This window comes from Haliotis rubra, unplaced genomic scaffold (genome assembly GCF_003918875.1).
Source record: "Haliotis rubra isolate DU_JTF1 unplaced genomic scaffold, ASM391887v1 Scf56, whole genome shotgun sequence".
NCBI lineage: Eukaryota > Metazoa > Mollusca > Gastropoda > Lepetellida > Haliotidae > Haliotis > Haliotis rubra.
The window spans coordinates 505,513-577,601 of NW_025767257.1; the positions used below are offsets into that span (position 1 = coordinate 505,513).

Consider the following 72,089-nt stretch of genomic DNA (forward strand, 5'->3'; position numbering starts at 1 on the left):
TGTCACATATTGTTTGTACACTAGCGTCAATGTTGATGTTTGTATGGTGTGCGATTCCAAACACTAGCACAGGCGTCATATGTGGTGTCACTTATAATTAAGACTGCACGTGTACCGTATGTCATGAACGTCACTATGACGGTAGTAGGAATGAAGCATGACGTATGTCTTTTCTCAAGGATGCTTGTTTTCAATTGTGTTCTATTATTTTATCCGTGTTAAGTATATTTAACTTTCCTGCTAATTCCATTAAGGTAGGATATCTTATAAAATACAACCTTGAAACCCTGTCACCTTTGGCTTTAAATAGAAATCATGCAAATTATTGTAGTTCTGTACTGTAATTACAAGTACTCATGTACCCTTAGCGTTTCCTCGACCACGTACTTTGAGGCTATTTGTGTCTGATTTGCCATCTTCGTTGTGGGCCCTTTATTCGGCCATTCCTCCTGTATTATACCGGTTCTTTGTTTACCGGCAATCCACTTAAAGCTATTTTCCAAAGTTAAAATGTTTTTAAGAATTCAAGGTATCTAATAATTGGATAACCATAAGTCCATTTTGTACAATCAGGTGGTGAGCCGGCCTGTCCTCATATCGCCTACACCACAAAAATGGAGAAGAGGAGATTTTATTAACATAGTGAAAACTGTGTAAGAACTTTCTCAAGAGTGCTAATGTCAGTTGAAAAGTAATTGGAATCCAAAACAGAACTGAGTAAACTTATAGAAAAGAATGCGCAATCGTGTAGGCGATATGAGGAAAGGCCAGAGAATCACATCATTTATAGGTTAGAGGACACTTCCATTATACATAACAGGTGTGTGGAAATAATTTTTGGCAATTAGTGTAGGCCAAATGGGGTGTAGGCGAACTGTGTAAGCAATATGAGGGCACACTGGTGAACCCTTTATGTTTTGAACTTTGGTGTACATTAACTCTATGTGATGTACCTCTTATTTAAATTTAGACCCGAGAACATATACCAAGTATGAGTAATGAGTATTTACTTTACCTATAGATTACCTGATATTTCAAAACACAGTGAAAACGACAGTCTTTTGGAAGGATTGACTAAACTGGGGAAGATAGATAAGTATGTGAAGGCGCCGTCAGTTTGCAGCTAAAGAGGAGTCCGCATTGCGCGTGTCATTTGTTTGGCCGAGAATGTTACCATCGTTTCGACCCCACCATGTGAAGGAAGTGTGACTGCTGTGTGGTCAGTGTGTGCTCTGTTTCAGTGTTCTGGAACAGATCGCCTGATGATGGACAGGACCATAGCAAATGCTCTAACGAGGGAATCATACATAGTTATATGCATCGATCCATAGGCTATCGATAGATCGACGTATTCATACCAAATTGTCGTGTTAAATGGCCTGTCAGCGGTGAGGTATTAGATACCGATTTAATCTTTGTTTGACTAGTCAGAATCATGCATTCGTACGTATCGTGGATATTGTTGTGTAATGCAAGTGCACTACTGTATATCTGTGAAGTGTTGTACGTGAATACTGTTGTGTAATGCAAGTGCACTTCTGTATATCTATGAAGTGTTGTACGTGGATACTGTTGTGTATTTTAAGTGTACTTCTGTATATCTGTGAAGTGTTGTACGTGAATACTGTTGTGTAATGCAAGTGCACTACTGTATATCTGTGAAGTGTTGTACGTGAATATTGTTGTGTAATGCAAGTGCACTTCTGTATATCTGTGAAGTGTTGTACGTGGATACTGTTGTGTATTTTAAGTGTAGTTCTGTATATCTGTGAAGTGTTGAACGTGGATACTGTTGTGTAAATGCAAGTGCACTACTGTATATCTGTGAAGTGTTGAACGTGAATACTGTTGTGTAATGCAAGTACATTTGCACTGTGAAGTGTTGAACGTGAATGTTGTGAAGTGTTGAAGTGTTGTACGTGAATACTGTTGTGTAATGCAAGTACATTTCTGTATATCTGTGAAGTGTTGAACGTGAATACTGTTGTGTAATGCAAGTGCACTTCTGTATATCTGTGAAGTGTTGTACTGTGAATATCTGTGTAAGTACATTTCTGTATATCTGTGTACGTGAATACTGTTGTGTAATGCAAGTGCATGTATATCTGTGAAGTGTTGTAGATACTGTTGTGTATTTTAAGTGTACTTCTGTATATCTGTGAAGTGTTGTTGATACGTGCACTACTGTATATCTGTGAAGTGTTGTACGTGAATATTGTTGTGTAATGCAAGTGCACTTCTGTATATCTGTGAAGTGTTGTGTATATCTGTGAATACTGATTGTGTGTAATGCAAATGTATATCTGTGAAGTACGTGAATACTGTTTCTGTATATCTGTGAAGTGTTGAACGTGGATACTGTTGTGTAATGCAAGTGCACTTCTGTATATCTGTGAAGTGTTGTACGTGAATACTGTTGTGTAATGCAAGTACATTTCTGTATATCTGTGAAGTGTTGAACGTGAATACTGTTGTGTAATGCAAGTGCACTTCTGTATATCTGTGAAGTGTTGTACGTGAATACTGTTGTGTAATGCAAGTGCACTTCTGTATATCTGTGAAGTGTTGTACGTGAATACTGTTGTGTAATGCAAGTGCACTTCTGTATATCTGTGAAGTGTTGTACGTGAATACTGTTGTGTATTTAAAGTGTACTTCTGTATATCTGTGAAGTGTTGAACGTGAATACTGTTGTGTAATGCAAGTACATTTCTGTATATCTGTGTGTAAGTGATACTGTTTGAACGTGAACGAATACTGTTGTGTAATGCAAGTACATTTCTGTATATCTGTGAAGTGTTGAACGTGAATACTGTTGTGTAATGCAAGTGCACTTCTGTATATCTGTGAAGTGTTGTACGTGAATACTGCTGTGTAATGCAAGTACATTTCTGTATATCTGTGAAGTGTTGTACGTGGATACGGATTTACATCAATAGTGCCGGATGTTAAACAGTCACGCCCTTGTCACCGACCGAAAAAATAGTATTAGTTTCATCTATTGCCACGGACAAAAAGGAAGTTGAAGCCATACTTGAGTGAGTGAGTTGGGCTTTACGCCGCTTCTAGCAATCTTCCAGCAATATCACGGCGGGTTACACAAGAAATGGGCTTCACACAATGTACCCATGTCGGGAATCGAACACCGGCCGTTTGCGTGACGAGCGAACGCTTTAACCAATGAGCAATCCCACCGCCCTTAAAAGCCATAAACATACTGAACATAAACAGGGAGGGTGCAGTTCTCGTCCGTTATTATGTCAGGATAGTTTCAAGCTGAGATGTTCGTTTAAGTCAATATGAGCATGCCCATCCTCCGTATTGATTCAGCGTGTTATCCCGCAGCGTGAGATCAGATGATAAATACTCACTTATCCGTATCTAACGATAATTTACTGCCTAATCTAAACATGGTAGTTTACTTTTGTACATCCACTGGCAAGGACATTTCACCTTTTCACTTCCCAAATGTCAGGAATTCACCTGTGTAAGTTAAAATGTACACGCAATGGAATCTGCCTACAGAATACATGTAATTGCTGGTAAGCAAATAGAATAGTTTGGGACGTAATCGTAGTGCATCATAAATCTTCACAATGATTTGTCAAATTGTCTCTCAACTGATTTTCGTTTGATCGTTCACAGAGGTCTACAAGGTGCTCTTTTCTTTCCTTTGTCAATAATGAAATTGGTCGATTTGGCGTTCAGTGTTATCTCTTAATAGGAGCATGAGGAAACCTTACCAGGACCTTCATGCTGAAGACTTTCTAATGCTTATATATTCTTAAATCATTTACCATCCCCATACTTGTCAAATCAATAAAGAGACACATGTTAATTGTTTCTTGCACCTATTCGAGACATCGTAAATCCAACAATTTCCGTAAGAGGATCGACCTTATCATGCTAAAACAATCCACCAGGAACCATCGGACTGGACTCCGGAAGCATCCAAACATTGCTGACCATAATCTGATTCAGATATCAATTAATTAGCCTTAATTAAATTTGCGTGAGTTTCTTCGGTGCAAACGTTAAAGGTTTGTTGGTTTAATGCTCTTCAAACTATCAGGCCCTCCAATCTATTTGACTAAAAATAAGCATAATTAGATTTAATGTAGGCTATATCGTGTGTTTAGCTACCATATGCGAAGGAATAGCATTACGTGTGTTATGAACGCAGCAACTATCTTTGTAAAGGCGGTTGGCATCGGAAGCACTATACGGCCGCTATGGGAACCTAAGGCATCGGCAACCGAAAACTTTTGGTCATCTCCGTTGAATTCCGCATTTCGCTGAACATCTATGGTCTTCAGGATACCAAAGATTTATCTTCAATTTTTTGTCAAGGAGATTCTGCTGAGTCTGATGAGATCGCGTGTAACCCTATAACGGTAGATACAGTGAAGTATTAGGAGAGCCCTTACAAATGCATTGACGACAAAGATTTGATGAAAGCTAAATCGCCATTTCCTCTTAAGGATAAAACACTTGAATTGCGTAATAACAATACAGTAATTGTGAGTATAGACTTGTTGTCTACACCATGTTAATGATTATTTATAGATCAGGCAATGTTGTGTTCCCTCAGTCTGACAGTGACATTCCTGACAATGTAATAAAAAAAAAAAAGTAACGACCCCGTTGACAGTCTGCTACTTCCACGTTTGTACAGAATCATGGAGCATTGCAGGATCCCATTAATGCTTGTACTTTGATAAAAGGTGATTATAACCGTCACAGAAGCAGATATCAGTGAATTGTTCATTACACTTTGCACCACTGTGTTAACGGTTTAAGTTTCTGTCGTAAGGAGGAAACATTTACTTACTTACTTCGTTTACCACTTCCCTTGGGTATACCAACATACGACAGGAATCCTTAATTAGCAATGCATAGAACAACAAGCCCTTATAAGGGAACGTGTGACACCACTTGTGTACTGATACTGTTTATTACAACTATCTGTGGGTTCCGTGTGATGTCCCAACTAGCATGTGTCTGTCCTACACGTTACTTATCGCATCCTACATGTCACTTTTGATTTCAACATTCGTGGATGGCTAAAAACATAATGGTTTGTCTCGTGTTTCTAAGACGTCTTAGAAACACAACAAAAACTGTACATCTGTTACCAACGACTGAAAGCTTGGAAGCCAATTTCACCATGTATTTATTTCCTTAAAAGCTTGAAGGGACGAGAGAGAGAACGTCAAAGACAGATCCTTGAAGTGCATGATGATTGGCGGTTAATGTGATCTGAGAATTTGAACCTCTGCTGTACCAATGAAATGGCAATCAAAGGTTCAGATCAAAGCCTGCCGGCATCTGTCAATAGGATATTGATTTCCCAACCTAATTTTCCTGATAATATGTTTGTTCGAATGAGCGTTTGCATTTCGTCATTGGTTTAATAAGATCCATACAATTAAGAAAAACAGGACTTCAGAACATGTGTTGGTTTAGGTATTTGACATTTTACAAGTTTCAATCAATGAGACATGCCACATGTCTTCATTCGTCTTTATTCCACTGGGGATTCAGCATGAATACGATGTTTTGTGTTCCGGGATTACATTAGTTGAACTCATTTAATTTGTTCCAGCATGTTTTCAGTTTTTTCTGACAACGGGGAACACTGCATTAATCACTTTAACAAAACATAGGAGACAAAGCAAAATACAAAAGTGATGCATCACAGGCCTCAGTAAGTGTATACTACAAATACCCGATTTGGTATGTTGATATGTTTCACCTGTATATACGTCCAGTCTGAACACAGTTTAGACGTCAGAGCAGCTGTGGCGAACGTCTTAGACGACCAAGAAATGGACCTCTAAGAAACTTGGATAAAGTCTCTCCAACGTCACTGGAAAAAAGTGCATCAACGTGTTGAAAAATAATACCTCAACGACATGTTGTTGTCTTTATGTAAAGTCTTATATTGTGAGGCTCAGAACCTCTCAATCACACCTCGTAGATACACTTCTGTAGATCGATTGTCAACATTGTTGCTTACATGTTCACAGGATACAGGACTCTGTCCTTGGATTTTAGAAACCATCTTCAGTGTAATGATGATAGTATATTATACTAAAATTCAATAAAATAAAATACTACTAATTCACGTTGCCTTGTTCGACATATACACTAAAAATATGTAAAAAAATGTCTTTTCGATGACAGTGGCGCTTCAGATCGAACACAATCTCCTTCAATCCAGATCGATGAAAATCTGTATTATTCCCATCTGTCATTTCAATCACCAGTTCCGCGCTTGGTTGCATTCATGACTAAAATTATGAAGGTGACAACCATCGTGTAGTTAACAAGGAGCGCGATCCCACTGCTTGCTTGAAGCGCCAAGTAGAATATTGCATTACAGAAACATGAAGTAATCAATGTTGGAGAAGAATGTGCATCCGCAGCTGGTTTCACGATGGAGCTTGACGTGAATGAAAAGTGGCTTTTAATGAACCAACCTCTCATCATGCAGTTTACATGCGATTCGTTTCATAGTGCGTGGATATTCAAATATTTCCATAGCGTCGCTTGAATTTGTGGACCGCACATAGTTCTATGGCATTCCTACCATCCTAAAACGATTGTAGATTTAACTTAAAGCTAGCGGTATTAGCTAACTCACACAAATCCACACAACACTGTGATCTGTCAGAAGGGAATTGCCCGATTAACCAGCATGTATTGATGTCTTTAACAGGACTGTATTTGTATCACGTTGATCTATGAATCAGTCAATGTTAACTATTCCAGTATTTCGCGTGTCATCTAGATTCTTGGCGACATTATACGATTACTAAATTCCACTGGTTAAGTTTTATGTGTATAATTAATCAGGCCTCAAGGTCTGAATCCTAGAGGCCGTTTAAGGCAAGTTTACAGTTGACAAGAGTGAAGACAAGTTTTACTTTTTCACTAAGCTTGTTAATTTTCTGCAGGGTATTCATGTTTTTAAAAGTGTGCAATCCCAATCTTGCTTAAAACCATAAACACTTGCATAGCATTAGAAGCTATTTTTTTTATCTAGTCAGAAAGCTGATTTTTAAATATTTAGGCATGTGACTTCAAAAAGATTGTAATTTTCGTAAAACGGTAGCTCTTTTACCTCTAACGCTGTCAAATTACAAACAACATGCTTCTATTCAGATGACCGCCATGACACATAAAGATCATCCTTTGCCATCACGATAAAGCCCAAACCTGGCTTAATGTGAAATTGTGCCATTCCATTTCCTATCCCGAAGTCAAAGAGTAGAAATCCTGAAATACAAAAGCATGAAGCATTGCCGGCAGGCATTGAATAAAGCGACAACCTGTCAATAAGCAATTAACTCAGACTATTCAAACTATTGTACATGAGTGTTTTACAATGATTAATGCAAAGCGGGCGTGACGTGGTCATGCAAACACTGCATTAAATGCTCTAACATCTTGTCTGTCGCTATATTGTTACTCTATTACACTCGCTGTATGAATCTACAAACAGATCGATAAAATGGAGTAATTTACTTTAGCCTTACCATGTAGGCAGTTATTTGTCGGAAATATTTTCGTTCCACATTTCTCATTGTCTCCTCTGATGACCAATATAGTTTTAGCCATCAGTATCGTCAATAACCAGAGGAGATTTAGTGCGTGTAGTTGAAATGAAAATGCGTCTTTAGATGTTTAGTCTTTCATAAAAATTGATCATTTATAATGTTCTCTCTACCATGTTTAGACTGTTAACAAAACACTAATGTACTATATATTGCGATCGTACTGACATTGTCGTATACTTCCATGGGAGATGGAAAACACCCGGTTTGATCCGCTGGCAGAGAAACCAATATGCGTGACCATGCTTCTGTGTGGTTACCCATGCTTTATACGTGTAGTTATGATGAGCATATTCTAACATACTGGCAACTATGGAAGCGTGTAGTGGGGCCGCCATAGCTGAATATTCCTGAGTACGGCGTTAAACAGCGCACACAGTAGTGTGTGATTTGTGAAATTGGTTAAGCAAACGGACACAAAAAGAATTTCGTGTGAGATAGTGATGATTAAAGGAATGCAACATTGTATTGTCCATAAACATACATACACGGGGAATTGTGTGATTATGGAAATAAATAACATACAAAATGCTATAATTCCATGGAATAGTAGCATTAATAAGACTACAAACACAATTGCTGTGATGAACAATGACATTTGGTGAGTGGTTGGAAATGGTGCATCACATGTAAATTATAATTTGTACATGAGATAGGTAGTATACAAATATTTTAATCGAATTTCTTTGTTTACAAGGTTTATTTTTGCGCACTTTTGAATATAAATGTGTTATGCAATATTGAAAATGAAATATCGAGGAAAAATCCATGTGAAAACTCTGTAACGTGTGTCTAACGTTTGGTACCTCCCTCTCTCTTGACTGACAATGGGTGAGTTTCCGGCTTTGTTGCCAGGAACACAGCCCTCCTGGCACTTGGTAATGCAGAACCTTTTAAATACTAATATGGCCAGTGGAATTATTTAAGATATATATGTCACTGAATTTCTGTCAATAGTGACAGCAAGGTGATGGACGTTATTCGGGATATTAAATATGCCGACCTTGTCTTTGAAATATCTCGCTTGCATCCCAAGTACACTGTCTAGGGTCCCCATTGTTCTCGGTGCCCTTGGTTTGGTATCTCCTGATCTCTTGTCGCAGATCAGGCAAGTGCCCGGGTTTTCCCCCAGGAGCACAGCCTTTCTGACACTCTGGGTAATGCAGAAGGCTACAGTGTTGGAAAGTCTACATATCCTCCGGAAAAAGTCTCGGTGGGTTCGACTAGGCAGCGTTTCCTGGGATAAGTCCCAATCGCTGTCTGGGCTGCGTGTATAGGGGGCAAGGGTGCTGAACTGATGATGAGCCTTACCAGCCTGACTATACCAGGATCACGCGAACCCTCTCTGCTGCATTATCTTAATATGTAGAACATAAAATAAATAATTATAATAAGGGCCTGATCATGTACGCCACTCCGAAGAGGGCCTAGGGAATATATTATTATTTATATTGAATATATTCTCTGAAGATGCTGTTTATATTTTTTTCTCTCTATTTATGATGAACTATATGAATTACCTGTAGAAAAACAGTTGAATGATTCTTTTCTAAACATGAAACTAAATTATTAAATGAAGTTATTTCTTTGAAACGTTCTGCTGACTGTTCATAACAAAAGTTAACTGATGTGTGTACACTTCCGCTCGAAATCTGGCAATTAAAAATCTAATCTTGAGTGTGCCTTAAATTAAGATCACCAGGGACTCCAGTGTCAAGAAAGCAAAAGTCAGCTTAGAGAAAATAGGAATTGAATACACCGAAGGAAACGTTTTTCTCCAAATTGTTGATTCCCTAAAAGCAAAATTAGTGTCTTGGACAGAAAAAAGAGAATAATGGGAAAACATAAGTATTTTTATCAAAGGGAATGAAATCTTCAAATGTAATTAACAGGCAATTAACAGGTAACTCAAGTCACAGCGTGATGGCGATCAAGATAAAGGGACGCCTATGGATTCGACTGAAAGTGTTTGGAAACAATTATGGTTTGTACCCGGCGAGTGGAACCCTGAGGTACCATAGATCCGTGGTTGCGATCATGCAATGCATGAAAAAATAACTGCGCCCATTTTTTTGTTTTATATCACTCTGGATTGCAAGAAAACTGATATTAAAAATTACATTTCTGATACAGCTCAAGGCCTGGTAATGGTATCAACGTCATTTATTAACTAATGTCAGTAAGCTACTTGAGTCAGGAGGTGTTCCTCTGTGGTTCTGCAAAGATCGCACAATACTCGAAAAGAAGACCTGACCAATCACAGAAACTTGAACCCTATAAAATGCTCGAACACACTATATAAAATCTTCAAACAGGGTGTTTGACAAATTTCGTGTCATCGTGCTGATCGTCCAACGTTATGATGTATAGAGAGCAGATGGGCGTGAGCAAGGATGTCTGGTATTTCAGGATCAACTTCTTACACAAAAATGGTTATGGGGAGAGGCCAAAACATACCCCCGTAACCTCTCCATGAGCTGGACTGACTACAAAATAGTATATGACTCTGTCCCTCCTGAATGAATTCTGAAGTCTCTTCCTTGTATTCACCATTTTCTCAATTCTTACATCAGTTGCTGGTAGACTCAACCTGAGATGTACTCGCAAGAGCAGGTGCAGACAACCAGAAGGGTGAATTTTTAAGGCGGAATCGTATTGTCCTTTGTTTTTTTTAACCCGTGGAGATCCGGGTCTCCAGTAACCCATGCTTGTCGTAAGAGGCGACTGACGGGATCAGGTGGTCAGGCTCGCTGACTTGGTTGACGCTTGTCATTGAATCCCAATTGCGTAGCCGTCTCCGTGGTTTAGTGGTTAGATAGTCATCCAAACCCCTATCCACCAGAATGTAACACAGCTACATTGTAGCGATGTAAGCATATTCCATTGAAATAGACCCGTGAAGATCCGGGTAAGAATTGATCTTCAGTAACCCATGCTTATCGTAAGAGGTGACTAACGGGATCGGGCGGTCAGGCTCGCTGACTCCCGATTGCGTAGATCGATGTTCATGCTGCTGATCACTGGATTGTCTGGTCCAGACTCGATTATTTACAGACCGCCGCCATATAGCCGGAATATTGCTGAGTGCGGCGTTAAACAACCAACCAACCAACCAACCAACCTTTGGTTTTTGGTTTGAGTTTTTTGTTCAATGGACAGGAGGGTTACTATCCTAGACCCCACAGCACAGATCGCCAACACACATCTCTGTTACCCATCTACTTTCCATGGATGACATCGAGCTCCTTAGAAAGGAGACACCAATTTGAAAGAACAGGTTCTCCTTGTCGAGTCCTTTTCTAATAATATCGGTATGACATTTTGACTCGACAAATGCAATACTCTTCATTTGACATGGGGCAGGGTAATAGTAGATCGGTTATGTTACAAGGTAGAGGGGTTATTGAACATCTTAGGCCTTCACCTATCTCTTGTCACAAATACATTTGCTGTGCCAGTCCTTTTCCATTCCTATGGAGTAGTTGAGTGGACAAAGCAAGAGTCTGAGAACAGAGCCTACCTGCTCCTACCTGCCAATCAGTTCGGACGGTCGGGCATTGATTAATGATGAGGAACTTCGTGATAGAATTCGATTGAGTACCTTTGCACATATCTATATATATATATATATGATAATCCTCTGGTGAGGCATGTCAAGATTCATAATGAAAGAAAGGAATTCCACAGCTATTTTATTAAGCGTCAAAGGTTCTAGACAGGATTTTAAAGTTAATGGCGATTTATAGCAGGACGGCGCAGCGCAGGCTGGACGGTACAGTGTCGGCCATGTAAGGATAGACTTTCTTGGAAACAACTGCACCCTGTATATATGCAGTGTTTGGTCATCTATCTCCTTCAAAGAATTTCATGAAGAAACCCAGTTAATGAAATATATGAACACGTCTTCGTGTGGTTTCCCGTCCCGATAAAATGATAGTATGAAGAGATGCGTCATATGGTCACGTTGTGCTGGTAAGGTATACAGTTATGACTAATTCCAGTATATTCGTGGTCGTAGGATTCATAAAAATGACTTCCCCCTGTTTCTCTGAGCTTTCACTTCCGTCTAGCTAACAGACCGCAGTGTGACTGAACTACTGTTCAAAGCCACGTTACATACTAAGATTAGTAAAATATTAACAGGGGAAGGGGTCACGACGCTTTATTTGCAACTATCAACAAAGCCTGAAGTTTGAAAACATATCGCAGTGAAACGCTAATATACAGTTTGAATATTGTGAAGCCATAATGCATTCCCTTTACAATTAGAGGTATTGAAAGGACAACCAGGAACTTGGATTACAACACGGTCGATGTCCAACCTACCTGCCCTATTGGTATATCTATCTCATTATAAGGAACCTGGAGTCAATGATTAGTATTTAGGAATATCTTACTATCTATTAGCTGTAAGGTATACAAATGAGCAGGTGCAAGCCTATAGCATCTCCCATTATTCAAAACCAGCGGTTGTGTACAAATCATGTTTTCACCCTGGTAAACAGTCTGGGCCTATTTTTGAACCTTGACCACAGTTGTTTCTTGAAGGATAGCAATGACGTTAATACTATCACCATTGATATTGTATTTCAGACTACCATTGTAATTACTTTGCCGGAGTTTGTATTGATTTGTAAACGTAGTGGATTTATGATGCAAGTATTAATTAAATAACAATTCCTCGTTATGTGTTAGCTCACGCTGAAGTGTCAACGTATCGTTTCTATTTGGAAGCCGACGTGTAACATTAGAATTAAGACAGCTTTTCTTTTTGTGTCCCTTAGGACGACCTTTAGCGCTATGTGTGCTAAAGGTGCTGTCAGGCCTCGATTTGGGGAATTAGCTATAAGGAGCAAGCCTTGAAACCTTGAAACAAGCAAGGAGGCAGAGCTGTGAGTTCCTGAGTTTATTCAAGCAAGTGTCTTGCATGACATTCAAATTGCATCAATTCATACATAATAATGACATACAATCATAGAAATAATAATCAGTGATATCCTAATACAGTTTATATCTAAGTCAGGTAATATAAGCAATGTGTGGTACAACAGGGTATGTACGGTAACTGCTTACAGAAACATAATACAAATAATACAACCTATCCTTGAGTAACTACGGTACTGATAAATAACATAACCTGACGGATAAATTAATCATCAACAATAATTGCAAAGAACAAGTACTGAGTGGAGCGCCCAACAGTTTAATTACAGCATGTAGTGCCTATAGTTCATTAACTGCTGTGCGGAACGGAACGTTTAATACATCATTATTCAAATACTTATGTTGGTGAAATATCAAAATACAATGTTGGCTGTTGTAACCTATTCTGTGAGCGCGTATATTATTTGATCGGCGGACTATTGTAAAATACAGAGTAACTGACCTACGTATAAATTCATCTTTGCTGGAAATGATTGTATAAACTCGCGGAACTGTTTTTGTGACTAAGCTACTAGAATCTAGGCTACTGAACGGGAATCTAACCTGCATATACAGATCTAACACGCAAACATGAATGAAACTAGACAAGGACTGGGAATACACACATGTGTGTCGAAACATAGAAAAGAAATATTCGTTTGTACATGATAAACATAAAACTTGAGGAGCCCACGACGCACTGTGCATAAATAAATATCCCTGGATAGTGCCTAAGAATTATCGGTTATCTAGAACTAGCATTTACAATGATAGGTATTTAAAAAGTGCTACAATATCGTAGGAATGTTTCAAACCTAACTCTAACATATTCTAGACGATAATTACAAAGAAATAACAAGTGAAACATAAACAAGAATAAAGTTTAAATGTTTCTTACCTTGAAACAAGAAAGGAGGCAGAGCTGTGAGTTCCTGAGTTTATTCAAGCAAGTGTGCCTGAGAAGGAAGAACCCAGGATTTTATACCCCACAGCTCTACTTGTTTGTCATTATCAAGTTTCTATAAAGTTGAAGTTTCCATATGCGTTATCTACCCTATGCTGACAAAGTATACTACACGAGGTAGGTGGTAAGAAGATGATTACCTAACAAGGTTTGATTTTCTTTATGGTGTAGCCACAGTCAGTTTGCGCCAGCTGCTTAACAAAATATCTGACCATGGCATTTACGACAGGACAAAGAGGATGACATGATGGTAATCTCGATCTTGTTCAACAAACGTTGATTTTCGATTACGACTAAGTTGGTGGTAGACATGCTCCTGCTGGGATGGGACTACTTATATGTGCTTGACCAAGGGATGTACCCGAGAAGAAAGGCCGGAGCCGACACAGCTCAATAGCTTCATCTTTGATTAATTAGTTTAAGGTTGGTGTGGATGAGTTTGCTAATTGCCTACTACTGCGCTTGACATGCGGGGCTATAAACAAGATACACTATGCACTGCGACTTGCACGTATACGGATTTTCTTTGTTATGAATAATTTGTGAAAAATATAAAAATGTATGAAGAAATATATGCACTGTAATAGAATGAAACAATACGCAACTGCAGTACCAACACGCAATGACGGTACAAGGAGCGGCGGCTGGTGTCGCCCACCGTATTGGACTTGTTATATAACTGGCCGAGTGTTCATCACACACAGTTATACTCCCAAACTGATGAAATACATATATTTATTGCAATCAAAAGCAGAATCTTTAAAATGCATTATCAGTTTCAAATACATTATCAATCAAGACAACTATGTCAGATGTTTCGTTCGTGCATTTGAATTTAGAGAAAGACACTGTTTAAATGAAATGTACTGTTTGTATTTTCTGTAGTCACACATCAGATCCATGATCGATTGGTTGCATGGCCATGAATGGCTAAACTCAAATAATGCAGTAAATACAGTTACGGAACAACTCTCAGACAACTTGGTCAGTTTTAGATTAACACTAAATACGGTATAACACTTTCGTTTCGATGTCTCTTTACCTACTTTCCTATCTTGTTAAGTACAATTATAACTTTGTTGATCTGACAAACATGATTGTCAACATAGCTCTGCGTTCATGACACATGGTGCTCAACGTGTGTTCGAGGTATCAACCGTGGCTCTTTAATGTAGCCCTTGTTTTTTTGAGAAGTAGAACGTAAGCCTAACTTAACGGTGTTTCCCTTGACGGTTTATAGATACACTTGATATTCCAGTACGTATTCTGTGGAAAATAACAGTAATTATAGCGTTACAGTTCCGAGGGATGCCCTGAGTCCTATAATTACCATATTCTTCATGTCTTCTTCACCGTGTGATATCGCAAGTAAGATGTAGCAACGAACCTGTGTGACGTATATTCCCCGTGTACAATGATAACCGGACGAGAGATATTTTTAACAAAACGCAGACCTATAGCTAATCCCAACAATCTTTAAAAATGTATTCGACAGAAGATCCGTAAGACTAACAAAGGTAAGAAAAACAAAGTCGTATTCTTCCTGGGCGTATCCGACATTCCCTGTGTATGATCATACCGATATTCCTAGGCTCTACTACATTAACAAACAGGTTCCATACAAATGACAAATGTGATTGGAAGTATTGGCATTACTGATACCATTACTACTAATTGTCGGCACTTGTGATGTCAGGGGTTAATGTCATAGAGCCTGCCAAGCTCTCGATCAATAGCACACTCACTGCTAATGCATCCGTAAATTCACCTGCAGTTTGTCACAGCCAAGGCTAATTAAGACACTTAAAGCCAGGCTTGCTCAATAACAAAGCTTGTTGACAAAAGTAAAAGTGTTCCATTCCCTATGTTTACGAAGTGGGCATATACTGTTAATGTATGGAGGCAGTTGTAGTTGGTGGACTTTTATCGAACCATTCATCCTCAACTCTCAGCCAGTGCGCAGGCGGGAGAGTGTCGATGCGGAGGTTTCAGATGTGCTAGTATCATGATGAGACGACGAGGAGGAGGAGGCAGCAGCGTTATTGACCTGGCAACGCATCACTATGGATGTGATTATTAAACATGCGAAGAACTTTCCTAGAAAACAACGCACATTTTGAGTTCATACCCGACGTAAGTAAGTTTTGTTCTATTTTCAATCATATGTAGATATTCAAATATACATTTCAAACTTACGACAAGGCAGGTTTATATCTTGTATATGGAGACATCACAGAATCTGGATTCAGTTTACTGAAGTAGTTAAATGCTTAACCTGTTGACTAGATGTACATGGCTTTCTGTATGTCTCTATGTTTTATTTGAATGACGAAGTCTCTAAACCAATTGCAGTGTATAATCCACGCATAAAATATGTCACTGTTGTATAAATTTATCAAATGTTATTGCTGTTGTAAAATCGCTTGTCTCGATGAATATACATTCAAACTGATACGTCAGGAGCACTACGGAATTGTATGTTTCGTGCTATTGAATATTCATTACAAATAACCCATATATTGTACCATTTAAAACTATGTGCCTTATATTTATATTATATAATCCATTGTATGTCGGTTAAAACAGATTATCAACTTTTCGAATTGGTAATTTTCTTGTTGACGTGAAACAGTACACCTATTGAAGTGTCGCAGAATCTCAAGGGAATGTATTTGTAATGAATACTCTTCCTGGCTTGACACTCACAGATGCAGTTCTCTTTGCTATTTTACAAATTGATAATACACACTGAACAACGACGCAATGAATTCCAGTTGAATTAGCTTTGAGACCGACGGGTCGGCCTTGTACACAATGTAATTCTCAGGCGTAAACGTCTTCAAAAATTATACATTGAAATGGTGACGGGATATAATGAATGTTTTATTTTTCTGGCGATGTTTCAACGTGCGACTGTATGGGGGATTTTTACTTTAAGAGAGAAAATCTATTGAGACCCTTCCCTTCGAAGCATTCTGTTTAACAGATTAGACAGTAAACATCTTTACATCCGTCAACAAAGTACCATCTTAATGGTTGTTGAGTCCGTCTATCATGTCATATCTATTACATTTTAATGTGATGGCATTTCATTCAATGAACTGTTTTATCAGGTTTCACGAGACCAGTACCATGTGTACACAGACATTTCTCTCGTATATTCCGATCAATTATCGCTGTTGTTTTCTATTTCATGCTCGTTTTAAGGGAAACAAAAACGTAATTCTATGTTGTCTAAGCGTACGTATAGGAAGAGACACCAAAGTAGTCTTATCCGTGGAAAGATCGAAGATTACTTTATCCCAATTTCTTGAATAAATATCATGTATTGAATATGAAAGTGCAATGTTCCTTCATCATTTTGCACCTGGTTTAGTGATTGGTATTATTATGGATAAACGCTGCCTCTATTGTTATAAGCGAACATGCTGAAATTGTAGGGCGGTCTAATCATCTTTAATCTGAACTAGGTTTCTCAAAGAGAACATTTGTAAGAACAAAGCATGTGTGGGGGTTAAATCCACCATGAGCGGTAATCAGTCCGTCAATCTTCCAATCGATAATATCGATCACAATCAAGACCCACGCACCATAGCGAGCAAAGAAGAAGGTATAGGGTGTTCAGTAAATCTGCCCGTAACTGGTGAGTTTATTGACTTTATGATTTTATAATTCCATTAATGAGACAGATGTTGTGGCACAGCTTGCTCGTTGGGAAGATGGTTTCCGATGTTCTGTTTTGCCTGACGGTGTTGTCGATTTCAGTTATAACATGACCTTGTGTATATCTCATCATGTGTCGACCAAGTGCTAATGTATTGACAGAGAATTGAACAAAACGTTAGGCATTAAAATGGCAAGGGATCTTAGGAATGTTAGCTTCAATGTTGATATGGCAGCAAATGCAATGACGAACTTTGAGAGTAACGTGAGTTTGTGACCTTAAACAGAGCGTTGACAGGGGTGTTAATTTCAGTCGAGGAGCGATGTGGTAGTATTTGAACACTGTGGTACTTCACATAGCACGGGGGGCGGTGGGGTAGCCTAGTGGTTAAAGCGTTGGCTCGTCACGCCGAAGGCCCGGGTTCGAATCCCCACATGGGCACAATGTGTTAAGCCCATTTCTGGTGTCCCCGCCGTGATATTGCTGGAATATTGCTAAAAGCGGCGTAAAACTAAACTCAGTCAGTCACATAGCACGGACGTGGTGTTGATCATTGTCGCAGGTTTGTTGACTTAAATCAAGTAGCGATTCGGTACTTCTTGAACGTTATGGAACATAATTATATCTCATGTCTGTCGGATTGCTGGTTTCAATCGAGGAGCGACTTGGTACTTCTTTAACGTTGTGCAACTTAATTATAACTAATGTCTATAGGGCTGTTAATTTCAACTTGGAACTTCTTTAACATTGTCTTAGTAAAGCAGTCAGTATTGATACGGCACATACTTAGAACGACAGAAACTGGAAAGCATTTGAGATTTTCCATTATGTTTTCGAAGATATTTTCAAGGGATACTGCAAGGGGGCATACTTGGGCCGTTGGTGTTTTTAACGTTTTATTAACGATATTTGTTACTATCTTGATAAGTCGCTGTACAATTATGCGGATAAAACACTTGATAAAAATCCCACTGTGCTCAAGTATAAACTGGAACATGAACAGTCACTCAAATGGTCTGTCAGCAACCAGGTAATAACCACAATGACTTATTACATAGGACTCAATCTTGTGGAGAGTGCTGGAAACTGACTCCACCATGAATCAACCGATCCCAGCTTTTTAAGTTCTCTCTGTCTCCTGATACCTTCCTCGTCATCGTTTCACGAAGTCATTTCTGAGAGTAAATTAGGTTTTGTTTTATATACTAAGCAGCAAAAGAAACGTCAGTTTGGAATCTTCCTTTGCAGAAACGGATAACTGTAAACTCATTTAATGTTTTGATTGTATATTTTTGACAATATCTCCAACTTTACCTGAGCAAAGACATTCCTTCCCAAACTCAGAACTGAACCCAGGAAATGATCTCAAAAACGCAACCTGATATCGGAGATGGTACGATGATCTCCATGTTTTTCATGCAACTCATGCTGCACGTGCTGTTCACAAGGACCAGCCCTATAAAATGCACCCCCAAACCTGGTTGAAACATTCACATTACAACGTCAGCAGGATGCCACGACTCACGACAGCTCAGAGGAACCAGGCGCTAGGAGGCGTGAAGCTGGCCACACTGCACAAGCCGTTGCCAATCACTTCCAGGTCAACATTCGGACTATCTACAGGCTGCAGCAACATTTCCGGGGCACCAACACCACAAATTATCGCCCCGTACTGGCTGACCAAGGGTCACCACAAGACAACAAAACCGCCATGTTGTGCGACAGCATGTACAGAATCCTTCATGCAGGCATCTAAAACAGCACGCCAGACAGTGGGAACACACGGAAGACCAATCAGTACTGAAACAGTACGCCGACGTCTTAACAGCGGGAACTTCCATTGCCGTAGACCTTACCGTGGACCTATCCTCACCCCTCGTCATCGGCGTGAACGTCTACAGTTTGCCCTACAACACCAAAACTGGCGATACAGGCAATGGAAAACTGTTCTGTTCACAGATGAGAGTCGGTACTGCGTATCAACTGCAGATGGCAGAACAAGAATATGGCGACGACGTGGCCAGCGTTACTCAGACCAATGTGTTATGGAAACAGACTCATGGGGAGGTGCAAGCATCATGGTATGGTGTGGAATAGGCCTGAACCAGAGAGTGGATCCTGTGGTGTTCCAGAACCTTGGTCCAGGGAGAGGAGGCGGCATCACAGCGGTGCGCTACATCGACCAAGCTCTCAGACCCCACGTCATACCACATTTCGCACATCACCGGAACAACATTTTCCAGCATGATAACGCCCGGGCCCATACTGCCAGAGCTACACGGGACTTCCTACAGCAGAACGGTGTTAACATTATGCTGTGACCAGCCCTTAGTCCTGATTTAAACCCAATTGAACATCTTTGGGATGAAATTCAGAGGAGACTGAATAATGTCATACCAAGGCCGAACAAAGCCGATTTCTTGCGCCAGGCCTTTCTCAGAGTGTGGTTCCAGGTGCCAATGGCCTTCATCAATCGATTGGTGCACTCCATGCATAGACGCTGTGCTGCAGTTATTGCTGCTCGTGGTGGTCACACTAGATACTGAAGTCAAGAGTCTGAATGGACTGTAAACATTCACGTAATGTCTTGACATTGTGCTGAGTTATTCATTGATGTGTCAAGATATTGTACACAAAAACTGGTTTTGATCCGCTTATTATGTCCATTTCTGTAATGATTTGATTACAGTGCCTATCTAATTTTGAATTCGTACTGACGTTTTTTTTGCTGCTGAGTATATTTCTTGTTTCACGTATTCTGTTTTGATAAAATAATGTTATAAATCATGTTCTTCGTGTTATACTATCCGGCGTTAATTAAAGCCCCTTGTTGCGTGCATCGTGTAGTGACATAAGTAACTCTTCGCGCCATTGAAGACGTATGAGGATACTGTAGTACAGACCTTCCTTTAACCGCGTATACTGAAGCTATAGTATAGTGGTCTCTCTACTTGGACACAGTTGCTATATTCAACTCCTAGATCTGTCAGGGCGTTAAAGCAATAGGCAACACATTCAACGTCCATATTAGAAGATGCCCTGCAAGGTTCCGCCGATCTGTTCAGCCTTAAGGGTCAGTGAAAGTGATCACAGTAATGGCTGTCGGTAAGACATTTGATGTGATATTGTTAATGTATGTGGAACATGTATTGACACTGTGTGTAAAGATGACGTTTTTTACGTCGGCGTACAACAGGATGACGAACATTCTCATTTTCACCCATGCTTTTCTTGTAAAGGGGGAACATGGGCATTCCTTGTCAATGTCAGTTTAACATGTCATGCATTATAATCAGATTATGTGGATACTGGTTTAATGCGTCTTGCAGTAAAACACTTTTTACTCAAGTCCACGATCATCCAATTCTTGCATTCTGGAAAGAAATATTTTGACAGAGTTAGATTCTATTTTAAGCAAGGAGTTTTTCCTAGTTTATCTGTGATATGTAACGTGGCATTTTGTGATACTTCTTCATTATATGTACATGTTTGATTTTTATCAAATAAATATCCCCGCAAATGACTATGCTGTTGCTGTGGCGTAAAGCAAAATGTATTCTTTCTTTCTTCTTTGTGACATACCCGTATAAACTTCATATTGACAGCATGCTTTCTGTACACGTAAGTGGTTTTAATGAATTGAAGCCAGGCGTGAGACTTGAACCTCGAGGGTTGGTGTTACAAACATCGAAAGACCTGTTCCTAAATTCTGAAATGACATATATGCATCAGTGAAATCCTACCCACCAGTCATGTATTTGGTGACATTTCGAATTTTGTGGTCTTCACAAATATACCGGCTATGCATTGTATGATATTACATTATGACACGTGCGCTTGATTCTGGCTTTCTTAAGCGCATGTGCAGATACGATCATGGCGGTCTCAACACATTTCTTTAGGACTCTTGTATACTGCTACTTTAGAGCACCAAATGATTCGGAAGTAATATCATATTATACGCAAACGTGGTCACTGGAGATAGGATCTTAATACACCCAGCATCTCCAACGTGATCGTGTCAGTTTCGGATAACGGTCATATCGGCTATTACACGCATCGAACCAGGAACATCAACTGCAGACTTCAGTTTCTAATTTCTTAGAATATACATAGCTAACAGCGACATATAAAAGTATATTGATACTAATCTTGAACAAAACCCCGTTAAGGATAATGTTACATATGTAATTAACAGATGTAGATAAATCGAATGAAGGGTTGGGCTTACTGCTGCTATTTATGGACGGTGCAGTAGCTCTTGTATTATTAATTATTATAAGGTATTATGCAGTGTAACTGCTTACAATGGTCTATATGTGTGAGTGCGTGCGTGCGTGCGTGTGTGTGTGTGTGTGTGTGTGTGTCTGTGTTAAAGTTTCTTTATGTGTCGAAATTTGGCTCGCGGTACATGGATTATACTCAGTGGATATATATATATACACTGATTTCTGTGGCTGCGGAGGAAATGCGTCCATTAATTACATTTCGTTAAAAAGTAGTCCTCAAATTCAACAATTGTATTTGCACAATCCAGATACGACCCAGAATTACTTCATAACAAACAGAAGCAATATAAATTTCCACATTTTCTGTGTCCGTGAGGTATGGCAAGCAGTCACAGCGTTAGTTGGTTTTACCCAACCCCCGGGACCACATTAAGTTTTTCTGAAGGATAGCGACTGCAGTGAGAAGCCTTTGAGGGCTTGAGAGTTCCTGCCATCTTCACCGTAACATTTCCAGTATGAAATGCAACAACATTATCATGAACGCTGGCAAACTTGGATTTCACACAAATATATCTAATTGTAAGGCAACGTGTTAGTGGATTACAGTGTGATCGATATAATTGATAAATATAATGTAGGTTAAAGGCCGCACAAGGCCATTGGCCATGGTCCTTGTTGTTGGTGTATCCTAGCCAAACAAGGCCACTGGCCATGGCCCTTACCAGTGGTGAACCCGGGCCGAGCAAGGCCACTGGCCATGCCCCTTACCGGTTGTGGATGCTAGCCAAACAAGGCCACTGGCTATGGTCCTTACCGGTGGTGCATCCGCGCCCAACAAGGCCACTGGACATGACCCTTACCAGTGGTGAATCCGGGCCGAACAAGGCCACTGGCCATGCCCCTTACCGGTGGTGGATGATAGCCAAACAAGACCACTGGCTATGGCCTTTACCGGTGGTGGATCCTTGCCAAACAAGACCACTGGCTATGGCCTTTACCGGTGGTGGATCCACGCCCAACAAGACCACGGGCTATTGCCTTTACCGGTGGTGGATCCGGGACATGTGGGGGGTTGTTCACGGGGTTCATACATTCCATCTTTCATACATCAGAAATGCGGCCCATTGACATAAAAATCACAAACATCTCCATATCATTACATATATACACGTAGATCATTGATTGAATGTCAGGTGGAAACCGCCTATATAGAGAGAACAACGTCCTACAATGAAATTAAGAATTAAACAAAATGTTCAACATACTAACACACCTTCATGTCTCATCCACCCTGGCCTATTTGGTTAAGAAAACCCAACTTCAGGCTATCGGTAATACTCTTACACTTAATCATTATCATTATCGAAGCAATTTAAAGAGTAGATCTGCTGATTTAATTTGCTTGATTATTGTTTAATGACGTTTGGCAATTCAAATGAATGATGTGCTCATGTAAATATCGTATTAATGTTGATGAATTCGTAATGACATTATAAAAACTGAAGGATATTTAATTACTTGTATTAGTTATTTACAGAAAGGAAAGACACTGGATTGATATTAGATCTTCAACAACTATTGATTAGTCCTATGTCGACGTTAAGATTTAATTACTTTAGATGTAAATCGGTGTTCTGTCGTTTGGATGTGAATCAGTGTTTCGTTGTTTAGATGTGAATCAGTGTCCTGTCGTTTATGTGTGAATCGTTGTTCTGTCGTTCAGATGTGAGTCAGTAGTCTGTCGTTCAGATGTGAATCAGTGTTTTGTCGTTTAGACGTGAATCGGTGTTTTGTCGTTTAGACGCGAATCAGTTAGGATACTTCCCATGGCAGTCCAGTTTTACATAGACCATAGTTGCATTTGCAATAGGTCTATTAAAATGCCCCCTTCTCATATTACAGAGCTACAGATAACTTTTTGGGTCATTGAGTTATGAAGTCGCTTGTGTTCATCTCAAATGGGTACCTAATTTTCCTTTGAGCAACCAAATAAATTATACCCACCTCACTCAAACTCAATTGGGTATTTTTGCCATTTTTGATTATTTGTGAAAATAGAATTATTTATATTTGATCTGTTACATGAGAAAAGATAAGAAAAACTGCAAGTTACCAAGTTCATGTGCTGAAATAGAACCTCTCAGTTATATACCTCAGTAACCTCTATATATACCTCAGTTATTCTATCTATCCTCAGTAACCTCCATCTGTAGCGCATGGGTCTGCTTAATTCAAATTCTAGTAGGTTTGCTGAATGTTACAGAACGCAAGCTAAGATTTGACATCTTTGTGTGTACACATGTTAGATCAAATGTAATGAGTATTTACAAATATTCAAGCGTACTGGTACGCAATAGACTTGAAAGGAATTGAGTTTTCACATAAACGTTTGCGTAATTTACGCAGATACGCAGCTTATCTGTATCCTGTCACATTATGAAGTATGTGGTCTGTGATCTAACAGAGCTGGGTGGTCTTTTTACATGTAATTCAAATTGGTGTTGCCCATGTCCATTTAGTGCCTTCACGAAGCATTCCATGCCACAATTGCTGTAATTAGTGTTAGTAAAACAAATTCATAGTTGCAATTCAGCCCAATCTCTTCAAGACTGGTACCAGTGTACAGACTGATCTCAATGCCGTGCGAGCCGGCGTTGTCGACAACAGCCCCCAACACGTCGGGGGAAAGTGATGTCAATCAATCAAGTCTAGGACCATATCAGGAGTTTTATTTTAATGAGCTATCTTGCTCTGCAATGTCGGTTGTGGTATTGACCATAGGACAACAGCATTCTAACCAAGGGCAGATGTGACAAATACCTATTACTTTCTACTGTTACACCGATTGAGTCTCTGAAGAACTTGTAAACTTGGTTGTGCACACGTGCTGGAGATAAAAAGAATCCATGACACATATGGCAATATGATTGAATTACGACAATGCAAACCTGTGTTGCTGCCAATGAAAATGATAAGTTTATTCATCAATAATCAAACATCAATTCTGCGTCCAGCTTATGGATGTGTTGGCATTATATGCGGTGACGTTACAAAACTGATAATGGACGACATTGCTTTTGGCCGACATTTTGAACTCCTGAGGATTTCTTTAACATTTCCTTGACATTATTAAGACCGTTAACTACATGTGTAAAAATAATGTTATTGTGTGTAATCTGATTACACACATGCGTGTTATATGCGGGTTGCCTTCGATGGGAGTAAAGAATACTTTCCCTTAGCATAAACCCCGAGGTAGATCGTTGTGTGTCCGTGCTCTATGTAAGTTAGTTCTTCACCTCACACAAAGCAAACGACATTTTCATAGTGCGTTGTATTACAAAGTACATTGCTCCCAAATCGCCGAAACGATGAATTTGACAACGAACATGTTCACGTTTTAGTTAGTCGCCATTGATTAGTTGGCTAATCGTTGAAAGTTTTTACAAAGATGTTTGAACTAGACATGGAGGTAAATGAATAGATTGCTGTAGACTGTCACTCTCGGTCTGCACAAAGGTCAAGCCTACAGTTTTGACATGCAATTCCCCGTTTTATTACAGGGATGTGAGGACATTTGTGTGGATGCTTCAGCAACGTGCATGATAACCACCTGTACAAACACTTCTGTCAATATAACACCTTGCATTCTTCAACCTATTCCACCTTTGGAACTGCTCTCAATGCCTGTCTCTTCCATCAAGCTTTTGACTGAACGTTTCTCTCCTGGCTGTCATTGGCTGGATACTGAACATGAGAGAACGCAAAACAAAATTGACTATTACTATTACCGCCGAAGTGTTTTAACTGTAGAACGCAGCTTGTTAACTGTCGAACCTCATAACCTTAATCAGCGCTTATGCGCGGCTGCGTGCAGTGGGAATGCTTGAAACCACACAAGACAGTGGTATTAGGCGTTTTTGTGTTTATCGTACCAACAAAATCTGCACCAGGGGCCAGCCATTGTGGACGCCGACGATGAACATCACGTCGCAAGAGAATCTGTCTTATTCAACAGTGAAATTGTGTCCAGACTGGAACTGTGACAGCCGACATCATCCCCTGCTTAACTACGATTAGTGCAACAAATGCAAGGAATCTGTTGCCGGATTATAACATCGGGAATGTACGCCTTGGTTGCTTGGAGGTTCGTGCAACAGGGCTGGAGGCTAGTCATCTGCACCGTCCAGGCTTCATCTGGACAACAGAGAGGGCCATCAGTGTGTTTATTGACGTGGATAGAACGTTACGCTGAAATAATTGGTCAACGGTATTCATTCGTTCGTGAAGGCGAAAAAGTGCGGGGTGTCCCCATTGCACAACGCAGAACCCCTCCGATAGTCATCGATGAAAATTTGACAGTACCATGGCGAAGTTATTCGACTTCAAGTTCTCCCCTTCCTTCAGAGATATCACTTTATAGTGGGACAGCACACGCCCTAATGATGTATGTGTCGTCACAGACTTCACTGGACAACAGAACATACCTCCAGTCCTCTGGTTTGCAGTTTGAACACCATGAACGCCGTCTCCCAAACGAAACAATGACGTTCATTAAGGTGTGACAGACCTTGTTGCAATTCTGGAATAACATCCACCAAACCTTCCTCAACTATCTGGTGTCGTCAATGACCAATCACTTCCTCATGTGCAACCATCTTGCGTCAACAATGACGCATCCTTGGGCTAAATATGGACATACCTGATGCTCCCATTTGACGTGACAATTGACCCGAAGACAATCTTCAGTCTGAAGTGATGTTGGAACCGGGTTCTCTCATAGTGAACTCCAGCTTATAAACTAAACATCAATATAGTCAATTGCAAATCGTTCTTTGTTTACGTTTATACATTGTTTTGAATAATAGTGATGTACGGGAATCTTTCTGCGATTGTATAATGTAAATATACGTATACGTAACACACACCTGTGACATTCTGTTGTACAAACGATCTAAACGTTTTCAGTAATGTCAGGCGACAGTTCTTCAGGTGTTACGCCTTCATTATTTTCCAGCCTCATGTCTATTAATGTACATTTGAATTATACTAGGTTCTCTTTCTCAAGTAATTCATAGAAAATGTTGCCGCACAATACGTCGGAAACCCGCACCATATACCTTAATAACGTGTAATGATCGCGGCAACCCAAGACTTCAAAACATATTGTATAATAATGGTTGAGATCTGCACGATGTTCAAGTGTTTATATACTCATGTGATACAAAAGACCTAAAACACTTGAAGGACATATAGACTAAGCTGTTGACTGGTAACGCAGATACCAAATATTCTTAGACGTCGCTTTTTCAACGTTCACGAGTGCAGTTCAGGTATCTGAACTGAAACATGCTACACACGTATTGACTGGTACTTGTATTGCACGCTCATATCCTAAACCACTTGCTATGCCCTTGCGTGTTTTGGGGGTAACTTATTCTGTCACCATCAATCCTTTTTGCTGTAAGTGGATGTTGACTATTTTGCCAGTTTCATAAAACTTCACATTGTCAACATACTCAGATCTATATATGTTGGTCTTGTTGACCATTTTCTGAAAATGTCCTTACATGATGACCTCCCTTCTTCCGATGTTTCCACCCATAACAACACGCCTCTCAGTCCTTGGCTTGTTTATAAAGACCAGAGGAATCCTACCGACACATACTGGCCGACAAACTCAGTATTTCAGTGGTACAGTGAAAAGGACACGGGCCTTGACAGACGCATCCAGGATTGTAGACTGCCAATGGCATGGGAGATTTTGACTGTTTTAGGAATACAACTATATGATCAGATGTTCTTTTCAGTTGCTGATAACTATTAAATGCACCCGGACTTATAAAACGACAGTTTAGTTTCAAGTTGACCAGAAGTACTGTGTGCATAATTTCAGTGTGGTGCTGTTTCTATTGATATGTTGCAATAACCTAGTTAAGCGATTGGTGTGTGGTAGACTTGTCATACAGCTAGACACGACCTTTCAGTGCTGGTCTAAACAGTATATTGCCACAAGGATATCTAATTATGATGAAAATTGATATGTCCTTGGGACTTCCATCATGCAAGGACATAGCCTATGATATATTATCAGTAACTGCCCGTAGCAACACCAATATCACGGACCAACAGGGCCAAGGTTCAAATGCAAATGCCATGATGGTACACATCTTAAATTTCTGTACTTATGGAACTAACAGAATTCCAGAAGAAAGTGACGTTCTAGATACATGCAGATAATTTTGAATGTATTTTTTTGCTTTTAACGCCTCTTCAAGTAACAACTTTGCATCTACTCATTAATAACGGAGGAATATCTTTAGAATACAAGACAACAAGCTGTTTGAGCATGTCACAATAAACTATCGGTAGTGTGTGACATGTTGTTGCCAGATGAGGCACTGTCCTGTGACGTAAGCCTACTAACTGAGTAAGCTCCTCTCAGTGATCTATCCTCTCAGTGATCTACACGTTGTCACTGATTAGGGCAACCGAAGCTGAGATTTTTCACAGTTTGTTTACTAAACATATTAACCTTCTTTGATAAATTGCAGAGTAGGAGTTAGCTTTCAAAGCATTTGTTTCAGTATCTATAGTGAATAAACCCCAGGTCACAGCTGATCTCCAGCAACTCATGCTGATCTTGAGATGCGTCTAACGAGATCGGATGCATGTTAACGTGTCCCAGATGCGTTGATACTCACATTATCAATCTCTGGATTGTCTAGACACGAGTCTTTAAAGACAGGCGTCGTATACTTGACATATTGCTGAGTGCGGCTTTATTCCAATATAAAACAAACAATCATATGTCCTTTCAAGTTTCAATAAAGCAAACTGCAAGCCTAACAGGGTTTTACCCTATTCTAATGCATTTACAGGCTTAGGTACTTAAGCGTGAAAATGTGCACCTGGTCAGAGTATTCTCGTTTAGTTTATCTATTTCCCAGTTTCACTTGCATTTAATCTTCACACAAAACCTGGCGATAATATGATGAAGCAGTGCGGTGACGACTATATGGCTGTAATGAAACTGTAATGGAACTTCAACCCATACCACTTTCACCCCCTACAATTGTTCAGTAATGACTTTCAAGCTCACGTGGACCCATAACTCACTAACTTTGCTTGTGTCTTCCTAGTTCCGCACAGTGATCCTCAATATTATCCTTACAGACTTTTCTGTGACGAAATCACCCAACCAATTATTTAATATCCAATCATTCATGTATAATAGTCAATTGAACGTCTGAGGGTATATCGGCTCATTCATCAGGACTCGGTATCGTGTAGATTACAATAATGGGTCAAATGGCATCGGAATTACTCGTAAGTGTCCGTGGACTAACGTCATGGGACGCCCTACCTTCCGGTAGCCTCGGCAAGTGTTTCTCACCCATTCGACCCTATCTGTTCAGGTCCATAATGTCTCAGACATATCGGGCTAACAACCCGAAGGTTGCCAATTCGTATGCGATGAATACCAACACAAACCTATTGCTTGTCTTAGTGACATGTGACCTGCTGCAGAGATCGTCCATACGGGCAGATTTATGACTGCTTGGTGAAGGTGCTCCAAAATGAGTGAAAGCGATACAACCCATTATGATTACCTTTTTTATATTATCAAAGAAAGTCATGTGGTCATGCAGTTTACACCGCTTCAGAGTTAAAGATTCCACTCTTTATATTCCCCGTTTTGAGGTATAAAAACTCTTTACTCTTTACTAGGGACTGAAAACCGAGGGTTCGCTTCTCGTATTTTCAACCAAACTTAACAATTAAGGCACAGAAAACTCGAGTATGAGAATGTGCCAGAAACACCTCGGGGAAATGACTGGTCGGTAGCCACTTCATTTACTTTAAAGAAAAAAACACTCTGAAATCGTTTCGGTTGACAAAATATAATTTGCACTAACATTACACATTCTTTATAAAAATAATTGCTCATCAATTCATATAAATACCTTGCAAAAGAGAGTTTCCATGTACGTATCGCATCGTGAACATCGGATTACAACAGGGAGTGAAAATCGTGATTGATTTCTTCACCTGGGACAAGCCCCCCAGTAGTATCTAATTGCATGAGGGATGAAATATAACCCTTGAAGTGACAAAGTCACCTGTCGTATAACAACTGCAAACAGCAGTTAACTAACTTGAAGATCCCATCCTTCCTTGTCGGTAGTTCCTCCTGGATAGTAAAAATATGTCTCCATTTGGCGGAAATACACCGAATGCGTAACTGCGTGGATGTGTTTTTTTATCAAATGAGTTTTGTGAAATAATCCCCACTCTGAAAGAGCCCTGGAGCCCTTTTTCAAAACTGTAAGAGATATTAGTTCTGGTAATATTTGTATATTAATGAGCGGCTTGGAAACACATTACAAAGATGTTATAGACATCTGCAAACTTGTCAAACAATTATTCACTTGACGAGGCCAAGTTCAGCCAACGTTGTCGGCTGCATATGACTTTGACGCACTTCACATTATGTCCCACATATTCATTGGGGGGAAGCTCTGGTTCACTGCTGACCATGGCAAAAGAATTCATTTCCGGTGAGCACGGACGTTGTCCTCGGTTGTTGTTGTCCTAGGTTGTCCCGAAAGTACTGCACAGTAAGATGTGCACAGTATGGAATATATACCATAACTGATCCACCGTCAGATCTGCCACGAGGTCTAAGGCCAGGATGAAGCACAGCTAGATGTCCATAGATGTCACCAGGAACTACCATGCCTAATCAGTGAAGAACAAAGTGAACCTGGAAACACGTGACCAGCGACAAATACCCCAGTCCCGTCGGTTGTGTACACCATTCACATTTGTGGGCAAGCTGCAAGGCACGGTAAAACAAATAGCCATAGAGCATGGAGATGAGCTACTTGCACACACCTTCTGACCCGAAACGTTTCTGTAATGGTTTCGGATCAATCGATACTGTACTCTTGTCGGTGCCCAGGGACACCCTGAATGGGGTGGATTGTCAAGATTTTTGGTTCGTTGTTGCCTGTTCAACAGTTCCACAGAGTGCGGCCAACCAATCAATCACACACAAACAATGGATGCAATAAAGTAAGTCACAAAAACACGATAAGCAAACTCAGTGAGATTGACAGGGATGATGCTTTATGAAAGTGTTAAATCAGAAATAACACCCTCCGAATGTTTCTGGCGCTACTGTATACGCTACGTGCAAGCTGTCTGTTGGGTGTGTTTTAAGGTTAGGATTTACTGACATCAACATTCTTCCATAGGAACACTTATGTTTGTGCCAATTCTTTGTCTATATATTATGATCTCTTTTTTAAAAGTATGTTTAATGGGTCAAACCTCAAACTGCTGTAATCTGTAATGAAGACACATACTTTGCACCGACACCTGCTTAAAGATCAGAATCCGTTTATTTTTTAAAGTTTTATACATTACACGTAATTAAAAGGTGTTCCTGAAATCAAGATAAGAAAAACACTACATATTTAGATTACACTTTCTATTCCTAACCACCTGAAGTTACTCTGCCAATTAAACCCTTTGCATATCTTCCAAACTGCCATCATCCGGAAATGATTGGAGAGTGAACACTTTCCTGGAATTAGGTTGCTGATATGTCAGCATGGCTGCCCCACTGACATGTCTTCACGAGGGATACTACCGGTAGGACAACACATGCTCACCACATTCGCCAGCTCCTTAGTTATTACCACTGTTATTGGGGACTTCCGTGTCAATCACTCTCTATAAAACCTTAAGCTCGAGTGTTCTCTGATATTCCTGTCTGTTTAGCTGACATTAGGATTACAAATATGTGAAGTTGGATATAATTCACCAGTCACGCTGAAGGAGAAACATTTAATTAAGGGTTTGTTCACGACGTGTTCTGAAGATGAATACTAGCATAAAATACATGCTGAATCATCTCTGTCACTGAAACATTTCCCTTAAAAGATTTTTAACTTAATAATGTTCTAAAATATGCTACTCAAAGCTTACTAAGGAAAACTTCTTAAAAAGGTGATACATCAAAGTGAGCAGATCATCCGTGAAAATGAGATTATCTGACCAAAACTGAAATGTCTAATCATCTCGAAAACAACTTCATTGCGCAAAAAGAAAACAAAATGATCCATGTGGCAGCCTGTCAAAGTGGTCCCGTGATTTTCATAAGTGCCTGGGCTGTGGTCGAAGGCATATTGTTCACTGAGAGATGTCGGAAGACCAAGGCCAGGGCGGTCTGCAGCTGTGCTCTCAAGGGATGAGGTATATTGACCTGACAGACCATTCCATAATAACAACCATCTCCTGCTCTAAGTAGAATCACTGACCCTGGCAGGACAAAGTCGTGCGACATCGTCCACAAAGATGTAGTTAGGTACAACTGCACCTACATACGGTTTCACATACCCATTTTCCCTCCTGGGCGCGGCTGTCTTCTTGGTCACTGAGATCCAGCTCTACTGATCACAAACCCGAATCATGAATGATCCCCCTACTTTGGAATCGCCACTCTCGTGCACGACTATCTGTGAAGTTATGAGTGAAAAACACTGGAGCCCAGTCCTGGTCTGTCCAATTGACGTGCTGTTCATCCCAATCCCAACGTTTCTGTCTGTAATGTGGGAACAGTGTGGTGCGAAATCAATCCATTCTCTCTGTAAATGGAAACCATCCTCACGGAGACGATTACGCACTCAACAAAAACAGTGATGCCAATGGCGTTCCTCATGTGATGTCTACTGTGGTGATGATGACTTGCTGCAGGAGAACCCTGTTTCCCGCTGTGTTGTGGAACGATGTGGCCCACCTACATACGGTTGGGTGTACAGATCCAAAGGTATAGCTCCATGCACTGCTGCTAGGCTGACACCAAGGACGCTTGCAAGCGTGACCTTTGTTTCCAGCATTCCTGTGAATCTGGCAACGTCTAAGACTACATGACGAGCCGCCTGTAACTGTACTCTGGCGATTGTTGTTGTACTGTCTAATAATGATGTGCAACGATAGATCGAAACACCTTCGTATTGACTGTGTCCGTTAATCCCGATACTGAGGTCCATCATTACTTCATTTTTAACTTTATTCTCAGCAATCTTTGAGTGGTATATGCAAGATAAGAATCAAATTGTTGCTATACCTTAAATATACAAAATGTACCTGGCATGTGGAGGACACGTAGTTCACTCATATCTCACACTACGGGCACACGTAGTTCACACATATCTCACACTGAGCACACGTAGTTCACACATATCTCACATACAGAGCACACGTAGTTCACACATATCTCATACACAGCACGCGTAGCTCACACATATCTTACACACAGAGCACACGTAGTTCACTCACATATCTCACACACACACAGAGCACACATATCTCACACACAGAGCACACATATTTCACACATTTAGCACACAGTTCACACACATATCTCACACACAGAGCACATGTAGTTCACACACATATCTCACACACAGAGCACACGTAGTTCACACATATCTTACAGACAGAGCACACGTAGTTCACACATATCTCAAACACTGAGCACACGTAGTTCACACACATATGTCATACAGAGCACACGTAGTTCACACACATATGTCACATCAAAGCACACGTAGTTCACACATATCTCACGGATTGAGCACACGTAGTTCACACATATCTCACACACAGAGCACACGTAGTTCACACATATCTCACACATTGAGCACACGTAGTTCTCACACATTGAGCACACGTAGTTCACACACATATCTCACACACAGAGCACACGTAGTTCACACATATCTCACACACTGAGCACAAGTAGTTCACACATACCTCACACACATTGAGCACATGTAGTTCACACATATCTCACACACAGAGCACACGTAGTTCACACATATCTCACACATTGAGCACAAGTAGTTCACACATACCTCACACACAGAGCACATGTAGTTCACACATATCTCACACACAGAGCACACGTAGTTCCCACATATATCACAGACAGAGCACACGTACTTAACACCCACTTCACACATAATGCACTCGTAGTTCACACTTAGCACACACAATCTAAATAGCTCATATTTACCTACAAGTGGCACCCTACGTAACCAGCTTGCAGATAAAGCGTTGTTAAAACTATAAATACACAGACGTACAACACACAAGGCCATACGTATGATGGGTACCTAACAAGTAGGACACACTTGTATTTCACAGATAGTACGCATGGCTTTCACATACTCGCGCTTGTTGCTCACGTGTACTCGTAAATCATGTGTAGCATACGAGTATTTCAAAGGTAGCACTGATGTAGCTCAAGCACTGAAAACAGTTAACACACACGCAGAACACACATTGCACGTACGTCACACACATATATAACACACGTGGTTCACACATAGCACACATGGTTCACGTGCACAAACACGTTGCTCCAGGGCAGCGTACGCACATTATTTTTAGTGTCTGTTGTTTGCGTATTGTTACCCATTTGTGACCTGCACACACGAACCAATGTCAGGTCGCAGGATCACAGTTTACTGTCACCAGATAACTGTTATGAAATCGTGTTCTAACGAACCTGTAACTGAATATAGTTTAAACAGTGGGACACATTTTTCATTCTGAAAAAGTGCATGTGTGGACTTACACCGATCAGATGAGGATGATCACAACTATAATGTAATGCCGTACACGTTCATGGTCCTAGTTATTTCCGATATTTAAATGTCACAATCCACACTCACGTGTGACTAGTTGTGGTACGAATCTGTTTCAACTGTCACGCACACATATGTCGACATTTAATGCTTGTCACTGCTTATATTTCAAAGCAATCTGGCGTTTAAGCAGTTTGAGCAAACGGTCGGGCATGGGGATTCATGTTCCTAGGAGTCTTTTACGATAACTTGTTATTCGGGATTGAAGGGTCGGGAGGCTTCGCTTTGTATTTTGTGGCCGAAAAAGATGTAAATGTGGACATACCTGGAAACCTGGAACAACATTTTGCAGACACCCCCCAACACACACATCCCCCACTCCCCCCAACGTGACGTGTGTTTGTGTTTCTACGTACAGTTAATCGTTCTCGCGTTGAAGCAGGTTTCGAGCTGAGTGTGAACAAATGACAGCGCACAAAGTTCTTTACTGAGACAAAACATATCTCAACATATTTTTAGCCGAAACAGTCTCTCAAAGTCATTATGTTTGTGTTATGGACATGTTACCCTCATCGTCAACCCACGCCGCGTGCAGTTTAAGAAGAACATATCAGGTGCAAAGTTTAAGAAAAAGTCTAAGAGATCTTCACACGCCATATTGACAAAAAGTTCAGATTTATGTTAAGAGTATTTCTATGCTTACTATTTTTTCTGTTCTTTACACAATTCTTTACTCTTGAAATGAAAGAAGTCGTTACACAGTTGAATCGAGGTTAAGTGGACTATCTTGTACGATGGGATCAGACTGTCATGTTCAGTACCATGCCCTTTAACGCCCTCGGGCAGAAAGATAAGCGAAATGTGTGTTGCAATCAAGAGTCCATTGTACAATTTGAACTTTATGGTGAGCTTGTGTATACAAATCACTATCAAATACTGACGGTGCCAGGTGTTCGCGAGAGGGTGTGTGTATGCTGTATACTTTGGAATCCAGTACAACAGAAAATTTCACATGTCATAAAGATAGAGCTAAGCTAAACATTCACTGGTGCGTCGTTCAGGGTCTTCCTTAGTTAATTTTACATTGACTTATTAGCGAGTGTGGAAGTATCACTGAAACCAATAAAGAAAATCATTAAGTCATACTGACTTGTAATGGTTAGGTTATAATGAACAGGTTCATCTTCTGTTTTGGACAATATTGTGGCACACGCTGTAACAGCATCTATGATAATGTTATAGTCGTGATCCCAGTTGATACTAGGCTGTTCGCGATATTCACAACTGTCCACAGCTGTTATTGTCAGTTTGTATATATGGGATTCCACAAGATCGGGTCCTAAATACTGTAGGTCTATTTGTTGTCAGTGGGAACATTCAACACTAGGAAATATCTCTTGGCGTACAACAGCTTGGACATTAAGATTACTTAATTCATTACAAAGAGTTAAAACTCTGGAGGAAACCAGTTCAGCCCCCAACATTCCCAGATCATCGTAATGTCCCCATCACTGAGTTAAATCGGGGTTGAACGTTATTGCAATTGTATAGCGACGAACATGCTGTAATCACGTCTTTGTCTTTGACGCGGGCTCGATCCATTAGATCACAGAGTCGGTCCTAGACCGGTAAGCGGTAAGCGTGCAATCACACATGCTTACTGCTTCTGTGAACTGATCTAACAAAGAGGTTACGTCATCAATTTATCACATGTTGACCGTGTTCCTGTTGTTTGCGATGACATTGAACCTGAACGAAATATCACATTTCATATCAAAATAAACAGGTTACACTGGATTTATTCAAACATTTCCTTGTGCTCCTAGCTGTTTGAAACCTTCCTCAACCACCACGTTAAGTAGGTCCTATATTAATATAACCGTTTCCAGAAATATAGCGACATAAGCAGGCTTCCACATACAGGACAAAGATGTTTTTACCTTCGATCATCCAATGATAATGGGGACGTGTAATGAGGGGATGTGAAGCAGTTTGCAAAAAGGCCATAATAGTTTCTCTAAATCATGGAACCATTTATCTCCGCTGAGTCCATTGGAGAGCTATTTATATAGATTCAGGTGATGGTTAAGTAATAATCCCATGTCTAAGTATGTATTGGCCTTTGATCGTTTACGTATAGGTGAAACGTAGCCTTTTTAATGAGACGATATGGAGTTTCGGCATTGCCTCAATAGACTCTAAAGGAAATCCAATATTCCGGCACAACTGGTGACATCAAGGGATGTCCATGTATGTTTGACAACATCATTGGAGAAAATATTTGGACATATTAGACTGAAATATGCATTAGTCCCATCATGCAGAGATTGTAGTTTCAGAAGAAAGCGCCATTGACACAACTTGCTACCATGCTGACATACAATTAAAAGCATGGCGTTTTGTATTTATAACATCGCACCGCTGAAAATAATCTGTCACTCAGAATCGTTATAATGAAATTTTGATACATTTCTGTTAATATTTCATATAATATGTTACACAAATTCAGTCATCAACAGTCCTTTACGCAAGATAAGAGCCATGTTTAGAAGGCGCGTGTTATTGACTATCTCCACATATATTTTCAGCTAGCGGAGAGGATCAAGAATATGTTTTTTTCGAGATTTCTTAACAGGCATTTATTTTTTCAATGCAATATAATGCCCGGCTTAATGTGGAAATTCAGTTGCAGTAGTGTCATTTCAACAACGATGGAGCAAGGACCGTAGCATTTTACTAAGTCCACACGAAGTATTTCATCCCTGACATTATTATGAATGTTTGTCATTAACGAGACATTGATACTGATCCTTTGCCGTACAGTCACATTCATCGTAGAAAATGATGTAGCACATATATGAATATTGTGTATTGTGTGGCTGTACATGTTCTTTCCTTTTTCACTGTATTTCATATTTAATATCACCAATAAGCAGACAAACATAACCGTTATTACATGTTATTTATAGACCTGTTTTACATTTCAGAGAACAATATCCAGTATGGCTAACAGTGATTCCGCCATGGCGGAAATCCGCCTTATTTTGTCGCCTCAAACAACGTCATATCCAACTGGCCTCGGTTTGAACAATACTGATGTCAGGAACGATAACTCGACCACTGTCACATCGAACGCCAATCAACAGATAAACAAAAGTTTGGCAGAAGCGGAAGTCACGGTGCAGGCCGTCATCCTAGCACTGGCTGTGTTTGGAAATACTTGTGTCTTGATCGCCCTGGCCAGAAGGCGTAAAATCAACAGCAGAATGCACATGTTCATAATGCACCTGAGCATAGCGGATCTGTTGGTAGCATTCTTTAATATTTTACCACAACTGATATGGGATGTGACGCAGAAATTCCAGGGAGGAGATGTTTTGTGTCGCTTTGTGAAGTTCATGCAAGTATTTGTGATGTACCTGTCGACGTACGTGCTGGTGATGACAGCTATTGACCGATATAGGGCTATTTGTCATCCCTTGTCAAACCACAACTGGACAACCAAAACTGTCAATCTTATGATAGCAGGAGCGTATTTCATTGCCGGTGTTTTCAGCATACCCCAGACTCTGCTGTTCAAGTACCAGGAACGTGTCGTTGGTACTGGAGACTTTGATTGTTGGGTCCACTGGGATCCACCCTGGATCCTTCAGCTGTACATTACAACATTCACATTCCTGGTCTATGTCATTCCGTTTTTAATTCTTGTTTTTGCATACGGGTCAATATGCTACACAATTTGGTCCAAATATAGAGTGACGCGTGAACCCCTGTTAAAAAGGGAGGTAACGAATGGTGCTGTTGGTCACATGATGTACACTTCATCTAGTCCGAGTCCGGGAAGGACATTTGGATATAGGGATGGCGGAATGCATCCAAGATCACATTCCAGTAGAGGTTTCTCCAGAGCCAAGCTGAAGACAGTGAAGTTAACATTTGTAGTGATCCTTGCCTACCTTGTCTGCTGGTCTCCATTCTTCATCTCCCAGCTGTGGTGGCTATACGATGAGTCGGCTCCGATGTCAAGTGAGTCCATGTCGTCCATCATATGAAAAGTTTAATCAATAATTTTTAAATTCAGTCTGTTTTCCACGAAAGTTTTATTTTCAAAGATGTTTTCACTATGTTTCTCATGAGAAATCATGATGCCATCTGATGTCTGATGACAAAACTGCACTTGGCGTTAGTGTATCTGCAGACAGAGGATATCACATTACAGTCACGTCTGAAGAATGTAGAGAATAGCATACGATCAATACTGATAATCTCTCCTGGATTTACTTTGTCGCGATACTTCATATTACTTCATGAGGGGCAGATAATGTACCCGGTGTACTCGTAAGATCTTCTATATATTCTCCATAGTCCTTTCTGCCCCAGAACATGCAGAACAATGACAACAGAAACGTTCCACGCCTCCCGTTTAAACGCACAACGTTACTTATAGAGATAAAATGAGATTATATGCGTCCTCCAACTTCAACAGGGACTGTAGGGTAGCCTAGTGGTTAAAGCGTTCGTTCGTCACACCGAAGACCCAGGTTCGATTCCCCACATGGGTACAATGTGTGAAGCCCATTCCTGGTGTCCCCTGCCGTGATATTGCTGGAATATTGCTAAAACCCGGCGTAAGACTAAACTCCGACTACAACACGTATCACCCTACCATAAAGGAAGGCGAGTAATGAAAACGAGCGATACAAAGCGATGATAGATCTCATCAGATCTCTCCAGAACTTAGTGTAAAAAATATTGCCACAACAAATTTCGAATGTCGCATGCCTATATTAGACTTTTAGAGGGACTTAACCTCACTGCAGTACCACCTGTGATCAATATGGAGGATTGAATTAACTGTCAGCGGAGCTTTGTTAACAGAGCCTAAGGTATTGTGAGGGACAAATATTAAACGTCAACGCCAGAAAATAATCAGTTGTGATTATCTACAGAAACAGATTTCATTCGCTGTTGGGTTTGTATGAGCGAGTCAGTGAAAATGAGTGATGGGATGAGTTGTTCTCGACAAATGACAAGCATGTACTGCCCTGGCGGTAGTATACGTGTAGCCCTGGCACACAATGCCAACTGTTTGTTACGTCGCGCCAGATACCCCGACCATACAAATGCTAGGGGAAACAAAATGTTCCTGGACATGAAAGGAAGTAAGTGAGTTAGTTATTATTTAACGTCACATCGGCAATATTGCAGCCATAGAGAGAACAGATTTGACATTGAAATTTAAATTGTGTATATCATAAAAACCTGTCTGCAAAGGACAGTAAAACAACTAGAATATCACAATTACAACTAAAACTAGTGTGGAAATTTAAAACTGATAGCACTATTTGGACAATACAATATAAAAACTGGCTATAGATCGCCAACCACTGAAGGTAGATCACCATACTAGGGACCATGGGAACTTACAGTACTTTTGCTACCTGCATGGGCCCTAGCTGGATTTATATCATCCCTTCAGCCGCTGGCGATTGAAGTCAAATTTAGCCTAAATTAAAATAAAAAAAATACTACATTTAAAACAACTGGTAAATATAAATTTCCTTTGAATGTTTCGGGACTTACGTACCCTCTAAGGAGGACAATAATTTTACGCTACTTCAACCCCCTTTGAGGGTACAGCCACTAACATTCTCAGTTACTAATTTAAACTACCAATAATAAAATATGCATCTATTTACAAATCATTTAACAAATCTGCAATAATTATATGAGAACTTATATTATTAAAAGGATCCTTCATAGTTCGTGATTTGAAATAGTTATCCCTTGTGATGGAATATTCAACACAGTCAAGCAAGGCATGGTTGACCGTGATTCTTTCATCACAAGGGATGCAAAACGGAGGATCCTCACCTTTCAATAGGAATTCATCCGTATATCTTCTGTGGCCAATACGACATCGTCGTATAATGACCTCTTCAAATCTGGACTGACAACCCAAGTAGGTGTAACCAATATAGGGTTTTATTTCATGTAATTTATTAATAGCCACTTGGGTGTCCCACTTCTTTTGCATCAGATCACGGATATAAGATCTAATAGCAGCTTTATAATCAGACTATGGGATCAGAAGACGTGTCACAGATTTGTTGAGTGCTGCCTTGGCAGCAGGATCGGCCATTGTGTTCCCAGAAAAGCCAACGTGGCTGGGTAACCAACAAAAGACGATGTTGCATTGGCCAGTAGCAACCTCATTATACAATTCAATAATTTCTAATAAAAGTGAATGTTTACAAGAAAGATTTTTAATAGCCTGAAGACACGAAAGAGAATCGGAAAAGATTATGTATTGTTTATATTTACGGTGTTTATTAATATATTTAAGAGCTGTTAATATGGCGTTAGCTTCTGCTGTGAAAATAGAGCTGTGATCTGGTAGTCGAGAAGATATTGTTCCGGATCCAATGACAGTGGCACATGCCACCGCGCCACCATCCTTGGACTCATCTGTAAATAAGGATTTGTATGTATTATATTTATTTTTTAATTGATTATATTCTTGTTTATATTGTAAGTCATTAGTTTCAGATTTCTTAAACTTTGTCAGAGTTAGGTCAACTTCAGGCCTCACCAGTTGCCAAGGAGGAGAAGAAATAAGACGGGAAGGAGATAAATTTTCCAGCTCAATGCTGGCAGCAGAAATGAATGGTTTAATTCTTAAACCAAGAGGCGGAACATGAGAAGGCTTTTTGTTGTACAAATCCTCATAAAGAGGATTAAAGACACAGTTAAATGCAGGGTTAGAAAATTGTGTTATATACTGCAAGGACAATTTTATACGGCGTTGTGTAAGAGATGGCTCATCGGCCTCGACGTAGAGACTGTCAAGAGGAGAGGTTCTAAAAGACCCAAGACAAAGTCTTAGACCTTGGTGGTGGACAGAATCAAGTAGTTTTAGGTTGCTTTTGCCCACTCCACCATACACGATAGAGCCGTAATCAAGTTTCGAGCGGACCAATGGTCGATATAGGTGGAGGAGGGTAGTTTGATCCCCTTCCCACTTTGAGTTGGAAACAACTTTCAACAAATCGAGTGCCTTCAGGCATTTGGCTTTAAGTGATTTAATATGCGGCAAAAAAGTTAAATGGGAGTCGAAAATTAGACCCAAGAACTTGGCCTCCTTTACAACTTTGATGGGAGTGCCATTTAAAGATAGTTCTGGGTCGTTATGAGGCTTATATTTTCTACAGAAGTGTATACAATTAGCTTTTGACTTAGAAAATTTAAAGCCGTTTTCAAGAGACCATGTATTTATTTTAGTTAAACACTTCTGCAGTTGCCGTTCAATAGTATGCATATTCTTACCGCGACAAGAATATTAAAATCATTCACAAAAAGGGATCCATCAATTGAATCGTTTAAAACCTTGGATAAACTGTTGATCTTGATGCTAATCAGTGTGACAGACAAAATACTACATTGTAATGATCAGACAGGGTTGAACCCACTCGGACTTGAAATTGCCTATCTTTTAAAAACTGTGATATAAAAAGAGGCAAACGGCCTCTCAAACCAAAATCATGTAAATCCTTGAATCCTTCCTTCCAGGTCGTATCATAAGCTTTCTCAAGATCAAAGAAAATTGATACAGCATGTTGTATATTTACTACAGCATTTTTAACAAAGGATTCTAAACGTACCAAATGATCAATGGTACTACGATTTTTCCTGAAACCACACTGAATATTTGTTATAAGGTTATTGGTTTCAAGATACCAAGTTAATCTATTATTCACCATACACCCCATGGTTTTACAGACACAGCTAGTTAGAGATATCGGTCTGTAATTCGACGGATCTGTATGATCCCTGTCAGGTTTTGTTTTTGGGACTACAATGGCATTACGCCATGAAGGAGGAAATTCTCCAGACGTCCATATTTGGTCAAATATATCTAAAAGTGTCATCAGACATGGTTCAGGTAAGTGTTTCAGTAGCTGGTAATGTATATTGTCATCGCCCGCTGCAGTGTCATGAGCTTGCTCAAGAGCAGTATGTAGCTCATGTAATGAAAACACTTCATTATAATCTCCACCGATATTTGATTCGAAATTAAGTTTTGTCTTTTGATATCTCTGAAAGTCAGGGACATAACTTGCCGATGATGAATTTTTGGCAAGAGTTTCGCCAATTATATTTGCAATTTTATATTTGTCAGTAATTAAATTATCACCATCTTTAAGATGGTGAACAGCAGATTTTGAACCTTTGCCTTTAATTCTTTGAACCATGTTCCATACCTTAGACATTGGGGTGCGGGAATTTATTTTGGAGACATACTTTCTCCAAAATTGTCGTTTGTTTTGTTTAAAGGTACGACGCGCCTTTGCATTGAGCATTTTAAATTTATTTAAGTTATGGACAGTTGGATGATGGCGGAAATAATGCTCTGCCTTTTTCCTCGTTTTTCTGGCTTGTCTACAATCTGTATTAAACCATGGTTTTCGTACATGTGGAGTCGTAGAGGACTTTGGTATACACTGATCAGCTATTTCATTTAAAACGTCAGCAAAAAATGGAATGGGATCAGTTATATCACTGAAACATTCAGGTCGCAGTTTCGATTTACAAATAGTTTGATATAAAGACCAGTTAGCCTTCGAAAAATTCCATCTTGTATACGATGGAGAATCAGATGGAGGTATTTCTGAAAGGATAGTTGGGAAGTGGTCACTTCCACAAAGGTTATTATGAACAGACCAATCAAATTCATTCAGGACGTTAGAATGTGCAAGAGACAAATCCAGAGAAGAATAAAAGTGCCAGATGCAGGATGCAGATAGGTGCTTGAATCATCATTAAATATGCACAGGTCATTATTGGGAATGAAATCTTCAAGTATTTTGCCTTTAGTATTAGTGTTAGTACTGCCCCAGAGTGGGTTGTGACCGTTTAGGTTACCCATAATAACACATGGTTTAGGGAGTTGATCATAGAGTGATTGAAGATCAGTCTGTTGAAGTGCCGACGAAGGCGGAATATACAGAGAGCATAATGTAAATGCTACACCCAGAGTAAGTCGCACTGCAACAGCTTGGAGATTAGTGTTAAGTGTAACAGCACTGTGAATAACATCCTGTCGTATAAGGATAGTAGAACCCCCAAATGGCTCTATCACCTGGATGGGAAAAATAATGATAGGCTTCAGACTGACGTAAGCTAAAATTATCTGTCTGTATCAGATAAGTCTCTTGCAGACAGAACGCTGATGGTGTTAATAGCTGTATTTCATTAACATTTGCCCGCATGTCCTCTACAGTTCCACTGCACGATATGTTTAGATAGACTTATCTTTTAGGTGGATTAATAGGGGATCTACCCCTCACCTTTTTCGAGGGCGAAGCTATGTGCCCTAGAATGGACGTTTTCGGACACGTACATGTCATCAAGTGATCCGTATTTGTTAAATAATTTGATTTTATCATCTGGCCCTTTTGGGGCTTTGCCACTGAGTTTTTTTCAAAGAATCTTGCTTCTTACCTTTGCCTTTAAGGGGCTGTGTAGACTTTGATGTCGACTGAGATCATGCGTCAAGATCAGAGGATGTTTCACATTGGCTTTTAGACGTACTAGGAACTGATTCTGTTGTTGGGGTAGATATTGTTGGTGAGAATATCGGAGGAGATTCCGATTTAACCCAGGTCAAGTTTGTCTGACAGCATGCAGATGATTTTATTATTCTAGTGGTTGCTTTTGACGGTGTTCTGGTGATAGAAGCATAGCTCTCTTTATGCTCTGAGCTTTGAACTAGTTTTTTGGCATCTGCAAAACTAATGTTTTGGGTGAATTTGATTTTATTTATCTCCATTTGATATTTCCAAACAGGACAGCTTTTAGAGTAAGATGAATGATCCCCTGCACAGTTTGTACATGTTTTAACATAACTGTCACAATCTTCTGTTGTATGTGTCTTTTCATCAAAGTGAGCACATACAACAGACAATGTGCAAGTATTGACGCCATGACCGAACATTTGGCATTTGAAACACCTTAGAGGGTTCGGAATGTACGTTTCTACATTGATGTTACAATAACCTGCTTTAAGAGATTTTGGAGCATTTGGTGAAGAAAATGAAAACAAGTAAGTATTGGTTTTTATAGCAGCATCGTTTTTCCGGGTTGTGAAACGTTTGACATAGAGTAGCCTTGATCTTTCATCTCAGAGACGATGTCAAGTTCCGACATATCTGCAAACAATCGATCACGGTCTCTGATGATTCCCTTGCTCGTGTTTAATGTTTTATGAGCCGTGACCGTGACCTGAACGCCTTCAAACGATTCTGTACTCATAAGGTTGGTGGCTTGTTGCCTTTTCCCACACTCAACCAACAGAGCACGGGAACGTAAACGTTTAATATTCTTGACATCACCAGCAATGCCCTGTATACCCTTAGATATGGCAAAAGGGTTCAACTTTAATGGAGTCTTGTCAACAGTTTCAATAACAAGAAATCGTGGCCAGTATTCAATGGACGTGGACAGTCTTTGATCATTATCAACATGATCAGTGTCTAGTGGACGTGTGTTTTTTTAAGGGGGTTCGTAAGCCATGGTTAATTTTTCAATATTTGTCATCCGAGCTCCCCACCCACCACGGGGTATCACAAGGACAATGCTAAAAACAAGCGGATCTCCGACTTGCAGCACCAAGGATACCCGGATGATATACTCCAGCAGAAAAAATAAAAGATTAATGATTCCACCAGATTGGTCCATGAGCCACCGCCTTCTGGGCATACGACTCTAGGCAAAAACATACATGAAATTGTATATTTGAAATCTTGACTAAAAAAATTCGCCAAGACTTATAAATATCATGTAATAATTCTCAAACATTTTGTGCAATAGTACATAGTTGTAGCACAGGGCTTGGCGTGACCAGCCGATGGATAGAACTGTGCCAGTTCTACCACCCGTCTAGGTGAAGTAAGGGGCGAAGTGGTGTGTTGGGCAAAGGAACGCTGTTCCTGGAACCAGTGCCCTCAACCACCAGACTCCCGTCCTCCACCGACACGGGGGCGCAACCCACGGCAAACGGGTTGGTGGACCAAATATACCCCCGGGTCCACAACGGGGGGTTGAAGAGCGCTTAGCGTTACCCAGCACCCACCACGAGGAGGTGGATCTTCACGGGTGCCACATGAAAGTAAGACATGATGTCACAACTTTTGACATAAATCAGTGTGAGTGATGTCCGCTGTCCATAATTACAGCTGCAGTTACAGGTATTGGTCAAGACGGGAAGGTGATGTCCAATTAGATTCAGAGTCTTCTTTCATTTCTATGTCTGGTAGATGATAATGGATTTGTGTTCCACTTCTTTGGTCTTCTGAGTTAGAATCTATATTAATGTGATTAAAGCCAGACAAGCTGATGATACACAATTTCACAAAAAGGAATATGTATACTTAGTTTCATTAGCGTTGGTTACAGACATGCACCGCAAATAGATAATTAGGAAAAACACCAGGGTACAAAAATACATATCCCATATTTGCTGTGCTTATTGGGATCTTCAATCAGCTTATGTTAAAATACATTGTTACACTGTCGTGGGAACTGATCGTAATCAAAAGGAAAAGAAGAATTAACCAGACTGTACATTTGCCAAATTTAGAACTGACAATTTCAGGGAATGTACAAAGGTCCTTTCTTTGTCATTCTCAGTCTGCAATCGTATTTTCTAATCAATGATGTTCGTTATATTTCATCGTTTTGATCATTACAAATGAATCATTTAAGTGTTTAAATCATCATTAAATTTACTTGAAAGTGAAGGGAATTTATGCACTTATGTTGTCAGAGGTACCTTAATTTTCCTTTTCTCCAATTCCATAATTCTTTGTGAATTATTAAACATATTCTTATTGCGTTGATTAACCATACTTTTTTAAATAAGGGATTAAGTAAGTTTATTACCAATGATTCCAAAACGCCCCCTACTGTGGCAGTCAAGTTTCAGTTCAAATAATCTGAACGATCTTTGAACCGGTCAACGTCGCTTGAGTGTCTTAATAATCCTATACAATCCAGATATTGTATAAATATTAATTTTGGATGCCAAAGGCTCCACTTGAACAATCCAATCTACAACTATTTCCTTACTATTTACATATTGTACACGTTTATGCTATATGTTATTCAGCTTGATACGTTTAATTGTATTATTGCATAAGAAAATAATAGGGGTCCTTTTGCAGAACACAGTATGAGTCCTTTTCATATTAGAAAATATATTGTTTTTCCAGTGTAATCATTTCACTTAGTTTTCAAACGGCATCATAACATTTTGAAAGAACGTAATGGATGACCTTGCAATTTGTAATTATGTTCAAACATGATATCATTTTGACGTCTTCAATTTACGCTAGTTCATCTTCCTGAAACATCAACACATTTTCCAGCACTGGAACTATTTTTTGTTTTGTTTTGTATATCAATGTGTTAAGTGTCTTATTTATTCTGTTCACTGTACATGTACTCACACTTATACAATGAAGGTATAAAAGGTAGACATTGGTTGCCATTTCCCCGTAGTGGTTCATCATTAGTGCCTTTGGATGTACAGACATAACTCTTTTGTATGTATTTTTCCTCAGAGACTGATTATTTAAACAGAAACCAATCTATACCCTGGCTTTGTCTTTTTACATATATTTTTCAGCCTTCCATTTTCACATTGTTTTCAAAGTTTTGTTTTTTGAATTATTAAGGTCTCCGGTTATGTCGTCAGGTTTAGAGTAAAATTACGTTGTTTGGTTTAGATGGTGTGTCTATTGGTGCATCCCACTTTCCAGTCATATTACTGGTGATTAGTTTACTAGTATAGCTCCTAATAATAATAATAATAATAATGAGTACATGTTTGTCGTATTCCTCTGGATTCTATTTCTTATTTCAAATCCACTTAATTTTGTCTTCTTCTTCAACTTTGTATGCAGATACGCCTAAAGATTCCCACATATTTTTTATTACTAAGCATATGACATTCGCTCGAAATATTCCCAATATTTCACATTTATGGTCCTCTTGTCATACAAGTAAAATGGCGTATGCCCACCTGGATATATACACATCTTTGCAAGATACATCTGAGAACATTATATTCCAGATTGATCATTTTACTATTCTGGCACAATCGTAATTGCCCAAGATCAATTAAATTAGACATTCTTAGTTGTTTGTCTAATACTGAACTTTTTGCATTAGGATTGTTGATATTTTTAAATCTTGGGTCGTACCTCAGTTAGTTTCGACTGTGTGTGGTTAAAGACGGTGAATTAATACAAAAAATACAAAACTGACATTAAAACACACAAAATGATGCAGGAAGTTCATGCCCTTTCATTGGCAATGCTCTTTCCGATGATACATTATTCCCGATGGCATTTCCTTGTCCCTCAACCACACCTTACCTAAGCCACACATGTTGTTTCAAAGTTTTGTACTTACAATGAAATTAGAAATATAGGGTTCGAAAATTCAAAATTCGTGGAATATTAAAGGTAATGAAGTGGAAGCCGTGGGTTAGATGACGGGCCTTGTGTACTGGCGACTAGGTGCCTGACTCTGAGATCGTTGGTTCCAATCCCGGATAGGACTCAACCTAACACAAGTATTAGAATCGGTACTTTACCGTGTAATCCCAAGTATAGCATATTTTATAATAGTTACTACATCCCTCAGTACAACACTGTGATAGCATAAGCTCTGTCCATCCTTTAATGCTTACATAAAACTGTTTGCCAGGACATCTGCACTAAAGGTAGCATCGAGCAGAATGCCTCCACACATGTACATAATCGATGTCAAAATGATGTGTTTATTGAAATGATCGATTCCATGGTACACTACGTGTGCGACCGCACATGTGTAATCAAGACGAAGAAGACTGGTAAACATGATTATCAATCCCCTCAATGTAATGATGTTGTAAAGGGCTCTCCACACAAATCTTAAGGGGTTTCATATTTGTTTACATTGTTATAAGACGTGTAGTCTTTTTTTCAATTGCTAACACCGGTCCAGTAACTGTTTTTAAACTAGACAGTACAAGTAAACGCTTTAAGAAATTACGTAAACACATACTCGTGCATAATCCCTTACAGGTTACGAGGATAAAACACTCTAATGTGCTTCAGAGGAAAACATCATTTCTCCCAAGACACATATTTGACTAAAGTGTGTATCAACATTCGCAAGAGTGAGATTTTACTCTCCATTATGGTGTCATTACAGCAAACCTTTGGTATCCAGTGCCGAAAACACACATCGAGACAACACCTACATAGTCTGTCCACAGTGACAGTTTATCGTCAAAAACAGGCCCACAGTCTTCCAAGTCTGCGCCAAATACCTTGTCACCAGTACATATTCATTTAACGCAATAAACCAATAACGCCAAGCTAGGAGTACAGCATGGGAATCATTTATGAGAAACATATACAAGCAGACAGTTTACTAGATTCAGGGTATGATGAAATTCTGTCACTGACTCAATAAACCCATACGTCACATCAAAACAGGTACATGAGTCCTTTGAGTATGCGTGACAATTATGCAATTGAATCAACACAAAGAAACACTTTCGAATGCCAATATGAGTTTGCTTTTAACTAATTTACATAATTAAGGCAATAATGACTATTTGTATGCAATTTCGTAAAATCTCCATATCGATTTGTGAAAAGCCTTAAGTTAAGGACATATAAAATAGAAGGAGCCGAAATTGCTTTGAAATTGACACAAACACACCCAAAGTCCTTGGAGATTTAACTGCGCCCTCTGAAAAGTAGAAAATCCATCAGATGCCGGCAATTTCATCACATTCGGACCGCAAAAGTAGAGATTTGTTTCAACAAAGCTTAAAACGCGGGCAAGCAGCAAAGTGGCCAATTTAAACACTGATCTTTGAGGACGGAAGTCTTAATCAGGCAACTATGTTCTAGAATGCTGAGAAAAAGCGTCTTTCTTCAAATTTGATAAAACGGTGTGGAATTACATTATAAAACAAAGTTATGGTTATTGTTAGTTTTGCCCCATTTTCATGACACGATCGTTTATCTATGCTCTAAAAACGTTATGATATGAAGAACAGCTACAAAACCCATTCCTCATCCACAAGAAGTCGCTGCCAAAAGCAGTCAATTATAAGAATTCGACTACAGCATAACACGTGTTTATTCGTCACTATCAAGTAATATTGACATGCGGTGTTCTCATAAAGGTGACCATACCCTACCCAAGTTTCCTTACAAAAAATTAATTGCATATGTTTTTGTCACTGATGCGTGGAATTTTTGAAATATTAAACTTAAGACAGTGTTGCGAAATGTAAACAAAAAGGCTAAAGCAGCGGGACTATTGCTTGATACAAAGAGAAAGTTGATTATTGGTAATTCCTCATACTGCCTAGGTTTTGTTACTCTGAATGATATACATATATATAAATATGAATCATTTGAAGCCGTCTCATTGGTCGTCTGTGTTTCTAGTTAAGGTTGGTAAATTAGTGGGAAAGAATTGGCTATTTGATAGTTATTGAACGATATCAGATAATCGACATACCTGAAGTTAAACTTCCGAAAGTGTTCTGAATCTCTGAAGATATATATGTATAGTATGTATGGTCACCTAGTTGTGGAACACCTTTGGAAAATGTTTGTCATGTGGGATATTGGTGTAGTTTGAAAAATCAATTGTTTTGACAGATCCGTTGCGATTTTGTGAGTTTTGTATCAAACACTTCCTGTAAATGTAATTGAATTTACATCCCGAGCTACGAAGCTGTTCTGTAACACCTTTCTATGATTGAACAAGTGGTGTGGAATGGAGTTTCTACAGGAAAAATGGGAACTGTTGGTGGTTCCTGAATTTGAGATCTTGTGGGACATTTAAGGAAAGCGATTTTTGTCTCAGAATGTCACTTATGTTTAAAGCATCAATTCCCTTGTTCGCAAATTTCGATTTCAGGAACACAGGATCTGTTTCCTAATTTAGTAGAAGCATGTCTGGTTTAGCCAAACGCTTAGTCTGTTATTAAACCCATGCGCTATTGCTGTACACCATAGCACCAGTTATTGTCCACGGACATCCTTTTAGGTCCTAATTAGGCTATTACATGTACATGGATGGTGTATTGTTCTAATACCCTGACTCTCATGCAACGGATGGAGTAAATTCAGAATTGAAATGTTGGTACACACAACTGAAAACACTTATATTGATGTCCAATCTATTCTAGCCCAATTCCTGTCGGAACCGTCTGTTGTGTCACAACAACAAAATCTATCTACAAATGGTACATTCAATGTGGAAGGCGTCGTTTTCAGTTTGATCAGTTTGTCAACAGGTTTCATGCAGTATGGTTTACCTTTAAGGTTTCAGTTTATGATCAGTTATCAAAACAGGACCAAGGAACAAAACTCAGGCTTGATAGATTCCGGGATTAGGAGCTGACATTACAATAGCTGGATAATGGAATATAAATAAATTGACTTGGGTGTTACAACTTAGAACTCCCGGACAGTATTGACCCCTTATAACATGCTTTAACTTTAGACACAGTTTCATCTGAAGAACATCAATGTGTGAATACACCATCAAACACAGTTAGCACCACAGAATCCACTAGAGAATATAGTTCTTGAAACGTTTGCTCGAAACAGAAACAATCTAAATCAAAGACCGCGTGTTCTTTAGCTTGTAATTTGCCTTTAGTAACACCATGTCAACCAGGCTGTTAGATTATGGGAACGTGTTGGAGAATGTGGACTTGGCAGCTTATTATGTAAATACCACTAATTGTGGCTACCAAGGCTCATTACACTGCTACCAGCTTGTAGGTCATTCAATCACAGGTGACTTTTCTAGGATACCAACCTTCTTGAGTTATTCAAATATGACCAAAATATTGTCAGCAGTCTCCTTTCATTTGGAATTACAATGTTAAATCTTTATGGATTTTGGCGACACAAATGACAAAAGATGTGCCAAAAGAGAAGCCGAACCTGTTGAATGCCTTTCAGAGTGGGTTAAGGCATGGTGACACTATCCCAAACGGCATACGAAAACGGGATTACTTCGTTTATAGGCCATTTGTCCCTTAAACGTGACTACCATATGTATACGAGCCCACAATCATTGGTTTCTGGCTGCCTAAGAAAAGCAACTCGGCACATCGAATTACGGTGCCTAAGACGACTTCCTTTTGTGACAAGACATTTATGTAAGAAGAAGTTATTCTCACCAGATGAAGTCCCCGTGACTGCAGATTTTGGTTGAATGTGTTTCGTTACAATTAGGTCTTTGCAGCTTTTCTCTATCGTGTTCTTCTATTATTCCGTTAAACGTTTTAAAAGCATGTGTACATTTCCATATTTACATTTCTTATTAATAGGTTTCTGTTAATGAAGGAGTTACCCTGATATCTCACAACAGACGACAGATAACGTGTCCCGCAAAGATCATATTTACGAAATGTCCATATAGTCAGGATACCTTCCATACCCTATATATTCAGTCACATGAGGCTGTAGTTGAAATATACTTTGTCACTGACAGTCGTACCTTTGTCTCAGTGCCATCCAACTGAAAGTGCCATACAGGTTTAGGCGTGATCAAGAAAAAATATAATTCACAAAGCGACAGAAGCAGTAATTAGCTATCATCCTTATTGAATGTGCACGCAGTGAAGCAACTGATAACATCGCACCTTTCCTTCTCTTGGACATTCTAAATGGTATGTTAATAACAATGCCACTTAGACACACGTTTCTTCCACGCCCTTTAACCATTTGGCAGTTTCAGAAAGCGTTTTATTCAATTGGTGTCACATTACTCCGCCTGTTGTTTCTCCTCCAGTTATTTTGATTAAATCATGCAGTATGTAATCAGCTCAAGGCACGCAAAATCGTGATGCAATGGAACGGAATTCATAATTGTTCCTTTGACATTGAAGGGCCCTTTAAGCGAACTTACTTAGTTACAGATGTTTGATGAATCTTAGTTGTATTGCGCACTGTCTTCCTTGACGCTATTGAGTAACAGTGTAATTATTCATAAAACATACATTAACTTTAAAGTATCTTGCCACCATAAAAAACAGTAGGATTTATTGAAAAAAAAACACAATGATATTTAGGCGATGCAGTATTTTGAGCTTCGAAAGACTTAATAACACGTGCCCACACTTGTTTGAGAGGTAACCATTTAACATATCGACACAAGGCGGCCTGAAAATATACCATTACACACACGACACGTTTCTCCACAGAACAACTGTGTCATGGAACTGAGTTGAAACAATGATTGACCTTCTGTAAATACGAAAACTGGTCAATGCTATTTCGGTCCGCCACAGTCAGCACCGGAAGTATTTACAGGTATACGTCATGTCTTAGACTTCACAGGTGATGAATCTAGACTAGTCTTTCATTGGAGACATATTTTGTACATCTGTAAACGCTGACAGGTAGTAGGGGGTACTGACAGATGCCAATCTTTTGGGAGAGGGATTTATATTGTTCAGACGGAGTTAATCTAGAAAATCATTTCAGTTGACTGAAGGTTTGATGGCTTTCTCTCCTGATCGTAACAGTATTTTGAGATGCCCACTATGTAGGTTCATCAGACGAGGCATTTCGCTCGATTAAAGACGCTGTTTTGTCTTAGTGGCTGCACGCTGCCTGATTGTCACGTCCAATAAAATGTCCCCGGTTTTCATTTCCCACCTTCGGCCTCACCTTCTGATATAACGGCCGGCATAAGTGGGCTAATGACCCCTAATGGCCATATTAATACAGACCGTTTGGTCTGCTCAGCTGCAGAATCGGGGAGATTTCTGTTACTAAATTAATGAAGGTATCGATATCTGTAATATAGGTTCAGAGCACGGAGGCTTGGAAGAAATTATGTAGATTGCAGACAAATGGGATTTGTTGGGTACTTCCAATTAATTGTGTTCATTTTTTATGCTTATACTGTTTAACGATAATAAAACAACTTCATATTTCAAACTGTTGTTACCCCCGTGATATTGCTGGAATATTGCTAAAAGCGGCGTAAAACCATGCTCACTCACTCACTCAAACTGTTGTTTTCTACTGTATTTGTAAATCTGATTTACCATTTACTCTTAAATTCTTAAAAGACATTTCAGCAGTAATTAATGTTTTGTGATCAAGTTGCCATTATGAGCGAATTCAGCTATTAACTCACTGTTACCTGAACTGTTACCTCTGGGGAGATGACTAATATAAAGTGACCGGGCACATTAGCAAGCACTAGTAATAGTTTTTGTTAGCAGAAACCCTAAAGTGTACAACATGAATAAAGATTATCTTCGCCAAATTCTGAAGATAAATGACAGATCACAGAGAAAGTTGTTGATGTGAAACAACGAACGGGTCTTCAAAGAAAGGAAGAGCTGCACATGATGCCTGACTGGCATACTGTTGGAAAGTCAATGTCGGCAATCTTCGATTGCTGCGTTGGTATTTGTAGTGCACTTGAATAATTATCACGGGATGATGTATGGTAGTGGGCTTCAACAACATACAGTTGATGCTGATCAGAGGTGTAAAATATATCAGTAAACGAACTTACGATCTATGTTACTCAGTGTGTTTGTACTCGTGTGAAATAAGTGTGCATGGAGGCAGTGGCATAAACTCGACCGGTTAATGTTCAGTCAAGAAACATAATAATAATTGGTCGTAAGACTACATGTTGGGGCCGCTGTACAGCATGATAGTAAGTGGGTTGGGCTTTACGTTGTTTTGAACAGGATGTTACCACATCAAACACAGTAACATAAGAGGTCTAGTTGAGCAGGTTAGCGGCTGATATTAATGGGGGGACAAGCAACAGGGTAGGTGGATGGGTTGATGGTAGATGAGCAGCAATAGCCACAGAGCAGCTGAGTGGGCCAATGTCTAAGGCCCACGGTAGCCACAAAGCAGGCTGATGGGGTAATGTTATATGTCCCAAGGTAGCCACAGACTGTAGCAGGTTGATGTGTTAATGTTATATGACAAAGGTAGTCACGGAACAGGTTGATGGGTTAGTGTTACATGACCCAAGGTAGCCACGGCACATGTTGATGGGTTAATGTTATATGACCCAAGGTAGCCACGGAGCAGGTGGATGGGGTAATGTTATATGACCCAAGGTAGCGACGGAGCAGGTGGATGGGGTAATGTTATATGACCAAGGTAGCCACGGCACATGTTGATGGGTTAATGTTATATGACCCAAGGTAGCCACGGAGCAGGTGGATGGGTTAATGTTATATGGCCCAAAGTAGCCACGGAGCAGGTGGATGGGTTAATGTTATATGACCCAAGGTAGCCACGGAGCAGGTGGATGGGTTAATGTTATATGACCCAAGGTAGCCACAGAGCAGGTGGATGGGTTAGTGTTATATGGCCCAAGGTAGCCACGGAGCAGGTGGATGTGGTAATGTTATATGACCCAAGGTAGCCACAGAGCAGGTGGATGGGGGAATGTTATATAGCCCAAGGTAGCCACGGGGCAGGTGGATGGGGTAATGTTATATGACCCAAGGTAGCCATGGACCAGGTGGATGGGTTAAAGTTATATGACCCAAGGTAGCCACGGAGCAGGTGGATGGGGGTAATGTTATATGACCCAAGGTAGCCAGGGCGCAGGTGGATGGGGTAATGTTAGATGACCCACAGTAACAACATAGACGGTGGATAGGCTGATTTTGGGTTGCCCAGAGTAGCCACAGAACAGATGGATAGGCTGGTGTTAGATGGGTGGAATGACGGTATATGTAGTATTGTATGTGCAGGTGGAACGTCATGGTGGCACTATGATGTCCTGAATTCTGTGTGAGGAAATGCAATGAGTCTTTGGATAATTGGCAGGGAAAGGAAGAATGTGTGGGATGTATCAGTAAAAGGCAGTAGATAACGACCAATACAAGAAGTTGTTGAATGTATTATACATGAACCAACTTGGTAAGAGGTAACTTTCGTGAGGTGATCACACTTATTACTGACAAATGTGTGTTTACCAGGCCACGTTGGTGAGATACACAATCAGCCTATTACTGATATTTGGTCTTTCATGGTACGAAACGCGATGATCCTGTTCATCCTCATCAGCCAATGTAATCATTGGACACCAACAGTGTGGACTAATACGAATCTCTGCAGGGTCGTATTTGGATCAGTCCATGATGTACGGTCATAACCTTTTGAATAGTTTTAACTATATTTTTAAAGTCTCCCAGTTGTAAGGGGTTAACTACGATGGTACTGACGACCATGCGGAGCAGGCGTATTGAACATCAATTAAGGCTGCGACATCGGTTATATGAGCGCATTCCTACATTGATGGCATGTCCTATAACCTGAGCCAAGTGGTCCTGTTTTGTCACGCTGGTCCACCACGGATTGCCCCCTGGACTACGTTATTAACATCCTGCAGTAAGCTGGTGTTTTACGACATCTGTTTTTAACGGTAGTCTGTAATATGACGTGTCTCAGATTTATAAATAGACTTTTGTTTCAGTTTAGTATGATGAAATATCATAGTTATGGTCAATCAATAGTTGGCTTGATACTCCATTTAGAATACTATCGGAGCGAACTATCGTTGCCCCGAGAAATAATGAAAGTTTGTACACAGCTTGTTCTCGCTGTAAACTGTTATTATGAAAGCGTAAAAGTCCCAACATGGCAGCTGTAGTTACTCACAAAATATAAAATAGTTAGGATTGTTGCACATATAAGTCGTCAAAAGAAATCCATCGTCAGCATCAATCATCCTTCAGCTATATCTTGAGAGTAAGGGAAAATCACTGTGTCGTGTCGTGTCGTGTCGTGTCGGTCATGTCATGTCGTGTCGTGGCATGGCGTGTCTTAGCGTGTCGTGTCGTGGCGTGTCTTAGCATGTCGTGTCGTGTCGTGGCGTGGCGTGTCTTAGCATGTCGTGTCGGTCATGTCGTGGCGTGGCGTGGCGTGGCGTGACATGGCGTGGAGGCGAGAAGGGACTATGTGTATACAACCAATCTGTAATTTCAACAAGACGAAATTGTGAGCGAACAGACTTTAAAAAAACCGAAAGTAATAAGTTATAGTAGGAACGGGAGAAGATCATGTCGAGAAAATAGATGAAAATAGTGATTATTTCAACCAAATGGTATTTAATGAGGAAATAGTGAGGGCCTTTTGCCTCGGGCATGACAGATCAGTGAATCACAGTAACTGCCATGACATTATTATGTTAGCGAATACGGGCGATTGTAACCCTCTTGTTTCTCGTTTCAGACAACAGTATTGTGATCATGCTGCTCCTGGCAAGCCTGAACAGCTGCTGCAACCCATGGATTTACCTGGCCTTCAGCGGGAACCTCATCAAATATCTGTCTCCATGTTACAACTCAAGCTGTATGTCTGATCAAAGAAATCACACATACACCAATTCCAACACTGACAATAGCCTCAAAAACCGATCCACTATCGAACTGGAGAAAATGGGCACAAGGGAGAAATTCAAACGCATGGGCTCTTTGACATCACTCTTAACATCGCGGATCTCACGGAAAGAAACCATCGTTACAACGACGTTTAAAAGGCCGCAAACCCCAGTACAAGATGAGAGTCCTAAATCTCCTCACGTGACCAAACGTGCACGTGTACATGAAAGACCAGCCAATGAAATTGTGGAAGCTCAAATGAAATGGGACAGGAATATGGGCGTGGAATGTACAAGGTCCCCGATCCTTGTGTTAGCGGACGAACTGCCGAATGGCTCGCCGCTATCTGAAGATGACACGATTGAAACTTTGGGGACATCATTCTAGATATTGTGATTTTTTCACAAGGAGATGCTTTGAAGTAATTTACTGATGGCTATAAAATACAGGTACACACAGTGTGGAATGTGAGACTTTGAAATATGTATCTTAAATAATGACAAATTCAGAATGATCAAAATGGAACGATTCTTCATTTGCAACTGCTCGTCGCCAGTAAAGACCATGACAGATGCGCCAAAACGTACATAATATCATAACACATTTCTATGAAAAACACAGTTAATCCTAACCAAAAGGCATCCTTGAGCAATGGACAATGGACAATGTGAACATAGTGCCACGTATATCTTTTGTCTACGACTCCCCTAACAAGGGGGTAGCAGTACAGACGTATTTGCTCAATACAATGATACAGTACTCATACAAATATAATTTCTTATCTTCTTACTCCCTTACCTGTTGGTTATGTATATATTACTTTTTTATGTTGTGAGTCAAGACTACATTCTATTATTGTACTGTACTTATGTTTTAGCCATTTCGAACTGATTAAAGGCGATACATTCAATTGCAACTAACTCAACACCAGTATCATTCTTTCTATGTGTCATAAGAACAATGTATTTGAGCAAAATACTTCCTTACTGACGCAAGAAACATCTCCGTATATAACCATGTGGTGGATTACACATGCCGCAGGACATTGTTACTGTAACTGCTTGCTACTGTGTGCCAATCTCGCAATTCATCTTCTGAAAAGGAACATGTCTATAGACTTCACCAATCGTGGGACAGCTGACTGGTGCAACAACTGCATGTGTGTACTTATCATGTATTTCTGTATCGTTTGAAAAGTTTACTCATCATCGTGAATGTTTCGGCTTTGTACTCTATAATGCTCTTAATAAGACATGTTCCTGGCGATCTTCCTTCTACAGAAATATGCAACCAATTACCAAGGAATGTCCCTGGGCAACTGTCAGTAAGAAATATTCCCACGTTATACATACAAGGTTGGACATTGATTAAGTAACGTAGCTTTGTGGATGGTGCCAACGCTCACCCTCAGGCATAACTATCCCGAATGGTGAACACGTTCCATCATTACACTGTGAGCGTGTTTGAAACATGTAGCTATAGCTTATGTTACATGTAAAATGGAAAAGATTTAGCCAGCATAAAATCAAATTCCTTTTTCACTGAAGTCCTAGACTTCAACAATAAACTGTCATTTTATTTCCACAGATACTTCTTCAACTTTATTCTAATATCGTAAATCATTGGTTTATGTAACGCAACGCAATGACAACAAGTAATTGTTTGAAATTTGAATACATTTTCTTCTTTGTAAGCATTAAACTATAGTTTATGATGTTATGTTCTTAATCAGCGTTGTCCCATTACACAATAAAATATCATGTATCTAAAGTACAAGTATGAAAGCAAATATTTTTCTACTGGGAAATCCGTTTTGTATCATCAACACTGTTACACCTTCTCTACGCCTTACCTTTTGTTGTATTAATATGTTTAATGCTAATTAAATAGGAAATACTGTTTTATAGGAAATGAACATCTATAAACCTGAAATTTGGTTAATTCGTGTACAAGTTGATAAAAGAATGCTTATCGATTTCAGTAAAAGTGTGTCTATTTATACGAGAGTTAAGTACTTTCTAAGCAATCTGTAGAGCATGTAATTGTATTTAATCTGAAATCGATGTTACGGAAATATCTACAGAGAAATTCCGTTCTTCTTCGACCACTGGATGACTTGAAATATTCTCGGGTAAATTCCCAAAGTTTACAAATGGATTTTAAACAACTTATGTGAAAAAGGTTTGAAAAGCAGTTAATTATGAATCCAGTTGAAACCAACACTGTTACCCAATAGATCATAGATAGTTCTTATAGACTGCATTAGCGACAGTCGCCTGACGTAGAAGGTAACTAATAGCTACATTGTGGCAGAGTGCCATATAAAGCGCTAACGTGTTAAAAAGGAACCTCATAAAAGTGTGCCACCTTTCCTTGAACCTGGTCCGTAAATGGGGTTCTCTTAAGTTAGTTAAATAGACTTGGCAAGGTTACGTAAGTGAAGGAAATAAGAGGCTTTCACTCCAATTTGCCAACAGCGTATGTACGTTGGCCTGGAATGTGTGAGCTGCCTTGCCCGACATTGTGGTCTCTTTTTATAGAAAATGTCACACGCCTAAAGAAAGTACGCAATAGCTGTATGTAGGTTGAACAATCACAAAAATAAGAAAAAAACACACTTGAGAATACATATGGTCACACACAGCGTCACTTACGCCCACATAAATGCGTTCAGTTCGAAATTAATGGATGAACTTACATGTTGTCTTGAGTTCCTATTGCTTTCGAAATCACATGGCACTTATATTTACTATTACATTACCAAGCATATTGTATGTATTTGTACAAATAATGAATATAATAACATGTTTTCGAAGGATTTCTGGGATGCAAACTAAAAACGGCCTAAAAAGGCCTGTGGATGTATTTCCTAAGAAAGGGTAAGTATCGTAGTCTCTCTCCAAGACCAATGAGAATACATTAAACGGAGTCCAACTCAAATCTAGAAATATTGGGCGAGTCTAGAATGCCTTAGGTCTTGAGATTTCTTTCTGTGTTCTGTTTTGGATTTTGTTTTTGTCTTTGTACGCATATATCTTTACATGACAACACTTATTACTGGGATTAAATGTCAGTCTATTGCCTGGGCAGTCCTGCCTTGAGTCCCTGAAGTTTCACCATCTTTCGGCAAAATCATCCAGGAAGACATTTTGGAGTGTTCAACCACCTTTCTACCAATTTCGAAATAGAAATGACAACACACCAATTCACCCAAACAAAAAATATAAAGAAGCCAATCCCTAAATTAGGTGAGCTGGGTTTAGCACACCCTCGGGACAATTGCTACGTCATCCTCACGGTCGCCTTTACAAAGGCAGCCGGAATACTAGACTGACTAACAATTAAAATACCACACAACAATGGACTGACGAAGAGACAATGACACAGGCTAACAGTTAAAATATAACACTTAGATGGTAATAGGCAACACTGGAGAGACGTAGAGACAATGAGACAGACTGACTAACAGTTCAAATATAACACTTATAAAGTAATAAGGTAATGGGCAACACTGGACAGACGTAGAGACAATGAGACAGACTGACTAACAGTCCAAATATAACACTTATAAAGTAATAAGGTAATGGGCAACACTGGACAGACGTAGAGACAATGAGACAGACTGACTAACAGTTCAAATATAACACTTATAAAGTAATAAGCTAATGGGCAACACTGGAGAGACGTAGAGACAATGAGACAGACAGACTGACTAACAGTCAACAAATATAACACTTATATAAAAGTAATAAGCTAATGGGCAACACTGGAGAGACGTAGAGACAATGACTGAGACAGTCCAAATATAACACTTATAAACATGAGACAGACTGACTAAAAGTAATAAATATAACACTTATACAGACTGACTAAAGTTCAAATATAACACTTATAAAGTAATAAGGTAATGGGCAACACTGGAGAGACGTAGAGACAATGCGACAGACTGACTAACAGTCCAAATATAACACTTATAAAGTAATAAGGTAATGGGCAACACTGGAGAGACGTAGAGACAATGACACAACTGATAACAGTTTATATGGCAATGGCCAGCAATAGACAGACTAAAGACAATGACACAGACTGGACAACGGCAATAGACAGACACACGGCAAATAAAGTTCCGAGTACCTGTAACACTCATAGACAAGACTGACTAACAGTCCAAATATAACACTTATAAAGTAATAAGACAATGCGACAGACTGAGAGACTAACAGTCTAAAATTCAAATATAACACTTATAAAGTAATAAGGTAATGGGCAACACTGGAGAGACGTAAAGACAATGACACAGACTGACTAACAGTTCAAATATAACACTTATATGGCAATGGCCAGCAATAGACAGAATGGACAAGCACATAAAACCGAGTACCTGTAAGCGATAGACAAATGGACACACATAAAACCGAGACAGTTTGACTAACAGTTCAAATATAACACTTATATGGCAAATGCAGCAATAGACAGACTAAGCGACAAAGGCACATATAAAATGTTTACCTGTAACACTCATAGACAAATGGACAGACGACACTATGTTTTCCGCATGTTCAAATAGACAAACTATCTCATCATTAAATACATAATACAAATAGTAAGAAACCCGTCAATATCTGTTCATTTAAACAATATTAAAGTGTGTGTTTTACACATAATATACTGTTTGAGGTGAAGGCATGTCAGATGTCACTGTGCTGATTTCTAACATAAACCATTTCTCTGTCTGAAACAAATAGTGGAAACAATACTGTTGTCTGAACTAAGTGGAACAGACAAAGTATATCGAACACAACAGAAGCAGGAACATTACACTTTTCAAAACATAAACGCATAGAAGATACCAAGAATGTTGATTTCGTTGAATAATGTCAGTCACATGTTGGATACCTGGTGTATCGCACTGTGGTGATATTTTAACACTTTTGTACCTTTGTACAGCATTTTAGGACGACTGCACGGAAATGCCATAGAAACGAAATTAAATAGAAAGTGAAGGTGCATATTGTGACAAAGATGTGCAGTGACAGTGACTATAAAAGACTGATCGTCAGTCAACATTCTATGTTTGTCTACATATTTACACTGGGAGAAAGCAAAAGCAACAAAGGTCGTCTTGAAGCTGGGGAGTGAAGTCTGCAGTTGCAAGTCTTTTCAACTTACACCAGAACACCACATCTCGTGTATGGGATCAGAATACCCTCCTCTATTCAACACGAGATCGTCCGAGATTCGGCAAACCAAGAGTCATCACCCCTGCTTCAGATCGCTACATCCGGGTCTTCCACAAACATCGTCTATATCATCTACACGCTACTGCCACCGAGACTGCAGGACTTGTACTGTGACTGAGAACAAGTATCGGACCAAGCAATCATGAATCGTCTACATCGAGTTGGGAATTAGACCAAGAATATCGATATTTGTCCCTGTATTGAGACGTTTGTGGCAACGTGTGTCCTGTCCAGTGACGACTTAAATGTCTTCTCCAGCGCCTTAAGACATCTGGAGGAAGTGTGATGTAAGGAGCCATAATAATTCTTCCATATCCTAACTGATCTCCGGATCTGAATCCGATGGAGTATGTGCAGGATGAACTCGGTAGGATTAACGTCGACGCCAACATACGTCACAAACATCTGCTGCATATGTGGCCATTGCTGGAAGAATAGAGGAGAAATACACAGGACAGTCTTCGCAGACTTATTCTGTCTGTGCCAAGGCGGTCTGGAGCGGTGACACCAGCTCGCGCTGAACATACAATACTGATCAGAACGGCCCCTTGTGGACGTATGTGTCCTGTGACAGGGTGCCGGTATTTCAATTATGTTTAACACAACGTGCAACATCACCATGCTACGTTTCAACCTCGTGTCGATAAACTAATAGAAATATTCACATGTGACTGAACACAGTAAAATGTTTAAACGTTAGCAAATACTTATATTTTACTTTTTTGTGTAGACCGATTGCCATGCATATAATGGAAATAACTATTTCAAGCTTTGAGTCCCGAGAGTCATGACAATGAAGAGCTACACAGTGTACAGTGTACCCCCTGCTGATTCCCTTTCTTGATGGAGAACATGTATACTGAAAAAACTGAAAACATATCAGGTGTTGAAGGTCTTGAGGAGCATTCCGCTGACAGTGACACACTGTATACAATGTGTTTTCAGTCACATCGTACTGAAATAGAACGTGGCGAAAAACAACAACATATTTATCAGACGTGGCCGATATTTGCCAGACTTATGATTTATGAATATTCTGGTTATAATTAGGCTTCAGTCAAAATAAAATAACATGCACAACATATTTCAGAGGACAAACTAAATAGATTCTCCTGTCACTGTGAACTGACTAGTGAAAATATATATCTACAGATCGATACCTCACTTACATGTCCTATATCGATTTGTATTTTTTTGAATTATACTTTAAATTATTTTAAACATTCCGCGCATTCTTACCTGTGCCATGTACGATGCCATTATGTTTCGTAAAATGATTGCTGTTTACAAAAAGTATAGTGACATCCGTCATTTAAAACAATGAACTGCGTTACCGTTTCTCCTGCATATCTAGTTTGACAACCAATTTATTCTGTAAACTATGTATCACATTATTTCATTATAATCTCAGCGGCATACGTATACAATCTATTTTGCAAATATGCGATAGCGTTATGGTATGGGGAATCATCACATCTCAGACACAAGTTGTCATTGTAAATGGTATTCTGACAGGTCTGCGATACAGGTATGAGAGCATGTGCAGCCGTTCATTCAAGAACAGAGACGAGGTTCTTGAGGGGTTCTGAAGTTCCTTAGTACAGATATAATTTCTTCAATTCGGATATATACAATAAATAGCGCATAAAAAGATTGAAAGAGAATAAATTATACAAAAGCAGATATTTTTTATTTATTTTTTATTATTATTGGATATTTATATAGCGCACATATCCACGCACTAGTGCATGCTCAAGGCGCTGTGAACTGACTTTTGACAAGCATCTCTTTAAGGGCGTGTCACGATGCATAGAGACAAATCATACAAATTTCGATATTATCCTGTCAACGGTGATTATTGAAAACTCAATTCATGCTATCATCTTTTTGCATTAAAAATGGCATACCAAATAATGCACAGTAACTTTATTCCAGCAGTACAGTTTATGATACCCATCTATCGTGCTCATTAGGAGTAATGTTGTTTTCTATGCCACACAACGTATATATTACAGGTATGAACGTGTGCCTACAACATAATGTCTCATTAGTATATTGACATTTGGTGTTTGTACAAAGTGAGGTGAGGTGAAATTGGGTTTTACGTCGTGCTTGAGAATATTTCGCTCATATACAAAGTATGGAACAGAAGCGAATTACATGTACACGTTTTACTTTTCCACAATACCCTTTCTACTCTTTAAGCTTATGCGAGGGCGTGGACGTTGCCTACAGGAATAAATGAGCAAAATTGTCTGAGCAGTATTATACACAATCAGAAGATTGAGGTGTTCCTATACTTCAGTTAACGTAGTCTTTCATCCTGAAATCTAGGTTGAATGAACTTGGTCACTCCTCTGTCAACTAATGACTTCGTTTGTTTGACTCAACATCATTATGTCATCATTTCTAAATCGCCACAGTTTCACTCGGTACCTGCGTACGAAATGACTCCACGAGGCTTGCATTTAGGCAGTAAAGTTCAACGATTCAGAGAAGTACAGTGCCGGTGTACGAATCAATACCTCTTGCCCGTTCTTCGAAGTCAGTGTTGGTGTATCTACAGAATTCTTTTCTCCTATATTGAATCAAAGATCTATTCTCAGAAGAAAGCAATAAAGTGATGCGGAGATTAAAGGTTACTTCGGCAGCTATAAGAAGTGTGAGTTTGTACCATATATATTGTATTCTGCTTTGTACAAAGGCTCAGTTGTAAATCCACTGACTTATAAATGGCGGTCTTTTACTGAGAATAATTTTGTTGAATTAGGTTTCTCCTATGTTTGGGTATCACAGTGTTATATATATTATTCCTGGCCTAGATGATCTCCAAAACTCTTCTGTTTACAAATTGGCAAAGTTTGACTGCGAAAATTTCAAGTTCTTGAATTTTTAGATAATGCTCAACCGATCATGTGCTTTTTTAATCGACAATAAACTAAAACATACTGAACAAACACATACGGTTTGTGACTCACAAATAAAAAAACCCTGTTCTGTGGGCAGTGTATGTCCAGCACATAATTATTTCTACTGAGAGGAACATTTCCAAAAAAATTCGGAACACATACAGCAGGTATCGTACAGCCGACACTGCTGTTAGCAACAGGTTGTGTAGCTTATATTTACCATGTTTACAAAATAATGCATGCTGTTTGATTTCCCTTTTCCATCTGACCTTTGAATGTGGATTATGTAATATGCCCACAGCCACTTTCACCAAGTCTGTTTTCAGATGAACAAATGATCGGCCAGGGCTAACTGAAGGTATTCCGGGAGGATTCCAATGAAAACAGAATTAGGATGGCAATATTAAGACTACAGGTATTATGGAATCTGCTAATATGTCTCAGTTTTAGCTTTCCTGACACTCTGTAGGTACTGAGTACAAGATACATGCATAATGTACAAGTATATTCTCCTTCCATAGAACAGTGAAAAGCCTAAATCCTTCTTGTCCATTACAAATTATCAAAAGGCATACGATATTAGATATAGACAAATCAAGCCGCTTTCTGACGACACGGTATTAATACGCTACAATTCATGCTTCTTGTTACACCCTCTAGGGTTTGTTTATGGTCGAAACGATCCGTCAAATGTACCTCCTTTATGTTTGTAGACGACATTTGTCTTGTCTCAATGACCAGCTTCTATCTGGAGCTGATTGTAGGGTGTCTAGGTGTCGGATATCATTAAGATTGTCCCCACCATATGTCTTGTTTCCTTTCACAGCAGACAATTTACGAGGTGCTGCTTACCCAGCGATCCATACAGTGTTCAATGTTGCTTTGGTTCAACCTCCAATAAAGCCACCGGTACGTATAGGCGTCTTTGTTAGAATCCGTCAATGGAAAACAAACAAAGTTAAGTCGAAGAAAAAAATGAACATACTATTTTTTATCAGATTTCATGTCCAGCAGTGTTGTTCAGGGTCCCGTTTCACAAAACCCTCGTACGCCTAAGATCTCGTAACTTTTCTCGTAGCATTCCCACCTCCTGTGTTTCAGGATAGGAGGTACAAATGCTATGAGAAAAGTTACGAGGTCGTAGGCTTACGAGTGCTTTGTGAAACGGGGCCCAGATGTTGAAACTGGGGGGAAATTAGTGATTTCGATTTACTTGTATGTGTTAGAAGTATGTACGAAGAGTGGTCACATGTACACGCAATGAGAGCAAGGTTTAAACATCTTTGCGGCCATGTAAGACTTGCGCACAATAAAGATAGGGCTTAACGTTGCTTTGCGGTCAGGTAAAATATACACACAATGAGAGTACGATTTAAGTGTAGTAGTATACACAATGGGGCTACGGGACAAGGTCCCCCCCCAGCTTTAAAAATTGAGCCCTTGAGGAGTCCCTAATCCCGTAGCCCCATTGTGTATACTACTACTGAGGTGCATGCAAAATGTCCAACTTTTTGTCGTAATTAAGTCTTAATTAATCTAATGAAGTCATCGAGAGTGTTCCCAATGCCGTTTTGCTATAGCGTAACCATCTGCCGAGGTGCATGCAAAATTTCAAGAAAAATCGGTCAAATAGTTTAGGAAATAATCACTTTTTGGTGAGCATGGAGTCGGTCTGGCGAAAGGCTAACAATCCAACTATTGTCGTACTTGTTATATATTATCGAGGCGAGAGGTGTTTTTAGCTGAATGAAACGCAGGTCTCGGAAGTCATCACCTCGCTACCGTCTCGGGGGTTGCTTTGAGCGAGCACCATGGACGAGTATAAGTGTGTGTATGTGCGTGTGTCTCTCGGCTCGGCTATGATGATGCACGGCCGGCTGACTAGCGAGGCTACAGATGTCTGAAAGTGAATGAAACGCATCTCTCGGCAGTTTCCCCCCCCGGGTCGTCGTCTCGGCATCACCGAGCGAGCGCTGTGGGCGAGTCGCAGTGTGTGGCTCGGTTTGGCTCGACTTGTACAGCCGACTGACTGGCTGGCAACGTTATGTTGATTTCCACTAAATCATACCGCATCTCTCGGCAGTTCCCCGGGTCGACTCGCTGCCGTCTCGATAGCACTGAGCGAGTGCTGTGGGCGAGTCGCAGTGTGTGTCTCGGCTCGGCTATTTACCTACAGCTCTCTGAGATGGTTGGCTACGTTATGTTGATGTCCGCAAAACAGTTTATTGTGAATCTCCTATGATTGTTTGGTTTTCGTAATGAAGGCTTGTTGGGCCTATTGCTTCCCTTGTTCAATGATCCTATACTTACGGGATCGTGTTTAACGTCTAAAATTGATATTTTCAATTCCGTGATGTTGCCTCGGATTAATTTCTTGTACTGCCGCGCCGAAAACGATTCGTTTTGACGTAAACCCGAGCGTTTTAGCCAACGGCTTACTGAGTCTCAAGTCGATGTTGGCTAACATGACTATGCCGTTCGAGTCGTTCATTTTGAGTTCGCTCCACAGGTTTCAAGATTTCTTCGTTGAGCGAGCACACGCTGTGGTAGCCGTCCGTTATTATGTTGCGGGTGTTATTGACGAACAGCCTGTTGTTTCTGCCGTTGATGTTGGTCTATCATGGGTAGTAGGTGATATCGCAGAGCGCGACTTCGAGCTGACCCGACGTGTTATTGTTCGAGTGCAGCAGTTGAATTGACTCGCCGCTCGTTATTCCCGGAAGCGACACGTACATATTCATAAGTAGATATGTATACTAAAATATAACAATTCAATGTGTACAAACCGGGAGTGTTTTATTCTAAAAGTGATAATATAAGTGCTACATATCTCACGCAACCGAGTATAGTGGTCGATGCAAAGGATGGTTTACATTTCATGGTTCGGTTCATCGACGTGTTTAAATATTATGGGTTTTGGTCACGAATGTGAAAATGGTACACGCTTGGTTTAACAACCGGATGCAGTTCTGACAGAATCAATTCAATTTCGCCGTGCGGTGCGCGACGACCGGGTGCGGCGTGACGTTGAAGGACACTCCTCGTGATGCGCTGAGTCGGTCTGTATTCTTGTTTCACGTGTACTACCAGATGATACGTATCCTGAAAGAAATCAGCGCCCCGATTCCGCAGGACAAGGCATGGAATGCCGTAAACAATCCTTGCGATCGACGAGCGTACGAACGTGTTTGCAGTGAATTCGAACTAGATCCGAAGACGGTCGATTGGCGTTTGCCGGGTCCGAACCACGCTTTGGACATTCCCATCGTTCACAACATGTCTCTCGTGGAAGCCAGCAAACAGCTGGTGAAAGATTGGGGTTACAAGTCTTATCATTCCGTCAAGACGAACGAGTGGAACGACGATTACATGGCTTTCCTTGACAGCAAGGATTACCGCGTTTGGAGGTTTGAGCAGGGACCCACGGACGATTCGAAAATGTTCATGCTGGACACTTCAAAAAGGTTTACTCGTGTCGGAGTCGTCAGATTGAACGATTCGATTCGAACGTACGTTCTGGGCGTGCTGGGCGCTCATACGCAAACGCATTCCGGCATCGTGGGTCGTGAAGGGACGGCTTACGACGCGCAGAAACAGTTCGTGGCTAACGTCGAGGATGCCATTGCTAGACTGGTTGATCTACCGAGTGCCATCGAACGCTATAAAAACGCGCTAGAATACGCCCGGTCGAAAGTCCACTACGTGTTTGGCTTGAGACTGTACATGGCTCCGAGCGACATGCGACTGAGGGTGAACAGAGTGATGGGCTACAACAATGAAATCGTCATTGCGACCGCTGATCAAAAGTTGGGTTTGAAACAGAACGTCAATAACGCGAGTCGAGTAGTGTCACAGTACAAAACGGGCATCGTGGCACCGACACCGGAAAAAGTAGCACCACCACGTCAACAACAGCAGCAGCTGCCCCCACACGTGCAGGCAAACAATAAGTGGCACGTCGATCGCAAAACGGCGCTGGGGGGCGGCTGGATCGTGGTTGGACTGCGCCTTAGCTGCGACGTACACCAGACCCGCCACAGCGACGACGAAAGCCGACAGGCTTTGACCGAGCCACGTGACCGTTTTTGACAAGAAGCCTAACAACCAAGAAACGATGCTGCCCAAGACAGCGCTTCGGCCAGTTTAGCTAGGGCTTCGCCGAGAGATTTCAAATGTTTTTTTATCCAGTCTCTGACGTTGTCGCCTGATGATGGGCTTGTTGGTGTTGGTGGTGTACCACCACCGCCCATCAGTGATACGACCAGGGTCGATATGATGAAGCGCAGAGCCGTCAGAACGCTGGCGATGGTTATTCCTTGTTCCCGGAACAGAATTCGGATTCTGTCTGCCAACGTGGTGTCCTCGTTCAAGACTCGGTCGATGGTTTCATGTACGTGGCTTCCCGGTTGGAAGGAGCAGCTTCCAATCTAGTCCGTCTCTCGTCTTCCAGGTCGTGCAATCTTTTCTAGATGATGTTTTTGATGGCTTCGTCGTCAACGATCCTGAGTTTCTTTTCTCGTGAGCGATGTGATCGTCGATTTCGTTCAGTTTACCCATGTTGTTCACGAGTTCTCCGCACACGTTTTTCAAGGATTCGTCTAGAACCCGAAGTTCCCTAAGAGCTAATTCGAAACCGGGCAAGGGTTCGTTCAAGGATGTGACCAATATTTTTTCGATTTCGCCCGATGCTTCTTTGGCGTGCTGGGGCATTTCTCTTGGATCATTCGAGGTGTCCATGGCTGCTGCATCATTGTCCTTCAGCTGGTGTACATCGAAATCGTCCATGGGAATATCGTCAGACATTTTTTTTATATTAAACTTATCAATATAAACAATGTCGCAATACGGACGAAAGCTAGATCCTTTCCGAAGATCGAGAGAACCCCTGGGTGTTAAAGACATGCGTCAGTCTGTGACGATCACCAACAATCCGAGCACGATCGATCAAAACCAAATGCTGCTGGTTCGATTCCCCAACCTGGGCACAGGACAACGTCATCGTCCCCGGCACGACTCGACTGGCTTTTCAGATCACTTTGGAGTCCACGACTGACAAACGCACGATCGTGAACAACCTGGGTCGTGCCATCGTCAAGAAAACCACCATCAAAATCAGCGGGAACGAGGAGCTGAGCATCGACGACAGCGACGTGTTTTACTGTTACGCGGACCACGGGAGAGCCTCGAACGAACGTGATGAGATGGCGTATCAAGGACTTTGTGGGAATAACGACGTATCGAACGAAATCCGTGTGGGGTACGGTTTCACGCAAGACCAGCTCGGCAATATAAAGGTAGGAGACAAAACCGTTGCCGAGGCATACGGGACCGCGTGTTGCGACACCGGACGATTGTCAAGGACAAGAGCGACACGTTGTGGAACATCAATCTGAACGTGCCGGCTTGATCGATGAAAGGCATCTTGAGCCGTTTCAAAGAAACAGCGAACTCACTTGAAATCCCAAGATCACGAAAGTGGAAGTTACCGTCGAAAGTGTGCCCAACCAGCTGTTCAGCCAAGGCATGCGAGCTTACCAGCAGTGGGACGAGATAAAAAAAACTACAAGCCATCAAGCGACATTCGTCTGAAGTCAACGCTGTCGCCAAAGACCTGGGTTTCACCTACGTGACGCTTGGTAAGTACATGGATAAGCATTACGCGCTGTGGCTGGACATGCGATCCACGGACGACAGACTACACGGCAGCGGACGTTGCATCGACAAGGGCAACAAGGGGATCACCATCCAAATCACCAAAAAGGCGCAAAATCCGGCCGGCAAGTTAAATTTATATTTGTACGTGATTATGGACGTGCAACTCAATATAGACAATGGAAGATTCGTGTAAGCCATTTATTTATTTACCTCGCTATCGCCACTGTGTCATTGTGTGTGGTCAGACGGGGTGCGGCAAGACGGCATTCATGCTGGACATGCTGGAAGGATACTATCTCGACGTGTGCGACCATATCGTCATTCTCTGCCCCACTTTATGGGTTAACAAGACGTACACGGAGAGACCGTGGGTGATGACGGACCCGGACGTGCACAAAATCGATCCTGGAATTCGTCTGCAGGATTGGTTGCACGCTTACCATGACAAGCTGAAAGGAGAATTCATGCTGTTCATCCTGGACGACTGCAGCGCCAACAAGGAGATGGTTAAGAAACGAGATGCGCTGTCGTACCTGGCCTTCTCGGGCCGACACACGAAACACAGCGTTTGGGTTCTGACGCAGAAATTCAACTCAGTGCTGAAAGATTTACGGGACAAGACGCGATGGGTCGCCCTGTTTCACTGCAAGGACAGGGTTTCGTTCTTGGACTGCTTACGAGAAAACGATGTGATCCCAAGCAAACATGAGTGAAGAAACACCTGTTAAAAAAAACCTACCAACCCTTTGCGTATAAAGTCTGCTAACTTTTAAGCAAAATTCTATCAAAAACGATGTTCGAAACTATCGTTGTGTGCAACTTGACTTTCATCTCGCTGTGTTTCTCGTACATCGCATTATATTTTATTAGACTTAAGAATCGTTTGTTACATTATAAGATGGAGTGCGACAAACTGCTCAAACAAATGTTGGATGATGATAATGATAATAAAAACGACAAGCGAGAGAGACTGGTGGCGCTCGCGGTCAGCGGCAAAGCCAAACAATACTTGGGTGGGGGTGACCACACTCCCGATAAAATTCACAAAATGCCAGCCGAAGATATCGACAATCTGTACGCGAGATGAGAAGCCAGACTCGGCGCCGAAATGACGAAAACCATAGGGTCTGTCATAACGCAGGTCTGCGCCGCTGTAGCATCTTACTTCCTTCCCATTCCCCCGGAACGGTTCGACCTACGGTTCAACCCAGTCGACCTACGGTTCGCGCAGACGAAGCATGCCGTAGGTAAGTATCTGAGAGGATGGAGGCTGGACGTCGACAAAAACATGGACGTTCACAACATCAAACTGCTGGACGATCTGGGAAGCCTCAAATTTCAACTCACAGTGAAAATGTCGCTGGACAAACAGCAGACGGATGGCACCACTGAGGACGTCAAGCCTTACTTCAGAGGCAAGCAAGAAGTTGAGACTCAACCCGAATCCATAGACGCATCAATCGACACCTCGTTTGCCAAAATACGAGAATCCCTGGAACGCTACACCCACATGGGCTCGGGCTGGGTCGTTGACACGATCGAATCGGTCTACCTGGACAAAGCGAACTACATACCGTTCAAAGGAGGGTCGTACCTAGACTGGCCACCGTACTACAAGAAAAAGCAAGCCATGATAAACGTCAAAAACAAAGGCGATGATTGCATTAAGGTTGCGATCAGATCCGCGAAGTTTCGGCCAAAGCACATTCAGACAGACTTTCGAGCTATCCCAAAGACATCAATATCTTCGGACACG

The 72,089-nt window shown here is 40.4% G+C and overlaps 1 protein-coding gene across 1 annotated transcript; it reads left to right on the plus strand.

The window, feature by feature from the left end:
• The first annotated feature begins 15,549 nt into the window (after positions 1 to 15,549).
• On the plus strand, positions 15,550 to 57,454 carry LOC124253994 (cephalotocin receptor 2-like). The gene is made up of 3 exons (XM_046687849.1): positions 15,550 to 15,639; positions 37,049 to 38,087; positions 56,381 to 57,454. Exons 1-3 carry the CDS (start codon positions 15,589 to 15,591, stop codon positions 56,914 to 56,916), a joined length of 1,626 nt encoding a protein of 541 aa, XP_046543805.1. The 5' UTR covers positions 15,550 to 15,588; the 3' UTR covers positions 56,917 to 57,454.
• Positions 57,455 to 72,089: the final 14,635 nt, after the last annotated feature.

Bases quoted from the DNA above. Each gene is read 5' to 3' on its own strand.
- LOC124253994 (XM_046687849.1), top strand. From the start codon at position 15,589: ATGCGAAGAACTTTCCTAGAAAACAACGCACATTTTGAGTTCATACCC. The intron at 15,640-37,048 runs GTAAGTAAGTTT...TTTACATTTCAG, and splicing joins ATTTTGAGTTCATACCCGAC to AGAACAATATCCAGTATGGC. The intron at 38,088-56,380 runs GTGAGTCCATGT...TTCTCGTTTCAG, and splicing joins TGAGTCGGCTCCGATGTCAA to ACAACAGTATTGTGATCATG.